The following is a 72,089-nucleotide window of genomic DNA, read 5'->3' on the forward strand; positions in this document are numbered from 1 at the left end:
CAACAGCAATATGTGCCACCACAGTCCCTCTGTTGGCAAACTCAGAGACTTTGGCAAGAGAGTCCGATGAAAGCAAGTTGAGGTTGATGCTTGGTGGGTTGTTGCCAACGTCCAACACGGTTACGTTAACAAGAGCTTGAGATGTAAGTGGCTGGTCCCCATAATCACTGGCCTCCACTATTATGATATGTTGTTCCCCTTGCACATATCTCAGTGGTTTTATCACTGATAAATCGCCAGTGGTATTGTCAATGGCAAACGTTGATAGAACAGTGTCTGACTGATGAGGACTTAGACGGTAGAATAAGCGTCCATTTTTCCCATCATCCAAGTCAGTGGCCCTGAGAGTAAGAATTATGGTTGATGAATTGACATTTTCTTTAACTTCAATGTAATAGACTGATTGGGAGAATTTCGGGGAATTGTCATTGACATCGGAGATGGTGATATTGACTTTAAGAGTACCACTAAGAGGGGGTGATCCCCCATCTCTAGCAACCACACTGAATTGATAATTGTCTCTTTGTTCACGATTTAATGCCTCTTTGACAAATAGCCTAACGATTGATGTGCCATCTAACTTCTTCTGAAAGTTAATTTCAAACGGTGTGTTATTGGGCATAACTTCGTAACTTTGTAATGAGTATCCATCACTAGTGTCCGCATCACGCGCTCCATCAATTGTAATTGAAGTTCCAACAAGAACAGATTCAGAAATTACCAGATCGATGAAAGGTTTGTCAAAAACTGGCGGATTATCATTAACATCATCAACATAGACATAAACAGACACTTTCTTAAAGAAACTGGTCTTCAGGGACTGAACAGCAATGTTTAATTTTACAAAGCATGTGTTGGTAAATTCGCATAGTGTTTCACGGTCAATTGCCTTATTTGTCGTTAATGAACTGGTTTGGTTATGAATATTGAAATAAATATAATGAGGAGTCCCCGTGGTTAGGAAGCTGTATCTGAGATGAGTGAAGTCCCCTTCCCCAACAAGGTTAATAAGCCCGGCATCATCTGCCACATTTCCAACAATTCTCCCTAATTCGTCCCCCTCCAGGAGATGATACACAACATCTTGTCCGAAAACTAAATTTCTGCTGGCGAGAAGGAGCACAGTCCCAAAAAAACACAGCATCCTGATGTTGTCAGACTTCATGGCTAAGTTTGCACACACAAAAAAATCTTCAATTTTAACTTAATTTAATTAGTTTACATCTGGTTGTAAAGAGCTCCTTTCACTAATTCAAAACAAACTCTATCCCCTGGTGTGAGGCTTAAGCTCAGAAATCCTTCATCAACGAAAAAGAAATAAAAAAAAATTGAAAACGAAAGATCATATGAAACTCCTCTAGAAATTTCTTCAGATGACACACGGATTGCTCTTGTTCAACTATTCATTCTAAAAGGCGCACAGGTATATAAGTGAGGTTCGTCCCAGTGATAGTGATCATTATTGACTTCCAGATGTTTAATGTCCAGTTTCCGATCTCTCTACCCAATACACCCCACAGTAGATGGATGATCACTGGAGTGTGTCCCGTTCAGATTCACGTGGTCCTGTCATCATTGTTTCACGCTTGGATGTGGTAACCTGGGCTGGTACTATCTTTCTATCTATATACTATATCTCTGTTTCTGTTACAGTGTTTTAATGTCCCTTGCTTGATCTACAGGCCCTTGGCTATTGGTGACATTATTTTCTACAGTAATGTCAATCCTTCGAAATCAGTCATCAAATGCCTTAAATCTGAAAAACAAAGAGAAAAAAATTAGTCACCAATTCAGTTTTGTTCTGTTTGTTTTTTAAATTTAGGGTGAAAAAATAAAAATAAATGGCGGTTGAAAAAATAATTTAAACATTTTCATTGAAAAAAACACTCACAAATTAGCCTGAAATCAAAACTCCAATAAAATCTAACCAGAATGAATGAACTTCATCATGTTAAGAATAATGATAATCAAATTAATCTGTTGTGGGACAACAAGTCTACAATAAGCCTGCCCTGAATGATATAAAACCTCGGTATCAGCCCATCCATCGCCTAACAAATCCAAAACTATAGGGCAAATTTCCCCAAATATTTATTCACTGCTGCGATTGATCTCCAGGTTAAGTGAATTTTACAATAATGTTTACTCTCCAAGTTTGCACACATTGCCAGAGTCTGCTCTTAATCCAGCTCTCCAAAAAAAAAAACCATTTGCAGAGTTCCGCTCTTTTTTGTCAGAAGGAAATATTGCTGTTTGCATTGGAAGTGTTAAACTAATTAATAGAGTAAAGTTAAACTTGGACTTCTGACCACTCTGATGCCTCAGTTATTGTGTGGACACAAATGTCAGTCCAAAGTCGTCCACTCTGATGAGATTTAAATTGATACATACCCATTTGTAAGAATAACTGATGCCATAGCCCATCAGGTGTAACCATTTCATTAATTTTTATCCTATTTACTTCAAGAAAAGGGATCACCTACTAATAGTCATTCTCACCAGATTTAACCCAAACATAAGCTAGAAAGTTAATGCTGAAAACATTTCTGGAAACTTGGGGGGGGGGGAAATTGAAAAGCTCAGCAAGATACGAGAAGTTGTAAAGAGTTTGTAACGTAAGAAATCTATCAGCAGATAAATACCTACACTGATTGGAAATGATACAGTTCCCCAACACACAATGTGATTTTATCCCAGTCTTTCACTAAAACACTTATAACCTGGGCGATTTAAATTGATATGGAATAGTTTGTGTGATGAGAAAGGTAGCCGAACATCTCTTTTCATAATTAGTGGGCGCACTCCGTCAATAGCTGTGATAGCAGAAGATGGCTGGGTAGCACCTCCCCCTCGAAACACCATCGGCCAATGAAGCGTCAAGCCGTGGGTTAGCACATGGCTCAATGTTTTGGTTCTTATCAAGAATAACAGACCAAGTCCGTTCTAGGCAGATGTGTGTACAGGAATGATTTAATAAATCCCATTTAAATTAAAAAAATTTCTATTTACCACCAAAGTTTAAAATTTCATCTGACCTAATGCTGAGTATGCGTGGTCCACTAAAAGCAAACATTTCTCTTTGTCCATCATTATCTTAGAACCAACATATGCTTCATAAATGAAAAGAAAGTGATTGGAAATTTCACTTCTGATGATTAGGAGAGATAAAAAGACAATCTGACAGATTTCTTTCATCTGACCCGTCTTACCCTAGACTCATTTAATGACCAGAGAGGACATCTATGGCAATATATCATTCCTCAGAACTTAGTAACATGCAAACAAATTTATCCCTCATCTATTTAAACACAAATCTGTACTCTGATCATTCCACAAAAATTTTATAAACTATTTTCATGAGCAATACTTTTGCAGAAACTTTCATAGAAATGCATGTAACTGAATATTCATGTTAATGTTCAACAATATTTTTCCTCCCACAAGGAATCTCTCAAAGTGAGTATTGGCAAAATGTTGTACTCCTGTATGCAAGTATTTCATTACTTTTCTGTTGGACTTTGAGGTGGTCCCCAAAAGAACTATGATAGTAAAATCATATAAATTTGATGCATGCATCAAGCAGATATTTATTGCCTTGTAAAAATGGTAAACCACACAAATTGATATGGATGAAAATCACACCGACTTCTTGCAATATAGCTGTGATAGTGAATGATGGCCTGAGAAAAGGATCATATTGAGCATGATCTATCTCGGACACCTATATCTGACACCCTGCTGAGTGCACTCACTGAGATCATTCACAGCCTGTACAAGTGAGTGACTGGAAGCCAAGCAGACTAGGAGTCTGGATGCAATACTGTGTTCACTGGTCATTTACTCTTAAATGTCAATAATTATAGCATTTTATACCCCCACATACTGGTCAATTACTAGAACATTGCTCTCCAGGACCTCCCATGAAAGTCCAGTAAAGTTAAAAAGATCTAAAGTATGGAGAAATGTTTGGGATTCTGAGGCAGTTGTACAAGAGATTCCAAGGAAAAAGACAGTGTTATGATTTCTCATGCTGATACAATGACAACATCAACAGATTAACATTGTCTAGGTGTAGTAGTAGACTGATAAAAGGGAATTCTCTCTATCATCAACATGTACAAGGTGCACCGGGGCAAATTCTCCTCAGTCACCTGCTAGTAATACATCCAGAATTATCTCCCCCGCTGATCTTTCAACAACATATCAATACAAGCTCTGAACAGTTAGCAAGGCTACAAGAGCCATCAAATGTCACCTCAAGACTTTAGACCATGCCGAAAAACAACTACAGGAATCTACTTTTTATTCCTGTTCAAAGAGAATTTGAGAGATGATTCCCATACTTTGTGGGGGCAAGTGTGATTGGTTTCTGACATGTTTTCTGTAGCTGGGTGCAGGAGTCATTAATTACTGACACAGGGGCAAATATTTCTTTTAGCCCTGGAGGAGTTAAGACCATGAATTAAGGGGGGATCAATTTTCTCTGGTGTGAAGTACTAAATATCATAAATTCCTGATGTCTCTATGGGTATCCATAATCAAGCAACTTAAAAACACATTTTGGTTTTCGCCTACTATTATGCACGACTAGCCATAATGTATAACCAATCTCTTTCATCATCAATAAAAAAGAAATGTGCAAAAACAGTTTAGATACATTTGGAAATATTAACTGTATTCAAACTAACATCATCAGAGTAAAAACATCAGAAAATCATTAAGATGTAATTATTAATACATTTGGCAAATTCGAAACATTACTTACAGAACTATCAGCCCAAATCATTCCTCACCAATTCCCATACTGTGAAAACATGACATCATGAAGTGCTTCCTTCTAACAACTTTCCCTATTTTATCTCTCGACAGGGAATCTCCATTTTATAAGTGTATCTGACTTCTCCATCTCACTATCCAACAAAAAGTGACAGTCCCTTCGTCCAATCTCATTACGAAGCTGTCCCCTCATTCTTGCACTGCGATTGTAACGCTAATCGGAGGAATATTTCATGTGACATTATCTCTCTCGCTTTTTGTCAATATTCACACCATTTGGCCAGCGAGGAGGAAAATTTGAATGAAACCCGATTCTAGGATGTGTAAATTTTGTTTCCTTTAGCACGGATATATGTTCCTGAACTACCCGACTTCTGAAATCATACAACCATTTTTTTTTTATGGTAATAGACCTTTCATCCCACCAGACAATGACAACCTTGGTTCAACTTTCACATCTGGTTAATCCAGGAGTGATCCGATTCAATTTTCCATTGTACCATCCCATTACAAATTAAATAGCATAGAATTTAAAGTATATCGTGTACACACGGATTGCAGATACTGTCATTAATGACAAGCAAGGCTCAATCTAACAGAATCTCTGAAAACTTGGGGGGTCACATAAGGAATGCAACCTTGATAGTAAGCTTACTATTGTTGAGAAAGAAATCACATTTATCAGGCATCTACTACAAGTATCATACCTAACTTTATCAAACCATTACATTTTTCTCCCTCTCTACATAGATAGTTATCAGTGGTGAAATTTTTCATATCCAGAAATAATTCATTTCTGTAGTTACACAAGAAATTCCACTAATTGTAATTGAACAAATTTTGGAGACTGAACAATAATTAATAAAAATAATTGTGTTTACAAATTTTATCACAATAGAAGCCACAATTACCTTTATGACAAAATCGTTTTCCTCTGCACTAAAGATTTCACTTCTGACAACTTTCCTCTGCACTAAAGATTTCACTTCTAACAAAAGCAAAAAACCCCAATAATTGAAGTTGAATATAAAACAACAGATCCTCATGTTGCGATGATATCTCAACAAGATAAAAATGAAATATTAAAGAAAAGTTTTGCCTGCAACTATTATGAATATCACTAAGCATTCCGAATGTCCTGTATCATTTATGCAGTATCCACAGGCAAGAAGGATCTCATTTATCAGATTAAAAGCTGTGTGAAAATACTTCTGAGGTGTGAAGAACATGGGTCTGATTTCTTTTTTACTGTTACCTAGTTTATAAATCATTCATGGAGATATTTCAAGAAAGCATCTGATAAAATCAAACAATATTTCAAAAATCCAGTTCTAAAGAATTTTAGAAGGGGCAGGAGGAAAATATATGCATCCATACTGTAGTCTTAATTATCAAAATTTAAAAACCTTTTTACCTGCATGAAGATACAAAAAATACCTGTGAATAAAAAATGATTTTTTTCCCAAAAATTAGAATCCCTGGCTGAACCTTACCTTCAGAGATCTATAACTATGAAAACCCAGATAATTGGTAGATATTCTACATATATCAGAAATTTAAAGGTGTTGAAAAAATGCATCACTACAAACCTATTTTGTCAACAAACATACTCCAAAAACAAACAGCTTCAGGAAAAAGATCACTATTCAGTTTCAAAATGTTGTACCCATTCCATCACCGCCTGCCTGTCACTGTCTAATTAACACCATGTCCTTTTTAAGAAGGCAGGACCTAACCCAGAGAAGCCTTTGTGGCATTCTGTACTCTGATTAAGGAAATAAATTGATGCATATTCTTAATCACTGACCCAGACTTTGATGTGCTTTAATCAATTCCAAGCTTGATTAAAGCTGACAATGGGCCCCTCAGTCTGCCACTTAATTGAGTTGATTTAAAAAAAAAATTGAGAAACTATACAACATTTACAGATGTTGTAAAGCATGTATAATAGATATAAGCCCTTGAATTCCTATTCCGATTTTCCAATCAAACTGGCATTGATATTCAATTTTGAATTTCTTTGTTGAGATTAATTTAAATTAAATCAACTTACATTCAACTCAAACATCCAATATGCAGGTACTCCATCTCATTGAATGCACAAAACTAAACATGAATCAAGCTAAAACAAGTTCAAATATACCCCTATCTAATATATACAACAATGGAAATACCTCAATGTTGATACTGCAGTGTTAAGTTATCTTTCCTCCTCCCTTCATTGAACACCACCGATTTTTAAATGCGTGAAATAACAGTCTGTAATACTAGCCCATTGTGACAAAATTTTTGTTCACCCCAAAACTTGTCAATAATAAGATACACTAACGTTTGGGTGCACATCCCGTTATACTGGGTAATGGCTATCAAATTTTCAGGCAGCTACATACTGATTCTATTAGGTCTTTAAAATTCTATCGATAAAATCGTAATTTTTGTGTCCCATGTATTTGTGGCCTTCATCAGATTTCAGCACAATGAGTAGTCAGGCTATTGTGGTTAAGCGTTTCTGATTTACTAAATAATTAATCTATCTTATCACTTTTCAAATCGCCACATTAGTGTGTGAAGCATGGTCTACTGGGCTTCTGTTTTGACCACATTGTATGGCTAATTCCTGTTATTATCTGCTATTTTATAATATGTGCATCTACTTTACAAATGACTGATTTTAAAAGGGCTCCTTAAATGATTTTTCATCACATTCAATATAAACTTGATTGTGAGATACATATTTGAATTGTATCACTTTATCAGGTACTGTATGACAACATATTTTAAGGATCTGACTTCATGTAAATCCAAGCCAAAACATGATTACATCTCCCAACATCAAAATTTTTTTTAAAAAATTCCGTTTGGCAAAATCAGAGAGAAAAAGCAAATAGAATAATTCATATCAATATGTTCCATGTCAAGTCTTGAATCAGAAAGATATATTTTTTTTTTTTACAAAAAATACAATTTAGTATGATCCTGAGAAAGATGGAAAATATTTCAAATTGATTTTGAAACAGCTGCAAATGCATGTATAGGAGTAGCTTCTGAAACATTGCAAGCAGGTGGAGATTGACAAATTGTGAATGCAATATTCAAGACAAAAAAACTTCCAAGAAAAAAAAATCACTGTAAGAGAAAACAGAAAATAGTTCTCTCAAAATACCACCAAATATTTGCTGAAAATTTATTTTGTGAAATTCCTAAACATAATATATATTCTGGAGTGAATGAGACAAATGACGTGTATGCTTAATGACAGCGAGCACTTGCAGTCTTTCAGCAGTCTCCCTCTGATCAGATATCACTTAGTATCTGCGCAGAACACTGATATCTTTGTCACTGACTTCAGCACTTCATAATTGTCGGGATATCGAAGGAGAACCAGCTATCTTTACATACAACACAAGATAAGTGTGGTCATTTTAGGGTCCTAGTGATATTACCAGCTAGCTGAATTGAATAGGGTATGATTATGTTCTTTGTAAAGAGAACTGAATTAATGATAATCAGAAGGAAAACTATGAGAAAGTTGCTTCAATAAAAACCATTTTGGCGATTACATTGAATCAATATGAGATAGTACAAGAAGCCATATTGTGTAAGACGACATGGAAGCTACAGATCTTTGATGTATGATTTCCCACTTCCTTTAAATTGAAAATGTTTATCTAAGTGTCTTTTATTGAAGGGAACTAAATTAAAAGTTGTTTGCTTATGAAGCAATATGCTGGGCGAGATCTTTTTGCATGCTTCTCAAACCAACAGTGCACACATGGTGCTAATCAAGGAAAAGGACCCTTAATTGTGTACCAATAAACAATTTTAATGCAAACAATTTCACCAGACTGCAATATCAAAGTTGAGAACTTGTGCTGTTGGATGAGATCCCCTAGGCATCTTTTTAATACCCTTACACCCTCTTCCTTATTCTATTTTGTTAATATTTTGGTATTCACCACAATCTGTTTTACAACATGTCTAGTTCAACATACTGAAGCATTACACGTTGATTGAATGCCCTGGTCACAGCGAGGTTCCTAACAAATTTCATATCTTAAAATGTACTTCAGCACTTTGAAAGAAAATGCTTTCTTTTCCGAAAAATATGGACTATGGCTACGAGATATGTGTATATGCCAAAAGGTTTGAATTATCAGGTGAATAAATGATAAACACCATCTTTGTTATGCTGTGGTGATTCTTCATATCTGATCTTGCTAATTGTTCAAGAAATGCAAAAAACAAGTGTACCTGAATGCTATGTAGTATCTTGGTAAAAATATTCAAAATATAAAAGATTTCAGTTTATCCCACTTCGAATATTAACCCATTTTCTTTTTAAAACTGTTAAGTTTTGAACAATGTTCCTTGAAAGTGTGATGATATCATGGTTTGTTTGAAAAAAGAAAAGTTAATCCCAATGGATTTGTGCCATCAAACATTTCATTTACAAAGATTAAACATGCTCTCAACCTGCCGATTTTGTTTTCTTCATGAGTAAGCTGGGTTGCCATATCAAAGCTTACAGATACCTCCATTTTAATCTGGTAATGTTACCACACAGCAAAACCAATCAGTACCAAATAGCAAAGATCCTTTAGTTCTCTGTAATTTGAAAGATAAAGACGGATGCCTTCTAGCTTTTGAGAAAATTGATTGTTTTACAAATTAGAAAGCCAATCTAATGTATTTAAAGTGGTTTATAAGAACAGAGAGTGGTATACAATTCTGGTCTGTTGCTAACTACTTCCAGAAATGACATATTTGAGCTACCCTTCCTGAACATTCTAAGGCCCCTGATTTTGAATGGGCCATAAAAAACTTTGAAGAACAGGGCAAAAAAGAGCAGAACTGGCAAATCAAACTAAAAAGATAAGTTTCCACAGGCTAATGCTCTGGCAATAACATTTCAGCATCAAATTATGACCTTTTTATTGCAACTTTGGCATCAAATGTAAAACAAGGCTAAAGATACAAAAATTGTAAAAGACAAATTTATGGATTTTCCCGTTTTGTCTGAAAAATGGCAGATGGAATGGTAACCTTGAATACATGAAATCTTGGGATCCTGCATGAGTTTAGATACACCATCCATTGCATACCTTTCCCAATCCTGTTTATAAAACTGACATTTCTTGCTATATATATTCCCCTAACTGATGCCATTTCAGAAATATCCTTTGTGATTCTTCCTTGTTCCAAGAGAGATCACCGGAAAAAGCTTTTATTGTTAAAGCTTTCACTCACACAAAATTTTGTTTTCCTAAAAAAAAAACAATATAATATACACTTCTGCAATTTTTTTTAAATAATTAGGTTTTGTAGATACATGGTAACACTTACCACTTTCATTGATTGTATGGACTGGAAGCACAGTTGACAGAATCATTTAAACTGACGCACTGTTTAAACCACATACATTTATATATGCACATCCAAACTTGTAGCTGTTCATTTGCATAAAATCATTATTTTCTTAGTGCTTGGGATTTTAAATTTTGTGTAAAATCTGTTTCATTTCAAACCTGCCAGTATGTGTGTATATATTCAAAAAAATGATTGTAAATTTAATAATTTCATTTCAAAATTTAATGAGGCACAGATTTTGAAGATGTGTATATTTTCATTAATGCCCAATGTCATTTACTTTTAGTTCCTGTACTTAACCCAGTTGGGGAGGGAAAAAAATGGGAGGGAAAGTCGGTTTCGTTTTCCATCACTTAAAAGTAATATTGGCTATCAGCAGGGTGGTGAAGTTATGAAATATTAATGGTGGCAGTGCAGACTTCGTTAATTATCTCCCTTCAGTCGGTGCATGCCATATCGCACCGAGCTTCTGAGGTAAATTTACTATGTGACACCACAGAACACTGTGCCACTCGTTCTATCACATACAGAGCATAGCCAAAATTCAATTCTGTGTAACTTTCTTTAATAACCATTAGAAAAATATCACAACACACCAACTATTTTAATTGGTTGCACAAGCCATCCTTATCAAATAATAATAATGGTGTAAAATTTTTATAACAGTATGTTAAAAAACTAAATAAATAACAGACAAACCTTTCAGACATGAGAATTATTTCCTAGAATATGATAAATGCCCTGCTTTCCTGTGGTAGGGCCATTTAACACCATTTCTCTACACCATCATTATCCCAGCAGATAATTCAATTACACACACAAGCGAAAATACAAATGTTTATGACACTATGGCTCTTTTTCTCTATGTCCAGACTGACCAGAACCATCTATCACAATGTTCTGGACAGTGGCTATGATGAAAGACAGCGGAAATAAAATCTGCTGCCCAGAACAAGAGAACAGACACAGTTTATGATCAGCTGATGACATTTGTGACCTATGAATGCATTTTATGTGGTACTAATTGATTTCTCCCCTTACCATAGTTCAATATGACTACATCTATATATATTTATATGTACACATATTTTTTTCATTATTTCAAATTACCATGCTCCTCAGTAAATAGTTTTTCTTGATATGAAAAACAACACATTTCCTTCAAAATTGTATTTTTCTGATGTTATTACATGGTAATAATATGACCCGATTTTTTTTTTCTTCTTACAAATTACAAGTTCTTCAAACACTCCACATACAGAACATACTAGTTTAGAAATATTATAGATCTGATGATTTAATTGTGATATAAAAAAAGTTAATTGCGACATGTAACTTCAGAAAAATAATAAATATCTAATTCTAATTTATGGTATCAATAATCAATGAATTTCAAACAAAGTAAGACAATTTCTTCTTACCTGAATCATGTGGTGTCAGTTTCAATTTGATGCATGTAGAACAAGGTTTATGGAGGTAGAACTTTACAACATTCTTGAAACATGAAATATACTGCCTGAAGTATCAGCAAAAGGCCAGTCACACTGCTGAAACATACAGGGTGAAATGTACAGGAGTCAATTACACTCACTCTATCAATGCCCCCTTTTCACATTTTTACAAATATTTATATGACTGCATTTGGAAAAAGATGCTAAGCCCCTGGGGGGTGACAACAAACTGTTTATCTTGAATAAACTGCTAAAACAAATATGGATTCATCATTTGTTACTGAGTAATGAGGTGTATGTGTAACTGTTAAATTAACTCCAATAAAAATTGAGATCCAGAAAAAAGTAGCACCTGGTAAGAATGCAACAATAGCCTAGAGTAATAATTGGATTAATGCATTTTTAGTTTTAATCTGAGGTCCATTGAAAACTACCTGGTTTTTGGAAGGGGTGTAAATTGTTCACACTAGATGTTTTTTCTCAGATTTCTAAGGTTAAAAGCAACATCACTTCATTGCTTTCCAATGTCTTAAAAAGAAAAGAGATAATGGTTTGAAGAAATTGAAGTGTTTGTTTTCAGAAAGTCTTAATCATTACAACAAAACATAAGAATAATCTTTTCTTATTTTCATGTACACAAAATATTCAGAGTTGATGCTATCTAAATCAACTTACCTGATTAATGCCACAAGAGACCGGACAAAGAATGTCACACTTTGAAATGTGACAATTAACCAAACCACAGAGGTTTCATACCTAAAAGAAATAGACAGGAAGAGAGGCTGAAACAAATGGCCACAATGACAAATTCACCACAAAGACTACAAAAGCTTATATACAGATGGCCTGTCCATAGATGAAAATCATTACAATATGCTGTGTCAGTGGGGATTGTATGCAGTTATATATGTATAGATAATGTACTTTAGTCCATTAAAGTGTGAGGGACTTGCTCAGTATTGGTGATGTGAAATGTTGTAATAGGTGAGAGAATTTGCTGAAGTCAGAAGCAGTAGGTGACAGTGAAAGGGGTTTCAAGTAGGACAGGTGGCGATGGATAAATAGATTCGTGGAAAAGTGAAAATTATAAACTGAGGACATCACAAATGAATGGGAAATACTGTATGTGTTGGCAAAGAATTTAATGAGAATGTCACATAAAGTACCAATAGAAAAACATGGCAAATCAAATTCCAATTAAGATCTAAAGCCAACAGACAAGTATTTAAAAAATATTAATTCAGACTTTGAATAAAATAATTAAGAATTTTTTATCTACAAAATATCATACGTAGGTGTATACAGTCTGTTGTTTAATCTGTTTTTACCTGTAATCACTCTGTTAATTTTTGTTTCCCTAATCAATACCAAGGAATTACATGTATTTGGATTTTTTTCTCTCTCAAAGAATGGGCTGATGAATTACGACTTTTTTTCTGCATAGAAACATTACCTAGGTGTCATCTTGTGAATTTGGTAAACATACTCTAAATTAGAAGATTCTGATAATCAAACACTCAGTGTCGAGGGTAACTGTATATCCTTGCCAGAGACCCGATAAGTGACACATAAAAGAATATTCGGTTACACATAATCATCATCAGATTTAAAACCAAATCAGAAAAATCACTAGATCAAATACATTCCACATATGTCATTTAAATTTCTGAGCAACATAGCCGTCTGGTCGAAAAATCCTATATTCTGTATGACTGGACATTGTGTTTGCTTTCCATGACCAGAAAAGAGTATTTGAGATTAAAAAAAGGTGTATTTTTACACAGCTTATTTGCTCATTGCTGCTTAATCGGACCAAGTAGCAGTAAATCACATTAGCTATTTGCTACCAGCTTTTCATGTTCATATTGTATACCAAAAGTTGTGTCACACTTCAATTCAGCAAGGAAGGGATTTACTAAATTAATTGGATGTATGCGTCAATATTTAAATATTATTATTTACAAGAAAAGCTCATGACATTTAAAAGACTTCTCACTAAACAAACTATGTAATAAGCATTTTATACAAGCAGTCCAAAGGTTGGAAGAGGAGGGTTTTTGCAATTAGGAACATTATCCCAAGTTGGCATTTTTGGGTCATAAGTTCATCAAGTTGTTCATTAATTAAAATGATTTCACACCACTTTTTCATCATTAATATTCTATATTGCTGCACAGCATGTACAAAATAAACCTTAATTATCTGTAAATACATGCATTACAACAACCCACCCACCCCCCACCCACTTAAAATACATCAACACGACAATAGTTGTGTCATGAATCAAAATACATGTAGTAGGCCTACTCCACAAAGATGATATTAAGATCACCAATATCAACAACAATGACATGTCATAAATAAAATAACAATAATTATGAAGATAATAATAAAAACTATGCATCAACCATGTGCTTTAAACCAAATATACCGGGTGCACAACTTTAAAATATTTTGAACCCCAAACCCGATCTAAAATGGAAAATTACAGTTCCTTGAGCAGTTAGATCTATGTCTTACAACTGGCTAGTACGTCCAGTATCACAGGCAATTGCATCGCTTGGGGGTCGAATTTACTCTTTATATAGTAAATTCGACCAAAGCGATGCAATTGCCTGTGTCCAGTACGTGTAAATCCTTCCCATTCTTCCAGTGGCTGACCATCGCCAGCACTCACCTCCCCCCCCCCCCCCCCCCCCCCCCCCCCCACACACACACACACAACACACACACACACATCATTATGCTCCTCTGGGGGCCCAAATTGGTTGAATAAAATATTCTATTCTATTCTATTCTATTCTATAAATCTCCATTTTTATAGAGATATGTCCAAAACACTAAAATATAAACGCCCCAAACATCCATACGTTTACCAAACTTATGCGTCCACCCAGCCCCCACCGCGGTTCAGAAACTTCTAGAACCGCCACTGTCTTCAGTTATAGAGCTAGCTTTAAGCTTTACTAAACATATGTTCCTCATGTGGTTCTCCAACCCTTGTCGTATATATTTATACAAGTGTGGTGTTATTGAATTCTTCACTTTGTTTGTGACACATAATATGTAGTTCATTCAAAATTACTGATTGTTCTCACATTATGTGGAACAGAATACACTCTCACCAATGGCGGATTTAAGGGGGGGGGGCGCAGCTGAAGCGTGCCCCATCCCCTAAAATTTTCAAAATGATACAAAATGGTAAAAATGACTTCGTAGGAGACATATTTCAAGCCCTATAAAATCTGTAAAATCCAGGAGTTCCCCCACGAGGGCTTCGCCATGGACCCACTAGGAGCTTCAAGGCGGCCCCCAGACCCCCTGCCTCATAAAGTTGCCCCCGACCGCAATTTCTGGATCCGCCCTTGCTCACTGTAGGATATTTGTAAAATAAATAGATAAATTATAATAATAATAAAGCAAAAATACGTTCTTAAATTAACCTTGATATCTAAATTTTCTTTCAAACAAAATATTTTTCATAATTTGTATGTTTTTCTTCAGTTTGATGGTTCTCTGAAAAAATTGCGATAGTTTGCATGATGGTTGCACCAAAGTTTGTATGATGGGCTACGCCATAGTTTGCATGATGGGATGCGCCCAAGTTTGCATGATGGGCTGCGCCAAAGTGCATGATGTGCTGTGCCAAAGTTGGCATGATGGGCTGCGCCAAAGTGCATGACGGGCTGCGCCAAAGTTGGCATGATGGGCTGCGCCAAAGTCCGATGGTGAGTGACGTTTAGACCTCTCAAATGTAAAACAAAACTCCGACGATGAAATAAACAAAATTGAATTGGCTTTTAAAACAATTTGAAATAGATGTTTAGTTTTGAACATATATATTTTCTTGAATAAATCAAAAGGGTAGGAACCAAATCTTCTGACAGTGTGTAACCAGAGCGCTAGACCGCTCAGCCATCTAGGCAAGTCTGGCTTTCGATTACGATGAGCATTGAGAGTGGGATACGGTCATTTGATGTAAATTTTAAGAGAATCACAAAACACACTTTGCATTGGAAACATTTTATTTAAGTAATTTTTGTGCACTTGGAGTGTCAATCACGATCAAAATTCTTTGCTTTCGCCAATATCTATACGCACATGTACTATACTGTCATTATAATATTTACACGGAGTGGCCAACAGCATTGCAACAGTTGAATTTTCACTGTATATTTAAATGAAAAACACATTTTTTTCCAAAACTTACTTTGAAATCAATTTCGGATGCATCATATTTAAACTGCGAATTACAAGTAGTCATATAGGCCTACTAATTATTTTTCAAATAATATTCTGATAAATCTATGTTCATAAATTAAGATTTGAACTCGAATGTAAAGAAATAATATATATCCAAGAGGGGGGTCACTGTTGGAAAAAGAAATCGAAATATAAAGAATAAAATGTTCGCATGATCAAGATTTTGAGTGCTGAAACAACTTTATGAACCGAATTCACATTTCTTGAAAATCTAAATGTAAGCAATAACTTGTAAAATTGAATCACTCTGATGTCAAAGTGCGCTGTCTATCACAAAGTTTTTGCCAATATATTAGTTTCTAACCAATTAATAAACTGGATTCGATCAAAAATTACCTTCTCTTATCTACTGAGGCGCAATATGTTCTTGACAACCGTGCATTTTTCAAAAACCCGCTCTCTCTTTCTCTGTATTCCAGGTTGTTGTTTTTTTTAAATCAACGTCAGGGGACCGTTTCGTGTGACATCACAATGCCGTGATGGAGCAACACACTTTAGCGTTAAAAGTCATCGCATTTTAGCACGTGCCTTGACGAGGTCATCGCACCCCCCCCCCCCTTTTTTTTTAAAGTGTGGCACTTAACGTCTCACATATATATCTAATATATATGTAATTACTATACCATAGTAATTATAAATATATGTATCATATGGTATTTCTAAAATTCACTAGTCCTCATCATTAATTGCATGGCGTTTGTAATTCTACCTAGTTGTGACCTGTGAGGATAGACTTCGTCGTATTTCTTTATTGGCTCTATAAAGTTACACGGCCGCCGATGCGAGTGTGTGATGTTCAGTATTCTGTTCGTTTTTTATATATATATATATTTCTCTGCCGCTTGACAGCGATAAAATACTCAATCTTTGGCCAACCTCTGACACATAAAGTTGTACGTCTGTGACAATTGTCATAAACGCAAATGGTGTCGGACCGTTGGATTGTTATAATGAAATGGTTGATTCATTCTCCTAGAATTTCGAACATGGGTGGGGGAAGGCGGAGGGGGTTGCGGAACAAAAGAAACTTTTGATATAGAAGGATCTATAATTATGAAACACGGGGGGGGGGGTTATAGAAAAATTTCAATAAATCTAAATTCTACACTCTAGATACAGAACAGTAGGGTGGAGAGTTTTAGGATTTGAGAGAAGGCATATTGCTGAGATTGAGGTAAGTGGGGCAAATTTATCTTGAATGAAAAAGAGATGCAATTCATAGAAACTTTCTTTCGGCGGAACATGCACGTACGTATATACATTCCAATTTTTCAAATTGCCACAGCTCTGAATTATACAATCATCAAGAGTTGTAATGTGTTCTATATATTGCAATATACATACTGTACCTTTACGTGCAATAATCCATTATATGTATGAAGTGTTCATATTTTCACCAAACTCTGAAACGCATTGACCAAAACTGATTAGGGGGAAATAAAATCAATTAGTTAGGACAGAAGTGTTAACAAGAGGACGTTATGTAACTACTGATGGTGTATCTGTTAAATCTGATGAATACGCAACGAACAAAGCAACAGGAAATGTCCCTGTCAGGCGGTTGTCAATCAAGGGGCAGTAATAATGTAGAGAACCCCGCCAAACCGTTGTGTTAAAAAAGAACACGAAGTTTAGTTTTGAGACTGAAGTAGAAGTCCAAACGCAAAATGTTCGAAGTTTTGGCAGAGGGTGTAGAAAACTTTCGATTTAGTTAGCCGAACTATAAAAACATCATGTACCTGTTTAATCACTGGTGTTTCTTCAACTGCTTGTTTACCTGAAACTCGAAATTATTGAATTCGTTGACACAGAGAAAAAGCATGGTACATGTCCGACTTGATGATAAAGGATTGATTTAGAGAGGTCGGTAACGACAAGTTGTTTTTACTGATTACTGTTCAAATTTTTTAAAGATGTCTTTTTCCCTTATGATATACTTTACTGCGATCAACTGTGCACTGACTTACTAATGTTTTGTTTTATACACTCCCCTCCAATCCCAAACTAACATGTAACTCTCACTTTCGGGAAACCCCGCCCTGTGTGTAAACCAATGCGAATATGACGTCATCCCCCTCCCCGAAAAACCCAAATTTTCGAGGAGAGGGGATTGTTTACACACGGTGCACTTGTTTTACACACAGTGCAAGTTTCCCCGAAAGTGGGTATATACTTTTAAATAATACAATATATTGTATTCCTGTAAAAATACCAACATGATGAGTAAACCATTTATAGCAAATCGAGGGTTAAAACAAGGGGAAACCTGAGCCCCACATTGTTTAGCGTATATACTGATGGTTTGTTAGAATACTTGAATAGTGTATATACTTTACCAGCATATTTATACTCAATGCCTGTAAATCACATGTTTTTGCTGAAGAATTAATTTAGAATTTTATTTTAATTTCTGAATAAATATCTGGACTCATTAGAAGAAGAGAGAAAAAAAAACCGGAATGCAAAATAAATAAATGAATAAATAAAACAATGAACAACATGTTTTGTTTTGTTAAAAGCACAACAATGTATTAATTATTTATAATAGATCAATGTACTAGAGAACATTTACGACTTGTGTTTACATATCAAATGGAAAACTGAAGTTTGTTTCAAAACAACTTTCTGAACGTGCTAAAAAGGCATAATATACAATAAAAACATGTATACCTGGATTTAATAATATTTCAGTTCAAATTTTATACCAGTCGATAATTGCTCCAATTATTACGTACGGATCTGACATATGGATTATAGATGATAAATCAAATATCAAATCTTAAGAATATTTTCCATTCGAAAAGCACAAAATCACATTTTTGAAAGACATTTTGGGTGTGCACAAAAAAGCATCAATTTTAGCAATCAATACTGAGCTGCGGTCCTACCCAATTTACTATTTATATTGTGAAAAATTGTTCAAATGCTATACTAGATTAAGATATTTGGAATCGTGTCCGACATACAACAATGCATTTTCAGTACCAGCTTTCAAAGAAGTCAAGGAGTTAACTTTAGAAAAGTCATATAAATATTCCATGGCAAAGTAAACTTTTCAGTCGTCAACAAAAACTGAACTGCATTTCTTTGAATATTTCTCATAAGGAGTTATGGCTTGAATTGAGTAAAAAAAATTGTTGATACAATTTATGAACAATTGACCGATATCTCGTTGTCTTACTCGGGAAAACTCTGTCTCTGTAGCAGAATTTTACATTACGATGAATATAAACTACAAGATTTAATACTTAACTTTTCCTTCAAAATAGCGTGAACGCTCACAACTGACAAAATTAGGGATTGGTGCACATTCATTAACTATTGATACGAGCACATGTTATAAGCCAGTTATCCACAAAGAACAAGAGGCCCATGGGCCACATCGCTCACCTGAGTCACCTTGGCCCATACTTAAAGATTTTCCCTATATACGTTGATCCCTATTGTGTCCCCATCCTACCGCCAGGAGCTATGATTTTAACAAACTTGAATCTGCACTATGTCAGGAAGCTTATATGTAAATGTAAACTTCTTTGGCCCAATGTTTCTTGAGAAGAATATTTTTAAAGATTTTCGCTAGATATTTGTATGTAAAACTTTGATCCCCTATTGTGGCCGCACCCTACCCCCGAGGTCCATGATTTTTACAAACTTGAATCTGCACTACACCAGGAAGATTTCATGCAAATATAAACTTTTCTAACCCAGTGGTTCTTGAGAAGAAGATTTTTAAAGATTTTCCCTATATATTTGTTTGTAAAACTTTGATCCCCTATTGTGGCCTCATCATTCCTCTGGGGTCCATGATCTGAACAAACTTGAATTTACTTTATACCAGGAAGCTTTCAGGTAAATCTCCACTCTTATGGCCTAGTGGTTCTTGGAAAGAAGACTTTTAAAGATTTCCCCTATATATTAGCATGTAAAAAAAAATTGATCCCCTATTGTGGTCCCAACCTACCCCCAGGGGTCATGTCAGATTTTAACAAACTTGAATCTCCACTATGCTAAGAAGTTTTCATGTAAATCCCAGCTTGTGATTATCTCCCCTTCTAAGGGGACATGGTCTTTCATTTGAACAAACTTGAACCCCCTTCAGTCAAGGATGATTTGTTCCAAATTTGGTTAAAATTGGTCCATTGATTTGGAGAAGAAGTCGAAAGCTCAGGTGAGCTATTAAACAAGGAACAAAGCACACTGCAAATTATCTGTTGAAAATGAAATACGTTTTGTGTTTCACTGTTCTTTTTATGATAATTTATAAGCTTCGATTTGAATATTATGATATTTTTAACATAAGCATTGTACTGTGGTACTAATTCCATAAATAAAATTTTCAATATGTGTAATTACAATTGTACATGTTTTCTGCAGAGAAAAGAAACTCTTTGGTCTTTGAATGTATAGTACCAGAAGTCATTGTCTGCTACTGTTTATTATAATTGAGTTCCCGGTTCTTTGTCATTTAACATAATTTTGACTGGTGGTGTTAATAAATGACCTGAATTTCATGATATGTTGCTAAATATTTGCCACTCCCGGTGACGGAGTTCGATTACACATTTACCCTCCATCATATTTACTTTCTGCGGACAAAGGGGAGTTACTCTTACATCGGTTTACGTTTATCGTCACTTATGACCAAAATAAGTTATGGTTTTTCTTTCAAGATGAAGTTCTGAGTATACTGAAGTTTGTAGAGTCTACAGGAAGCATTCTTATTTCAGAATTCAGAAGGTTATGAACATATCAGCCAAACCGGAAGGAATGTTATCAACTTCAATGAAAAGGTGCCAATTAACAACGTTCAGAGAACAGAATCACCAGTGATTTTATCTTTCAGACCGATGTTATTAATTTGAAAATGTACTGGCAAATAAAATTTTCGCCGGTTTGATTCGAGTTTAAAATGAATTAGATCAAAGAGAATATTAATGTGGAAGATTTGTATATTTAATGATATATCAATATTGTGGATGGAAGTTTTTACGGTAGATCTTTGAAGAAAAAAATCTTGGGAGCCTCGGTATATACAGACGACACACAGGGTTCATCCTGATACGGATCCTTGCAAATTTTTACCTTTTTTATTTCAACGAAATGTTAAAATGGAAATATTACAAATGTATGGTGTTGCGGTATTTTATGATGAAATGTAAGCATTATCTGTGATACGTGAAACTTTCTATGAATGCTCTCCCTTTGTTGTAACTATAAGTCGGTGTTGAACCAACCTCTGAAATCTTAAAGGGGCATTGGCTGTCATTTTGTCATCAAAAATTGAATTCCATGAAAATTGCTCTATATTATACATTTCAGTAATAACACCGGTATTTAATAAAATTACATGTGTATTTCAAACACAGCAGGCACATGAATGTGTAATTTTGGTAATTAAATAATTATGGTCTTGCAAGGCAATAATTCTTCCTTAAATATTTCTTTACATTAAAAGCGGTTATCTAAAGTTAATTTCAATAGGTTTCTCTTGTTTTTGTACAAAATAAATACCTTTATTAGTCATTAATATATATTCCTATGCTATTGAAAGATTTTGAGGGGGGAAAAAATGGTTGCCATCACTTTCACAACTAATGCCCTGTTAAGAAATGATTTCACATTGATCAATGTAATGCATTAAATATCAGTTGTGTAATTCTTCACCTGACAAGGGAAATGTAAGAAATATGAATTTGAAGGCAAACTTACAGTGCATCCATTAGGAATAAATAACAGAACACCGTGCAAATGTATCGCAGGTTCACTGATCAATATGGATTTACATGTATGTTTTCTATAAACAACACAATTGCAAAAGTTGGTTTATTACACTGTCTTGAATAATTGCGGGTTTATATGGTATGCCGAACATTTCTCAATTTATAAAATTATCCAGCACGTGCATTCACGTTTCATGTTTCCTCCACATGTTTACAGAACGATACTTTTTCTGTAGCCACTATCAGCGAGAAATTGAAAAAAAAAGAAAGAGAGATTATGCTATTGAGGTCTTGATTTCTTTTATTAATATTAATTTTTCTCTTAGAATTTTAATATTGATATCATTACATCTTTGAAATTCTGGAAAAAGATGGAGAGCTGTCTATAACTTTCTGCGAGGGTAACACGTCTTATTGTAGAAATCACCTTCTGGGTCATCTGTAGTATTTTCCTATTTATTATCTTTTTCTTTGTTTCTGCCTTACAGGTAAAAACCCTCAATTGCAAAGTACTTGTAATCATTTTGATACCCCATCCTATGGACAGGTCATATGAGAAACAGAGACGGAGAGCCTCGTTGGATGTTCTTTTTATTTTGTATACCCAGACCGTAATGTTCAATTTGTTGTGTGTGGTTTTTGTTTGTTTGATTGTTTTCTTCAGTTTCGACATTTTATTCGTCACGACCTCTAGCTTTGAGCCAAGTTCTGCGCCATCGCTTTGTGGGAGATAAGAAATGCTCCAACGCTGGATTTGTAAAAGTTATGAATTTTAGAAAACAAACACATTCATGTCTGCGGGTTTCCGATTGAACACAAACTGGAAGTTGATGTAAAATATCAGTGTGTAAATAATATTTTAATGGTAGTCATTGACATTTTACATTTGTACAGTTTTTGAGGACAAAAAGGATCTGGAAACAAGTGTTAATTCAACTTATAGTGTCCGAAACTCTTAAATTCTTCATCATTACGAAAATAATTATCAACCCATTGTTGAGTGGTCACAAATTAATTATGAATAGTAAACAAACTTAACAACTAAAATAAAAGTTATGAAAAAGTCCATGTCAAACCAAAACTCTTGTGAAACGTCGTTAGAATGTCACCTAGAGAAATCAATACCAAGTCTCCTCTTTTGTTTTTGCAAACTCGGAGGCTTTTAAAAAAAAACCACCTCAATTTCAATTTGCTGATATTGCCAGAACGTCTGATTTATTTCAATACACACGAGAACACCTAAATTGTTTTTATTAATAATTAGAATTCGCCGTCAAGGGCCCGCGTGTTGATTACATTTCCATGCTCCATTTTCATTAGCATCCATCAAGGTGCAACTGATGTTACAAAGTTGTGAAAATATTCAAGGAACTTTTATTGGCGAATATACATCCCAGAGTTCTCAGATGATGCTTCCTTCTCTTTCCCGACTCGAAAACGTATTTCTCTCCCAGCGTGATGCAGATTTTCAATCATTTAGTATTTACCTAAAATACTGGCAGGTGCCATTACATTGCGCAGCTAATTAAAAATCTGTAGATCTCAAGAAAAATACATCGGGGTTCATGTTGTTTCAAGCATTAAGGGGACACGGCCCAGACCGAGGTTAATCGAACTCTTTTTTTTTTTCTTTTCATAGACATGATGGAGAACCATATAGGTGTATCCAGTTTGCGTCAGCGGGTTTAGCTTACTAAATTTCACCAACATATGGAATGCCCAGCATTGTTACTGAAAGCAAGAAACCCATTATTATGTAGTTTGAAAGCTCAAATTATATCTTCTCAGTTTTGAAAGGTTTAAATTTGAGAAATTCTGTAACTCCGGAAAGATTATGTATCAAATAAGTTATACAAGCTCGTGGATAGCAATGTACGACACCCCGCGATGTCTTGGTGATTTGCTGGTTTTCATGCCAACTTTTCTTCAACTGTGTGACCGACCAGGGTAGTTTACGTCAAATGATATCCTCTTAATAAATTTAAGTAGCCAATGTATGCAGAAGAGCGGAAAGTTTTTGGTCCAAATTGTCTTGAAACAATTTTTTACAAGCTCCGTGTAATACCCGTCCTAGATTTTCTCAATTTCAGCGCGTGCCGATTTTCTATCAGACATCACGCCATATTGTGACAACATGCAAAAAATACAAGTTTTTAATCCCTTTATTAATATCACAGACAATGCGACAAGATTATAATGATGCACAGTGACATAAATTAGACCTGATTTACACCAAGTCCAGAACTATTGAACCTTGGAGGACAGTACTTGACGATGAACTAGAATTGACACTTTGGCGGATTCCTGAGAGTCTTCAGAAGCAGACGATTATTAACGTGATGGAACTGCTGTAACGGCGACCAGAGACAACATAAAATCTGCTTTTCTATCGGTAATGACAGCCCGGGGGTCTAATTGGCAAATTCCGAGAGCTGCTAATAAGGAATCGGGTTCAGAACTGGATACGGATTCCTTTCCGGGTCATTAGTATGCAAATCTGTCCTGCAGCCATGTGACATCAAAATCCTCCCAACGGGAATCAAATGAACTACAAAAAGATAAATACCTCATTACATTATAAAAATAAAAGTATAAAGGTCTCAACATACATTATAATTGTATTTGATTCGCTAAGAGTGGGTTCTTGAGAATCTTCACTTGATTTCGTTTTGGACAGTCAATCGGTACAATTAGTAGTACTGGTACCCATGACTACTTACTAAATGTAAAGGTATATTGCACTTTGTGTGGTGTTTAATTCTTTGGCTAGTTCCGATACAGCAAGATCCACTGGGTGGCTGAAGGTTACGACGTTCTAGCTAGCTAAGTTCACAATCAACAACTCAGTCAAATATAGAAATATCACAGACATGCTTTGTTTGGAAACGTTCTAAACGACGTTGCCAGAAAAATGTGGGGAAGGAATTTCCTCCATTGTATGGATTCCGGAAGTTCCATCACTGTCTTGTTCTTGAAGTCGGGGCTTTTCATGGAAACTAAATGTATGATGAACGTCGAAGTTCGTATTTTGGCGACACTGGTATTTAAAACTACTTCCATGTGAACTTCCCGCCCGGGCAGGAAGGTTTATAGGAGATAAAGGCGATGTCCTATCAGGAAAAAAGTTTGTCGACCTCTCCTGATGAAGAATATTAATTGGAGAAGGCATACTGCTTCTAAATTTTCCTAGAAAAGGGAGAGAAAATCATTATAGCATCAGGAACATGTTGCTAATAATCTGATTCATTTAAGAAATAAATAATTTAAAAAAAAAAAAAAAAAAATACATGAGGGTAACCCATAGCACTTCATGAAGTATGCCGGCGTGAAGCGGTGCAGTTCATACCCTCATGTATTTTCAAATATCAAATTTAATTTTATATTTAAATTCTACATTCACTTCTGTCGGAATTCCCAGCCATTAAATCAGACGTACTATGTTTACAAAGATTCACACACGCATTGTTCACAACTGCAGTACATTTACGAGGAAATGACTATCAATGCAATTTGTAAAGACATTAAAGGTAAAAATATTGGAAATGTAAATACAAGAATATCTTTTCGCTTGTCACCAGAAATGTTATTGTTGAGTTTCATCTACAGGTTAATTTGATATTCATTATTTTCTGATGATGGATGTACCTTTTCTACTGTGATACAGCATCCCTCTCCCTATGCCATCACGTGCCTCGTCATCACTCAAGCCCCGCCCACTGTCACTATTAGTTGAGTTCATGGAACAGTTACTCTGGTTATCCTCCGTCTGATGTCTGGGAAAGTTTGGGAGATGTTCCTAATATTTGAAAACAAAAGTATGTTACAAGTAAATCTGCGAAGTGAAGAAAACAAAATTGTCGCTTTTTAACGACACTATACCTTCCATGGTTTCCTATACATATAATCCTAATTAAGGTATAACGATTCAATCATGCAGAACAGACATTTCGACTGCAATTTCGCATGTCTCTGTAATACCCGGATGACATATGACCATATTTGTGACGTTATATGAATCTACCAGTAAATGACCGGGAAATTCGTAATAAATCTTTAAGCTGCACCATAAACCGACACAAGCACTCTATCACACACTTTGCTGTCTCAAATACTTGAGAATCAGGTGAATTCACAAATAAGAAGGAAGAAACGGAAACCATATGCCCCGAACATGAAAAATGAATTGTGGAGAAAAATGCAAAGAGGATGCTAAAAAAAATTGACAGGCCCGCGATACAGGCATTAAACCTGTTAACTGTATTCCGGTTGGGTCTTTTTTGTACTGTTTACACTGACAAAAAACGGACATGTGCTGTTCTGCTTGGCTAGCTTTCTACAAGTTCCCGTATCCAGAAGTCTGTCTGACATGGAGTTTTGGGAGGAAAAATAATGAAATCGGGGAGTTAAGGCGGTATAACTAGAATTCCTGACTTGGAGTTCAATCTATTTTGAAAGTTTACTTCCGCATAAAAATAATAACAATGTGGGAAATATTGAACGATTCCGCAAGTGTTTGGACTTTTCTATTTGAGTATTTCAGATGTTTTAGAATTAATTCTGGTTATCAAGGTTATAATTAGGTTCAGCGTTTGAAACTTGATAGCATCTTTGTAAACCAAAACTTACAACAAAATTACAAAGGCTCTACAATTTATTGGAAAATAAATCCTGCAGAGTAGGCTGTATGACCGTTTTAAAATGAAGTGAAAGGTGAAACTGATAGAATACAAACACATTTTTATGCAATTACTGATCCAGTGTGGTACAACATCAATTCTTGAATGTTTAGTAAGAAATTGAAGACTATAAGCGATACTAGATAATACTAAGTTATGGACTTCTAATACACAAATTCGTTCGATACAATCTCTGCTTTATTCATCGCGCTCTATCATACGAATAATTTATGCAAATACGCCATACTTTCTTTCATTTTACCCGGTAGCAAAGCTACGCAAAAATCAGATTAGGCAACAGATAAAAGAAACACCTTTGCACAGAGTGGTTCTTGTTCTAGGGTCGAATTTATGCAAAACCTGGTCGAGAATTAGTCGATTAGTAGGATCCACATACAATGTATTCCATAAAAAAAATTATAGCTAGGGGTTACATGGAAATGTAGACATCGCAGACATTTGCGTTGTACAATTACTACACATATGAAACAAATCTAAACATCATCATTCATCAAAATTACTCTAAATTTTAGATGCAAAACATTTGATTGTTTGCATCGAATGAAATATTGATTGTGAAACAGTTAATTTCATATTGTAGATTTCAAGCGTGTTATGAACGATCATTCAAGTCGATTTCCACATTCTACTGTTAACCATTTTCACTTGATGTGATGCAAGCTGGTTTTTCGAACGCGCAAAATTCAAATGTTTACAATCTATTGAATTCAAAGGCTGAATTCTCAAATGAAAGTGACGAAACTTCGTTTGCAGACTATCGGAAATAGGTTTTTTCACGTCTGCAGCAGTTGCCTCTTCACTGGAATCCATGTTTAACACCATCAACGTTTTAACGTCTCATCAACTTGAAGAGAACACTTCAAATTGTTTGGTTATTTCATGAAATGCAAACGGTGCAAAACATACCCACTTCACCTTGGAGGTTCACAAATTAACAAATTTTTCAAAATATACGAATATGATGCATGCCTAAAAGATTGTGCATATGAAAAGAATTTCTGTCAAAACGCCTTCTTAAAACATTACGCATGTATTGTTTATTCGGAGAGTGCAAAAACTTAATTGTGCCCATGTATACATTTTATATTTATTATTTCAAATAAATCTACCGTTGAGAGTTTAGGATCGGATTTATTTACATGAACTTTGTACACTTAATGTTCTGTTCGCTTTATTGCATATGTTGGTCCACAACAATCTGTATTTTGTATCAATGCTCGAAGACGGAGAAGGGATCTGAGACATTATGCGAAACACTGTAAAGAGAGAGCCGACTTTCCCTTTATCTTAAAACTCGTGGCTTCGTGATAGACATTTATTATAATTTTCTTGATCTGGGCTCAGAATTATGATGACTTTTGCAGAATTGATTTTCCCCTTTGCAATCTGGGCTACAAATGTCATAAAAACACGGAAAGACAATGTGTAATGCGGTCCTTCGAGATGCCCGGATGCCAAAGAAAGGTGAAAGGTGAAACTGACCCTTTGCAGGCCTAAACATACATCTGTTCAAAAACAAGCGAAAATGTAGCTCTGGAATTCTAATTAAACCTTTGGTCATTCTCAGAAACATTGTACTGAAAAGCACGTCTCTGAGGTTGTGTTACTGCCCATCATCTTATACAGCCCCCTAAATCAACACATGCTTACTTGATAAAGCGATGTAAGAATCTATCAAAAACCTGAACTATCCGGCTAATATATATTATATTGACATGCGATATATTTTAACCACGGCTTATCGGTGGATAAATAGCGGGGAAATTGGTCGATATCTTATCTAACGTCGACACCATGTCGACATCGTCGTGTTTTACCATTAATTTTGTAGTGATCTCCCCTGATTAAGCATGTCGATAGCTACTCTTGAGGTGCGAACAGTTTGATTGATAATCAGATGAAAAATAGGATTTTCGATTTAAAAATTGAAGAATCACTTATTCCTGGAGATTTAGCCCCCCTTCCTGCTGGGCTATTTTGTTACAAGGGTGGGTCTTATCTAAAACAATGGATCACTTCATAATTTCCATATTTCATAAGCTAATAAATTTCAAAAATCAATCTGTCGATGTTTTCCCTCAGAACATTTATTAACCAGCATTATAATTAAATTCTGCTTGCGAGGTTGAAGGACATGGGAAAATTACAGAAATCGAGTTGATCTCAAACCAACAGACATGTTCTGTCTTGTTCAATTTTCTACTGAAGTAGATTCCGATGTTTTCGAGATTATACAGTATCATAAGCGGAAATGGTAAAAACTAGCGCCAAGGCATAAAGTCAAGTACCCTTCCCTTCCAAAATACATGAAGGATAGCGTGTCCCCCTTCCTGCTGGGCGGGCGCGTTGGTTCCGGTTTATATGAAATGCAGGGTTGCATTGCATGGTATGGGTTACTCTAAACCTGAAACTGTTCGAGTTGTCTAAACAAAATCTGTTTAGCATTGTCGACAAATAAGCTTAACTCTAAACATCGTTTGAATGCCATAATTGATTTCACGTGCAAAAACATTTTATTTCAATGTGGATATGTAATAAGAGAACCATATCCCGGAGATTATTAAAACACGGAAAAATATCCATTAGTAATCCCTAGCTCTAAAACTTCCGATACCCCCTTTTTAAAGAACTCATTCTATGTCAATTCCAAGTCTTCCTTCAATAATCTTGATTTAGTTCACTAATTGCTTGAAAAAGAACATTTAAGTCCATTTCTGTTATTTCTGAAAATAAATAATTACATACAATGGCAGTTCCGAGGTGGAAACCATTCAAAACTAACATTAAGAAATAGTTCAATTCTCGCTTAAAATAATGAAATACAGATTTACCTTGTGCCAAAGGATAAATAAGTTTTGGAACCATGGTGATTTGTTTAATTTTTCTCCACTTACAACTACAGAAACTTGCCCGGCATCTTAAGGAACAACATTACATCATTTCAGTATAACGATCTAAAGACTTGCTGTGGGGTTTCTTAAATTGTGGCTACGAGGTTTCAAATAGACTGAAGACGTATATTTTCGAAAGAGAATAAATCAAAAGGCAGCGACTGTGATACTAAAACTGATTTGTTTACGGTGGTCAATAATTTTGATGTTATCACTCCTACATGTTAATAAAGTGTCACCTCGTCTTCGGGGACGCAACGGGGCGTTACGCAACCCCCTAACAAGGACACTAAGTACCGCTCCGATCCCCAAACCGAATTTACACTTGAATTATTCATACCAACTACCACCAAGCCTCCATTCCAATTAATGGCTTAACTTCGATTTAATTAGATGAAATAGTTCGTGATGTGAAAGAGGTTACTCATTACAGGTGCGATGACACACATAAGAGGTATTAATTGAAGCTGTAGTAACTATTGTCATTCCCGTCAGTTTCTCTATTGATAGCTCTCACACATCACGGTCGGCTTTTGCATACTTTATAATCAATATGATACTCTCAGTAGTAGTTAGGACCATGTATATTGCATCAAAATACTAAACAAGTATTCTAACCATATTTTCAAGCAAATAGAACCAAAGCAATATTGTATGTACATGGTTATATATTTCATCTAATCAAAGAGTAAAGAGAGCTGGAAATTTGTAAAAACAAAAAATTGCCAGAATACAATTTATCGAAATCAATAGAGGTAGCACACTTACCCCATAGACTGGATTAGGAACACTAAGACTGGTCTCTTCGTCCTTAATATCTGGGGCAAAGGTCACTTGGCTCTTGTGTCGTCTGTCGACGTCTAGTGAATCTATATATCGGTGGTGATTCGGCACTTTCTTCATTGAACAAGGATCGTCTGCTCCTTCGATATATCGATTTGCGATTGATAACTTATGATCTATCTCCTTGGTATCACTCGGAGAAGAGAATGTCTTTTCTACTTTCATTATTTCCCTTGGGTCCTTACGGTTATTGTCCAGCCATCGAATTATACAGATTGTCAAAATAATGAAGCCAGAGAGAGCTAGGGTCACGGTCACCAATACAATCACTATAGTAATGTTAGTTTGGCTGTTAGAGGCCAGAGATTCAGCACCAGCAACCTTGACAAAGAACTCCATTCGACTTATTTGAAACACCAGTCCACGATCCCTAGCAACAGCCACAAGACTAAAAGTCTGACCAGAGTATTCTTCGAGTGCTTTCTTGGCAATTATATCACCCGTATCAATGTTGGCATAGAGAACTTCAGAAAAGTTTGTGCCCTCGATGCCATAAGTTATCTGACCGTTCTGTTCTTTGTCTGGGTCTCTAGCCCGCAAGCGTGCGATTATTGTTCCTGGTTTGATGTTTTGGGATACTAGGACCGAATTGTTAGTACTCGTTGGGAAGAGGAATCTTGGACTGTTGTCATTCTCATCAGCAACTGTAACTTTTACTCGAGCTGAGCTAGATTTTGGAGGTTGACCTTTGTCAGCAACAAAAACTGCGAATTCAAATATCTCCTGCGATTCTCGGTCTAATGACCTAGTTGTTAAGACGACACCATCTTTGGTGACATTAAACGGCTGAGTGCCACTCTCAACATAAAACTCAAACTCTTTATTCACTCCTTCATCAAGGTCTCCAGCCATGAGTCTACCAACAGTCGTTCCTGGTGGTTTTTGCTCCGAGACTTTGAATAGAAACATGTTTTCAAGAAAGGTTGGGGCAACATCGTTTTCGTCAATGACCTTGACCATCACAGTTGCGGTTGCAGACAGAGGTTCAGATCCTTTGTCAGATGCAATGATTTTGAATACGAAAGACGGAATGATTTCCCGGTCAAATGAAATCCCTGTCGTAACACTGCCTGTGACAGCGTCTATTGCCAGCTGATATTGCAAGGTCTCGTTACTAGACAGGAGTTGATACCGCACTTCACCGTTTATACCCTCGTCTGCATCAGTTGCCTGTACTCGGATAACTTGAGCTCCTTTGCGATTATTTTCTGGAATACTTCCTTGATATATATTTGAACTGAACTTTGGTGCATTGTCATTTGAGTCCAGAATGATAACTTTAAATGTATGTGTTGAGGTCAATGGAGGGTTCCCAGAGTCCGAGCACACAATTGTTATCGTATGATTTGGCGATGTTTCGCGGTCTAGAGGTTGCGCAACAGTAACTTTGTACTCATTGACTTCAAGTCTGTCTATTCTGAAGTACGAGTTATCTAGCGTGCACGTGACGTAACCATTCATGCCGGAATCGCTGTCAATGACAACAACATGAGCTATCGCGGCGTCAACGGAGGTATCCTCAGAAATCCGCGCAACATCAGACGTTGGAAGAAGAGTGACGTGTATTTCTGGAGGATTATTTCCGGAATCGATGACAGTGACCTTGACGGAGGTCTGGGTCGTTAGAGGCTGATCCCCTAAATCGCTAGCTTCTACGATCACTCTATAGGGGTTCCCATCATTATAAGGTAAAGTCTTTGCAACACTTAACTCACCAGTAGTTTCATTTATTGCGAACAGTTGTTTAATGTTTTCGGACTGATGCGAACTTAGACGATACCTGATATCTGCATTTTTTCCAGTGTCAAGGTCGGTTGCGGACAAGGTGAGGATTACACTTCCGACAGCAATATCTTCCTTTACGGACACGTTGTAGATTGTGCTGCTGAGCATTGGCGCGTTGTCATTGACGTCCGTAATCCTGACATTCACGAGTAACTTTTCTGACCTTGGGGGATTGCCGCCGTCAGAGGCAATGACAATGAGGTTATAGGAGTCTTGAACTTCTCTATCAAGCGCTTTATCAACGACTAACTTCACAATGGATGTACCGTCTAAATTCTTGACAAAGCTAAGGGAAAAGGGTGAATTGGTTTGTTCTAACGTGTAGGAGTTTAGTGTGTAGTTAGGGCTAGTATCTGCATCTTTGGCACCGTCAATTGTAAAGGAGTTTCCGATGAGTGTGGACTCTGGGATGTCCAGTCGCATGGAACTTCTTGGGAAAACAGGAGAATGATCATTGATGTCTTGTATGTAGATCGTCAACAGAATCTTAGTGAAAAAACTGCGTATGCTGGATTGTGCCGCGGCTTCCAAAGATATTTTACAAACTGTTGAAAAGCGACACACTTGTTCACGGTCGACTACCTGAGCAGTGTACAGATTACCTGAAGTCTGATTTATGGTGAACAATGATACGTAACTATCCCCTGATAAAATACTGTAACGAAGGGTTCGGAAATCACTCGGAGTCATCTCTGACATCAGGTTAGAATCCATCGCAACGTTACCAATGTAAGTTCCATTAGGAATCTCCTCATCGATGCTGTAGATAATTTCTCGTCCATGACAGGTAACAAGGAGGAAAATCGACATAAACACGGAACACCTCCACATTTTGTTAACTCACACAGATTCAAAACGTAAAAATTAAACCATGTTTCGCCAGTTCCTTCTTTAACTTCCTTCTCCGATAATGAGATGATTAATTGGTATTTTATTGTAATGCTGTCACTTTTGATCCATTTTCAATGACATTGATGGTATGATTTTTTCGAACACATGGAGGCACTAACACAAACCATACTATTTCACTTCAGTTAGCTGTTGAATTTCCTCTCGCAGGACTAAAATTACGACGATACTTCTCTCTAAAAATCAACGGCTGCCTTCCTACAAAATGAAAGCAATTATAAATATTTACCCAACATTGTAGGCAATAATACTTAAAACAGATCAACAAGTCAAAATATTTGCCAGTTAGAAATTTAGCATGTGTTTGTGAAACGGCATCTAAACAAGTGGCCCAAGACGTGCGAAATAATTTACATGAACACCTCGTTTCACACCACAGTAGCCGAGATTTACCTTTCTATTGTACAAGATAATCACATATTGAAGACAGTAAAACCTAAGGAAAACACAACTGTCCACACATCAAAGTTCTCTCCTCATTATCAAACTTTTTGTTGCACTGCAATTTCATGGCTTGGTCACGCCCCCTATCTATTTACTATCCAATGGACGACCCCGCTGGTGTATTGATGCGGTACTCGAGCACAAGGCACTCGGCGCTTTTAGCACGATAAATATCTTTAACAACATTTAATCCTCGTATCATCGTATTGTCAATTATAGTAATACTTCTTTCACAATTTTACCAGCAAATGCTTCATCATTCGCAAAGACTTTTGATACCTGTTTCAGTGTATCTGTGTACTAAATCTCTCTAACTCCATCTAATTTGAATTCCTTTTTAACCGAGAATCCGATTATCTTAATATTATTAACCGTTATATTACAAGATAAAAGGGAAACATTTACAAAAAGGAAATTTTTGAAATTCAAATAATTGAAATCTTACGTCCATCTACTTGCCCAAAGGGTGTCATTGAGTTTATAAGGAAAAAAACCCCATTTGTCATCAAAGCCGTGAGCGCCGAGGCTTTGTATAAATTAAATTCAAACCAAATCATTTATAAATTGATTCATAAGAAGATGAAATCTAGTCAAAGATGGCCAGAACCGGATCATTGTAAACAAAGGGACGGAAAAATAATTTCGGGGAGGTCTTGACCTATCCGAAATAAGGCGATGATACGAACTTATATCACCCGTCATCAATACCCGTTTTCTATAACAGATCGGGCTCGGATCTGAGAATCAAAACTAATCGCAGTAATTCTATACACATGTCTGATAAACAAGTACGAGACTATTGTTTTAGACCGTTTAATGATAAAAAGGATACATTTAATTTATGGAATTGACACTTTAACTGATAACTACTGAATTGAATGCGTGTGAAGCATTTCAAGACGCGTCTACAAAAAGCTCATCAGCTGCGAGATAAGACAACGGTGGGAGTCTTTTGTTTTTTGCTGTAAGGCTGAAGAATAAAAAACAAGGTGACGATGGTTAATTCTGATTAGACACACTTAGTCATCCTGCAAGATATGACTCGAGCATGCTTTTTTTAGGCTCTTTGACAGAAAATATCTGGCTACTAATCCAATTTTTCCTATTTTGCTGTTCAAATGCAATTAACCCGATAACTTTATTGTAAAAGGGTATAATGCTTGTCCAAGATTAGGGGGACCTCTGTTTTTGCAAAAAAAAATTCCCCCCAAAATTACCATAAAATATAGCAGTTTTTTGGTCCTTTGTGTCAGTAAATATCTTAGTAAATCCAATTTCGCTATGCAAATATTATTAATCTGGAGATTTTATGGTTAATCACGGCTTATTCCCTGACCACTGTCCGTGTGAAGAATCGATGACGGGAGAGAAATTAATTCCGGGAGAGGGGCACGTGCCGGGAGAAACAAAGAAAGACATGTAATGTCGTCCATGTCGCGGAAGAAGATAGGGAAATTTTATTATCAGGGAGCAAGGCGAGATGAAATGCAATAACACTAATCATTTCAACAGATGCATTACCACTTCATAGCATTCTTTACACCAGATAAATAACCTTTGACAACCTTAATGAATTATTATTAATATCATTTTCCTACTCCTTGTTTTATCAGAAAAGATCACCAATATCTAAGGGTTGCTGTTCGTTTTAAAGGGTTTTTGAAATATAACCAACAAAGCACTTTTAATTATCGATAAAAGACGGGGATTGTTTTGGTTAATTATTCGAGTAACGCGAAACACACCACCCCATTGTTCGATAAAGAGGCACAACAGATTGGAAAACCGGTCTGGGATACTTCCAATGCGAAGTACTGCCATCTTTTTTATTAACCAGAAAGCTAAGGTTGTTGTAGGTCAAATTGCAAAAGCAAGACGCAATATTAATACAGGACTCTGCTGAAGAAACTGGCCAGAATTTTGTTTTAAAGTATCATTTACCACTAAATCCCGAAATCCACTTCTTTCCACTTAGATAGAAAACATTTTAATGTCTAAAATTTCGGGTATCATTTCAAATCCTGCAGCTTTGAATTCGACCCAGTTTCTGTTTTAATCCAAGTTAATAAATCTTCGTATTGCTTTCTCTACCTATTCGGTATAGAATTATCCAAGGAATGTTATTTGTAAAGGAAACTTTCATGTATCCATGACAACATCACTCTCCTGATCTTATCGCGCAGTGGACGCTGCATGGGTCACGTGGACAATTGTGTCTGCGCCCTACCCACGAGTGAGATGGCAGTTTACATTACATAATTCAAGTCTTTTCAACTTTTCAGACAGGTAACCAGCACAGGTAGTCGACAGGTGTCAGTCTATGTTTGTGATATACAAACTGTGATTTCCTTTGAATTTCCAAAGAATAAAGTCTATAATAAAGACGAAGTGGTCCTCTGTTTTGATTACAGTAACCTTCAAATTTTTCAATTATACGGTTGCTTGAGTAAGATTTTGCCAGTTCGTTTGTTAACTATCCGCAACAGACACCTTTTAAGATGTTTTACACTACGTAAATGTCATAAGATGGGGATTTTCACATTTTTCTTACACAAAACCCTCAGTAACAGAATGATACGTTTTTTCAATAATTTGCATAATTTACCGTCTCCGTTACCATGATAATGCAAGATTATTTGAATGTTGGGTCATTTTACATAATCAGTCAGCGGTAACTATCTGAATAGAAATTTTTCATATACTTTGACAGGTAATCATTTGAATTGAAATTGGATATTTCACTTCAATTTTATGGCATTCATACATATATGCTAGGTAACGTAGCTTAGGTTTTTTTTATTTTAGGACATTTTGCAGTTAGCACGGTACACGATTCCGTTCACTGGATAATTGCGGAAGAAAATTCGTTACATTTATTTCAATTTACTTTATCTTTAACGCCAGTGTCAGGTTTCAAAGATGTTATTACTCTTTGTCCTTAGTTTGATTCGTTATACATCCATTGGTCATGACAAGAATCCATAAGAAAGTTTTCACTTCCGGCCACCGCTACTTGATAATGCAATCGGGTGGGTGATAATGGACAACGAGTAGCCATTAAGTCAAACATCAGATGATTCGGTCACTGATAGCAGGAGTCTGAATTGTATTTTTTCCTAAGTTAGGTTTTTGATAATGCCGGTGAAAATGAAGTTTATCTGTTTTTCTTCAGTAAATCATTCTTAAGACGGTCTGCATTAGTTCTTTACGATACAGCTGATCGAGATATAAACAGTTTTCTTAAATCACGGTAACACGGAAATATCAAGATATCATGTGAACCCCGAACCCAAGCCTATATCTTATTACAAAAATCTCTTCTTTTTTTTGTCTTTATCATATAAAAATATTGGTTTAGCTGATCGCCAAGGAAGAAAATCTGTTACGTAATAGGGGTATTACCGAGCCATGTATTGTCAGCATTGTTGTGAGGAAGAGAAAGATTTCTGATGATTGTTTCTTCAAATCCATCACCAGATCTCCGGATTACAAGTAAAAGTGACGATCGTTTGTACTAGATTTGTCTGTAACTGTCCCGTGGCAAAGAACGAGAAATGGCCTAGTATGCTGAACGTGCCCGAGGCAGTTCCTAAAATCAGACCGCTGTGCACACCGATTTAATCAGAATGCATTTCTTTACACCGTTATCTGATTGCCTTTATTAAAACATCAATGAAATACCATAAAAACATCAGTGATACAAAATAGGCATAAATATTTTTCCAAGACTTCCGTTTGTTGTATACCGTCAACGCGCTACCGGTGCCCTTCAAAACAAAGGCGTTTTCCAGAAATCTTTGAAATTATGGTGGGAATTATCAGTTTGCTGACTTTATCCTCACTTACAGCGGAGCCTTCTCTATCGTCAATTTTCAGTAGATCTAGATCGGTGTCAACACGACTGTAGATTTAAGCCAACCTGATCCCAATTCATGTCCGATATATAACATCAGAGCAGCCAATTCATCAGTTTGTTTGGATAGCTCTAGTCAATTACAAGAGTTCTTCATTGCAGTCATTCCTATGTCATTTTAGATTCGTTAGCCAGGGATCATCAATGAAACACTAGTATTTACCACAAGGAACAAACTTTATGATGAACCACAGCCTTCAAATTCCAATCTTGTATATCGTTGGCTGAAAAGCAGGTATAAATTAAGTGTTCCGGCTGTATAATCAACTAGTCCACTCTCCATTTTCCTTACATGATAATTATTTTTTCTTCTTTTATTTTTTTAAATAAAAAACCAGGGGTGCAAATAATCTTACAAAACCAAGTGACAGCTGAGACGATCACAAGTGTTAAGTGAATAAAAGCCATGATCTTTTGATTAGCTTGATGGAATCCTCCATATGCAATTACAATTTTTCCATTGTGGTCATTTCGTGTGGACAAAATTTGCAGTGGTCATTTCTCGTGGACGGAAAGTGACGGCCCGCTATGTTTACAACAAGACTCGGGGGAAAGACAAGATTTACTTGACGCCTCGGTCGTAATTTACATGATGTGAGGGACATAAAAAACCGTCAACTTGCAGAGAGAACTGTCATCGATTATTACCCACACCAACAGTACAAATCGTGCACACATTGAACTGCAGATAATACATATACACACTAACGAGGGGAAATCCCGTGTATGTATTGCCATTTTGACTTTGAAATGAAATAAATCACAATGAATTTAATATTTATCACCAAATGCAGTCTTGGATGCAAATCTTTGGGGGGGGGGGGGGGGGGGGGGGTTATGAATGACTATAAAATATGCTGCCCGTTGGTATCTAAATATTTTATTGAACTTGCATAAACAATTAGGATCGGTCACCGATCTTAATTGTTCAGTTAAGTTCAATAAAATACGGAGTTCTGTAATTTAGTACACCCTCTCCCAAAAGTATACGATAAGGAAAAGTAATTCAAAATTACAATATGAAAAAGGTCACTACTACACAATACACCACAGTTCACCATACCTACTTGTATTTTTATATTTTGAATGTACATAAATGTACTTATATAATGTACTTATATATAAAAGACAGAATCTTCATCTGCTATCCATTTAATTATCATTTTCAAAGATGCCCCCCTTCCGCACCAGTGGATTGATTTTCAACAAGGAATTAAACAGCTCTTGACTGTTCCGGGCAGGGGAAAAAATCTGAAAACTGAAAATATACAAACATGCAAAACACTCTTTCTTTCAGCATACTGAGGTATGACCAATCGCTGAACCGCATAATGAGCGCTATAGCTGTTTTGTCTTGTAGATCCATAAAATTAATGAATCCCTGCTATAAATGAGGCGACTGTGGCGGGATTACTGGTATATTTCGGCAATAAAGGTAAATATATACGAAAACACTGAGAAATGGCGAGTCTCTCTCATTCCCAAAATATGCCATTCCAAAGTATAGGCAATTTCCATTTTGATTTGCAACGTTTGCTTTTGGAATATAAGAAGAATTTGATGTTTTAATTGTTTGAGACTAAGACAACAAACAAACATTTAAAAAAAATTAAACAGAACTAGGGTCCTCGCCTTACTTTTGACCTTTGGTAGGATAAAGTGACTTCACCAATCTTATGAATTTTAAGGTTGTGGGTACAATGTGCTAGTTTTATACAATTATACAACGTCCGTGTTTGATAATGTATATATTTAGGCTATTTTTCTATGAAATGATTTTATATTACAAAGTTAACAAAAAATACAACCAACCACAAGAAGACCAACGCGGAACTAACCGAGCATCTGCATGCCGACAATTTTTTTTTTTACGTTTAAGAAAAGATCATAATGAAATAAAACCTCATACCTACATTGCTGTAGTTTTCTCCACAAGATCTATCCGGATCTGCTTCCTGGTCAATTACCATCAGTCGGTGATTATAGAAACGCACTTATCATTAAGATCTAATCGTCCTGATACCCACGAGAGGTGTCAATTTTCACACGCCCCTGTGTTACACAATAATTTTTTTTAACAAAAAACCAAATCGATTTTCAAGACAACTTTGTTAGTACATCCCTGTATTTTAAAACAACTATATGGCTGTCCCGGGGCTTTCGTAGTTCTAGTTGTTTGGAGCTGGCCTCGCGCCCGGAGGGGACCGATCACTACACGGCTGATTGACAGTACAGTATTGATGCAGTGACACGCGCATCAATCTCTCCATAACACTGCTTAATAGGCTGATAATCATTTTCTGTTTACGGAATACGTATAAGTATTTAGATGTACATATATAAGAACACTCTGTGCACCGCCTGTGCGTAAGAAGGGTTGTTTTGTATAGGAAGGAAGGACGGGTGCCCAGGCGCCTGAATCATACATTCATATGATGGAGGGAAAAACAGACCCACTGAAAGTGACATCATGATACTGCTTAATCGTCTGTAAACAACTTCAACATTCAACTTTTCTAATCACAGAGAACTTCATTCTAAATTGACACTTCTCGACAAAGGTTTCATTTATTTTCTGCTGCGTGTGATGTGATGAAATCTAAGTTTAATGTCCGTTTTTTACTGTTTTCTTGTATGAGAGGAATTTTGATTTGCAACTTTTTTTTACCCCCGATGTAACGAGTGTTAGTGTAATCAAACTAGATAACACTGTGATTAGACCACTAAAAATAAATCAAGACAGCAGTCAAAAATTCAATTCAATGTAGTCACAACTGTTTTCCCCGAACAGTTAGACACTGAAATTGAATTTTAATACGAGCAAGTTTGTATCAAAATTCAATTCACGATAGGTAGGCTGTGTCATTCAACAAAACAGCAGAAGGGAAAACATGGAACCGTGCATACCGGTACAATGTTTCGATAAAATAGACATATTCACATTTTTTATAAGAAAATGGAAAAGACAAGAAAGCTTCGATATCTAAGAATTCTTGAATAAATTGCAAAGCAAAATCCCAGCTTCACCAATTCAATCTATCTTAATCTTCTGTGTCTATCGCGATCTGACAGTTCTCTCTATATTCAGAACGGTATCTGATCCTATCTAAAGCCCATCTTATTTTCGCTGAAATGCTGTCTATCTAGTTCAGTTTAAATCCTTGCAATTTTTCAAATGATGTAACAGAATCGGATAACATCTGTTTTGAAATAAACTAAATAATGTTCACTTGATACTCAAAACCATTGTCTGTTAGAAATATTATTTATGTACCGCACTAAAACCCGAAATTCTAACCAAGTTCTTAAAAACGAATCAAATTGTTTGCTACTGCATTGTACATAGTTCAAGTACGCGTCTTTAAATCGAGTGTAATGAATTTTACAACACAAGCATCAACAATGTAACGAAAACGCTATTAAATCGTTTTATTTAAATTCATTTTGAATGATATTTGTGTTACAAACATCAAGATAATGATGTCCATGTGTCAATTTCAGCCAATGCCAGGATACCAAATATACTGAGCGATCTATTATATACTCTTTGTATTGTAATCCCAAGCTCGGTGAGTATAAAGGTATTAAAGTAGATTTAAAATTGATTACTTTTGTATTTTTAACAATTTAGATTAAACATGTCGATGACGAGGCTGTTTCAGCAGGTGGGGCAGAGTACCTGTCGTCTGAGGTGGCCGTCACGGCCGACTGACCTTGTTTGTAGCGCTTAGGTGTGTCCATGTAAGGCTGTCCAAACGACTGGCCCCTGGACACGCGTCAGACCAAACCGAACTCTTCATCTAACCGCGCCAATTTCATTTAATCAACAGAATATTTGGAACAGCATGGAACATGACGAATCGTATGCGTGTTATATATCGAATGAGACTGTCTTTTGTCCGCCTTTGGACTCAGAAAAGTCAGAAAGAAGAATTGAACCCTTCATCTGCTTGTCTACTGCTTCTGGCGCCATTTGATCTTTTGCGTCGTCATCATTCACCTGAAATAATGTATTCTTGGATTTGAAAGTAGTCTGAATCTTGCTCATGTCTGAAGTCCTTCTGCTAGAACTAGGTGGGGGGAAATTAAACGTCACACCTGGGAGTTGGTGGTCCGTTTTTCTCGCTAATGATTCATCACGTTTGTTGACATCTGATGCATTGTTTTCTTCATCAGACTTGGCACCTGTCTGTCCATTCGTAATAGTGTGTTTTTCTGCGATTGTTGCTTCTTCGACTGTTTTAAATGTCTCTCTGGTTTCCGTCTCCTTATTTCCGGTAACGGATTGGTTGACGACTGATTGCAATTCATTGTTTCTTTCAGAACTTTCTTGGAGCTCCCCCACACCTGAAGTTACTTGTGCACTCTCCACTTCTTCCTTGAATATTCCCTTCGGATCCTGTTCACTTTGTATTGTAATCGGCCAATTTCCTTCGACAGTTTGTTTTTTATTGAGTTTAGAGCTATATGCAAAATCATTTCTGATAGTGTGAGTCGAATCTGTCCTCACGATGAGAGTGTCTGCAGTTTTCAAAGTGTCTGGGAGATCTCTCTCCCCAACATGTTCACAGAAATTGGTTTTCATAACACCCTGTTCCAAATCTTGTACATCTGAATTTGCCCTGCTGCTTTCAGAGGGACTGTCCGTCACTTCGTCCTCGCTCCTATTCTCGAGGGGATCTTTCTCTTCCTCAAAATGTTGGTTTATTTTGCAGATGCAGTTCATCTGTTCACAGTTGTTGCAGCACCCTGGATGCAAAATAGCGAACTCTTTCAATGTTACCGATTGCCATAATGAATGAATTTCAAACTACAAACTTGATGTTATATAATTTGCTTGCACTTCACTAGAGTGTTCCACAATTAATGTACAGGCTGAGCTGTGCGTCTGCTGAATTAACATACACATGTAATTGATGGATGGTCAATAAAGGGCGCATTCCATATTTTTCTTATAACATACAATGTATCAACAAAACCATAAATGAGATTTCAGCAAAGTAGAAAGTATATTACCACAGTAGAAATAAGAAGACCATTGCCAATTTATCAACATGAATATGTATATATTTACGTATACGTACATATCGATATAGTTTAAGAAATATGGATAGTTTAGCAAATAATTTGTTTTGCTGTTACTATTGCTTTACATTCTAGTAGAACCTACTCCCGCAATTTTCCCCAGGTCTCTAATTGTCGTGCATATATCAATGTAGAGACAGAATAAAGGTCGGCAGGGGGCAGACACCAATATATAAGTCCGTACCCCATGGGTCAGTTTATATTACCAATATGCTTGAAATCCTTGTAGCAAAAAATGTTTACACCAATTTACCATACTAGTGCATCATGGCCGAATCAAACTAAGACAAAAATATAGGCAGCGATTGCTTCGTCCCCAAACAATTGACATTTGGAAGTGAGACCCACAGGTCTTTTGGATATATTAACGTTAAAGAACCTTCACTGCAACGGCTCTGGGTGCTAAACATAGGTCCAAGCTTTTGGAACTGGTGACGTCTCAGTATGAGTGAACAATTCTCGTCGGTACGACTAACCATTATTAAAGCGGAATTTATATTTCCCCTCACAGCCGGTGTATATTTTTACTAATCACTTACGGTATATAGTGACCCGCGCACAGCAACGGTGTGTTTTCTGCTTTAATATGCTTCACATAAATGGATGAAGTTCTCATTCCTCGGTCACTGGTGTCTAATATATTTATATGTATATGATTTCATGATGAAAACTGTACGGTGAAATTTTGAGACAGTGCATGCATGATTTGGTAAAGAAATGATACTGACGACATACCTTCCAGTTAAAACTTAATTTGATACCACTTACCAGACACGGGGAGGTTAAACGGCATGATTCACAATGTGCGTGTCCTCATATTTGGACACGGAATGGAAAAATAAATAATGACATACAAAACACAGAGAAATTATCACTACAATGTTGATACCCATTTCCGCTCCTACCCGAGGTTGCATCCACAACCTACGGAACCATATTTCGTAACAGAGCACGATCAGCACGCTAGATCGCTTGACCATCTAGGCAAGTCAAAACCCTTGCTTTTTTATAGCAGTGGGAATTTTGATACACTGTCGCACGCTACACAGCTATATATATTTTTTATACATTTATCTCTTTGCATTGTGTTGTAGTGTATTCTCCTTACAGGAACAGACCCTGTAGATGTATAGTAGAGGACATACTCCTTACAGGAACAGACCCTGTAGATGTATAGTAGAGGACATACTCCTTACAGGAACAGACCCTGTAGATGTATAGTAGAGGACAGATTGCTTTTCTGATTAAATATGTCATGGTCATAACAGTTGATATTCTATAGAAGAACTGAAAGGTCAAAGTCAAAGCAATATTTCTTGTTGGTAAGGAGATCTTTAGTCATGGACTAATAATGAAAGTTGGGCATGCTCGGAGGAATAGCATGGACTCCCTGGTCATAATGGACATCTTGCTATAACACGTAGATTTACATTTGCGCAAAACGGTTTCCTAACTCGATATTTCGTTAAGGTAGTTCATAAAGAGAACTTTACGTTGTAGATGTCATGTTGAAACAATCATTAGAAAAATAAAAACTAATGACACGTCTTTACCCTCGAGTTTGTTGTCCAGGTCGGAGGTGACCTTGTCGTACTGATTTGGAGAAAGACATTCCGGATCTGGTGTGTCTGGAATGATTTTTCTCGTCCATCGACCTAAGACGGAAAAAAAAAGGAAAATAATACATATAGGCCAAGTTACCATAAAAGAAGTAGAGTTGGAGTACAAAGAGAGATAACTCCAAACCTTACCCGATACAACTGCACTCTCAATGTTTCTCTTATTTGAATGCTGTAATGGGAATATTCTCATGATTTTTTTCATCCAAGTTTGTGTTTTTTCTACTGCAGGTTGTCTTTGTTTCCATGATAGTATTCCTGTATCTTTCACAAGGGTTACATCTGAAGGGTTGCTGGGGGTGTGCTGAGATTGCCTCTCTAATAAGGAAGGGAAAGTGTAAATTATTAATACTACAGTGTACCAGCAAGCAAAACACTATGAAATGTATAAATATTAGATTCATTTAAGTAAGGAGCGATTCATCCCGACACCACTCCTTTTTTCTTTCTCTCTTTTATAACAACTCACCACATGTTAACGATATAGAACCTGCAGTCTGTGTTGTTTTTCACTATTGTTTTATTTATTTTTGAACTACTGAATGTGTATAATACCTTCATCTTCATGTTTTACGGACTGCCTGAACCGTTTTTTGTGGCGGATGACTGTGTACAAAACGATGACAATGCAAACGATAAAAATGACGACACCGAGCACTGATCCAACGATGACTCCTGTCTGGTCGTCGCTCGGAGTTGAGACGGCTGAAATATTGAAGGAAGACGATTTGTATCTGTGATATAGCATTATATTTCATATTTTGAAACGAGTTTGTAATTGAGTTAGTCAAGTAGTTAAGGCTATCCATCGCAACTGGGAGTTCCCGGGTTCCATTTCCCATTCCCGACAGCCACTTCAAATCTAAGACACTTAACAGGGTTCTTTCACCGATCACCCGGCATCAGAAGCCAGTCACGGGTCTCTCGGATGACTTTATGACTATAAAGAATCCTCACTTCTACGACATTGAGCGCCATGCATATACCTGTAGGTCAAAATTTGTGGCACTTCATCTTCGTCTTGTGACGTCTAAATTCACGCACGAGACAATAACAAAAAAGTTTGTAATCGAGTAAGCTCCCTTGTATTGCGATGTTTTATTTACTTACGACAGACTCCTGCAAAAGAAAAAAGGGAATATATTATAAAACAACCGACATTCAGGCACTATGTATGTGTATGCTTTCGAGAAAAGACTGTCTTTCTTACCTGATTTCTGTAGTAGCAGAGTGCCAGATCCGTCTGTCTGTCGGTTTGTTGCTGTTTGACTCGGCTCACAGCTTCCGGCACTATCGCTCGCCTGAACTACAGACTCATTTTGGACGAACGCCTGATAATACCATTTTTCATGAAAAGAACCCTTAATATTTTCAAAATCAATATTTATCATGTTGTATATTGGCAAAAGCATCATTCAGATACTTACAAAACACGTAAAGCGATGCGTTGTCAAGGTATCAATGTTCTCGTCGGCATTGTAAACAATGGTAAAGTAATGCTGACTCACATTGTCCATCTTTGTGTGAATGCAATTTACTTCACCACCTTCTAAAATTCAGGATAAAAAATGACAACAAGTTACAAACTAAATATTCGCCCATTTCTGGACGATAAATATAAATATATACTTTTAAAGAGGAACTAAAGCGTGCTTGATGGAAAATGCGTATTAGAATGATATGAAAAGGCGAAGATAACGAACAGTGATTAATCTCATAACCCCTATAAAGAAAAGAAAATTGAGAGTATGGCAAACACGGACACCTGGACATACCAGAGGTGCGACCAAGTGCCTCGAAGGAGTAAGCGTCCCCTGTCGACCGGTCACACTCGCCGTGAGCCCTACATCTCGATCGGGTAAACAGAGTTACATGTATCCAGGGGCGGATCCAGGAATTGCAGTTACGGGGGGCGCCACTTTATGAGGAAATGGGTCCAGGGGGAAGCCCTCGAGGGGGTCCAGGGGGCGAAGCTCCTGGATTTTATGGGGCTTTAAATATTTCTCCTATTTAGTCATTTGTACTATTTTTTATCATTTTAATAAGGTGAAATTAATAAAATGACCCAAATTTTAAGGGTTTTTTGGAAAAAATTAAGTTCTCCCAATAAATTAATTCAAGAAATCAAAAGATTTTGTCATTTATTTCTCCGGAAGTGGAAGAAATTATTGCTTCTTTTGTCGTTTAGTACATTTTTCTAAACAAGATACCACGATTTACCTTAAATTTGAAAATTTTAGGGGGGGGGGCGCCTGCTGCGCCCCCCTCTAAATCCACCACTGGTATCCGTAATCGAAATCAGTGTGTAAAGAACGGCCTCATTTGGTATGAAACATGTCAGACAGCATTTTACCCAACGACAGGTTTTATTGATAAATTACATCGTTATAACGACCTTAGAATTTGCGAAATGATGACTTTAAACGAGACTGTTGAAACCCCTGTAGCATCAACTTATTTTTAAGTAGCCTCTCTCTGTATAAATTCTGATCATACGCAGAACAAGCTGTTGCGTATAGAATCAGCTGAGAGATATAAACACCATATGCAGGTGATAGTGGATTTTACCAGAGAATGCTTGTGTTTTGTTGCACTTTTGGTAGTTGAACTTCACGGTGGTCCCACAGACACTTAACGATGAGTCTGCTCTACAGGAAGTGGTGTTGAGACTCTGATGCTCATATTTCCATAATCCCTGGAGAAGACTTGGACATTCTTTATAAACAGATAGCGAGGAAACTGAAAGGAAAGAATATTCATAAAAGGACAGCGTCGAGCAAACGTACCCGCTTTACAGAGGAATAGTTACCTGTTTTCACTAAGACATGGAATTCCTCCGCCGAAGGATTCGTTGTAGGACTACAGCTTGTTTGGATGCTGGAAGATAGAGGTGTTGTCGCAAGTTGCACTCGATACCCATTTACAGTATCTAGATCTGAGAATACAATTTGATATATTCTGAGAATAGAATTTCATACATGAACAAGATAACTAAAACAGTTTAAGAATATTTTGATCCATTCTTTCTGAGTGGCTGAGATTCAATAAACTAGAAAAAATAGAATGTTATGTCCACCTCCACGAGCCTTCGAGGTGAATATAACATTTGATTTTTCCAATATCCAACAAAAACAAATGGGTAATTTCCAAATTGATATGATTGTCTATTATTTTTTATCGCCCAATAAAAACTTTCTAATGACTTCCTACTAGGTCTATAATACTCTAGCTGTAAACAAAAATGACCGACCAAGAATCTTTTTGTTGGCTTTAGCGTCTTCAGTGTTTTAAATCATTCAATCATATAGTGAAATAATAATTGATATTTCTGAGGTCAATACAATGTTTTATTTTAGCTTGGAGAGCTCGGTCAACATTGTATTTCTCGGGTAACTAGACCATAATACTGAACTAAAAAATGTCAAGTATTGTAGAGGATTCAGTTGAAATATTTCATGACACAGTATTATATGACATTTCATTTTCTATATTTGTGAAATCCTGCACGTACCATTGTAAACAACGTAGGAATAGGAAAAATCGGTCAGCTTGGTCCATCGGATACATCGCATCGCCCCGAATGTGAACCCTGTGCCCGCAACAGTCTGATCTGCACTATTAGGTGTTAGGAACAAATAATATATATACATGTACATTGTCTTGACTGATACTCTTTGATGTTATGGGGGGGGGGGGTTACCGTAATTTGTGAACATTCAGAGAACATCGGTAAGAAAGTGCATTGTAAGTACAAGATGATTACAATTCACGTTGATTAGGGCGAAAATCAAGGCCGTGTAAGAAACCTGATAAATATCTTCAGTGTGTAGTTTCCATACTATGTGTGAATTTCAATATAGATGTACTCACTGGAAAAGAAGTATATTTCCGGAGGAATTCTGACACGTCCATGAATGAAAACTAGTAATATTCCATCCGGATAAAATAGATATGGCGTCTATGACAATCTCTCCATCCCCAAATTCGCTGCTAAACCAAGATCCGCCCCAATCAGATGGAAATATACAGCTACAGCCTAATGCAATGATATGACATTTAAAGATATCTTCAGTTCAGATTTCCAAATGTTATACTCATCTTCTGTAAATTTTCCTATTTCCGACTCACCAATATTTTGAATGCCTCCCAACAATACGAGATTAGAAAGGAATAGTAATTTCATTACTTGTCGAGATAAAGTGTGGTGTAGTCAAATCACTTATTGAAACAACGGGCATAGATATTAAATGGAACGTATGATATTGTTCTAGTTCTGCAAGGAAGACGTTTCATTTACTGCACACTTTGTCACAAAACTCGATTTGTTTGAAGAATCATTCACGTGTTGTATTCTGCAAAACGAAGGTGCTTGATTTCTTTTTTTAACATGGTCGGGAATATATATGTTCGGGTTCTTGTATTCTTATCAAACTCCTTCAAAATTTGTGTATATTACCTTTATTTTGTATGTACAGTATACCAGTAATGTACATGAATACAATGTACTTACTAGTATACACAAGAAACACGAGCTATTTATTGAGCGTATCAAATACTAGTAGACAATTTGTTATAATACTGCCTCTGTTAGTATCGCTCCAGTCAAGATATTCCAAGCTATCATAAACCTCGGACGTTGATTTATGATCTCGTACACAATTAAATTAATTCTTTCAATAGAAAAGTAGGGATAAATGTGTCATTGAAATATAATTTTACGAAACACAATAAATCTCCGGAAACCCTCAGCTTCTTCAGATATAATTGAATTTTTCTACACGGTAATCTTTTTGGTGATAAGAATGATAGCATTTATTTTTCATATTGTATTTTCAGCAGAAATCACAGTGGAAAAACACCCACACTTGAACTTTAAATAAAACGCTAAAAAAACCGAGTTTTTTTTTCTTTTCTTTTAATGAATACTCGATGTCAAAATAAATAAAACAATAACAGTGAGAAGCAATACTGTGTAAGTAAAAGTGAAAGTAATCGCTCAATTTTAAAATTAGAACTGTAAAAAAAAAATAAGAGTTCAATTGTGTCGGTAGCACGAATTACTAACAAACTTCAAAGCAAAATGTCATAATGCAATAGTCAAACATGAAATTCTTTGCTTTCTCCCAGTAATAATTCATCAAAAAATTTATCGTCAGTCATATTCATCATAATGACCTATGTTGTGGACCCTTCGCGTACGTCTTGGAGTCAGATTCCGGACGGTATCGAAGAGATCCTGTTTCGGTTTCTTCTCAGGCATATCCGGTTTCTTCTTTCTCGTGCAGCAGTGTATCACTAAACAAATCATTGATGTAATGAAAGCGCTTCCTCCGGCCGCGGCAATCATCATGTAGATCGTGTTCATTGAGAACACACCCTCCGTAGGTTTGGGTGTTGTTTTGACGTCTGCTGGTGGTTTTGGTGTGGTTTTGGGGGTTGTCGTCTGCTTGACAGTTGTGGTGGTTGTTGGTTTTGCCGTGGTTGTGACAGGGGTTGTAGTAGTTGTGGTGGTAGGAGTTGTAGTGGTAGGAGTTGTGGTGGTGGTGGTGGTCGGTGTGGTGGTGGTGGTTGTGGTACTAGTGGTGGTAGTCGGAGTAGTGGTGGTGGTGGTACTGGTGGTGGTAGTGGTAGTAGTTGTGGTAGGTATATCGGTCACCGTCACCCTCACACTCTCTTCGTTCTGTTTTTTCACATTGTTGACCTGAACTTTCCACATCCCGTCATCATCGACGTCCAAGGAATTTATTGTTAGTACACCTTTGTCGGAGACGTGATACTTTGAGTGATTGTAGTTGTAATATTTCAATTTTGTGCCATCGGGCTTTATCCAAATGACATCAGGAAACGGATCTCCGCCAAACGTGCATGACATGTTCAGTAAGGTGTGATATTTCCCGGTCTGTGAACTTGATGTGCACCTGACAGATGCAGGCACACAGATGAGCTTGGAAGATGGAACATTGACAATGGACTGGTATTTCAGAGAATCCGGTGAACTACACGTTACGGATTCAGGTATTGGACTGGGCAGTACTTTAACCCATTCTAATGCACAGGTACATCTCCAGTTGTTGTTGTCCAAACGCACAGTCTTTATTTTATGTAATTCCATCACACTTGTATTTGATAGCTGTGTAAACGAGTTTCCAGATATATCTATGTAACCTAGGTTAGGACTTAGTTTGGTGAAGCTCCAGTCTAAGCGTCGAAGTTTGTTTCCGTGAAGGTCCAGAGTCTTCAGCATTGAAAGACTGTTAAACAGTCGCTTATCCAGTACATCCAAATGCATTTCTGCCAGATATAATTCCGTTAGTTGCGTCAAAACGTTGAAAGCGGTCAAAGCTATTTCAGTTCCATTATTTCCAGACAAATGCAACACCTTCAGCTTAGATAACCCCTTAAAAGTGTTTTCCGAAATTTCACCAATTTCATTGAAAGAGAGGTCTAACAAAATCAATGTGTGCGGTAGAGAACCATCTGTAATGGACTCGACATCGCAGAACGCCATATAAAGTCTTTTCAAATTGGGTAAAGATGAGAAATAAGAATTTTCGACTGATGCAATTTTGTTTCTGGATGCAAAAGTACCACTGAGTTGTAAAGCAGTGATTTTTGACGGTAATCCTGACGGGAATCTGGTCATTTCCTGTTTACAGATTGCAGAAATATTGGAACACTGGCAGCTTGAGGGACAAGCGCATTCAACAGGTACCCAGTTTACTACAATAAGTACACATATAATCACGAGAGCGCTATTATTTTCCATCACTGTTTGCTCAATCCTCTGTTGTGCTGAGATGTTTCCGTATCGTTCTCCGTTACCGTCTCTGAAAATACAATTTTGTCTCTACCTCCCGTCTGTCGTCTTTTTAAAATTTGATATCGCAGTCTCGTTTTAAACCGTTGGAGGTACCTGCTAAAGGTTGTTTAAACCTAATTGATGGGAGTTATTCGTGATTCTGGTTGCCTATTCACCGATGGTTTTGCTTTTGATATTTCTCATAATACGTCATGTCAAAATTAATGAATTTACATGAACGAAACAGAGGAATGTCGGATTAGAAGGCTTTCAGAGAACAACGTCATGAATCAAACCGTGTATATCTTAATGTCTAGAATAAATCATATTAGAATTTAATGTCTTCAGAAACACAATAGAGTGGATAGAAAAGTTAAGAGAAAGTTCCGTTGCGTCCAATCACAATGCCGTATGTATTAAATGGCGGGTCCTTTGAGTGATAGCAATACAATTACCCAGTAATCTAGCAGTTTCTATATAAAATTCTCCCCTAGAAAGCAGCTACTTACTTTCCGATCTTTCATATACTTGTTTTAATTTTCCCTAAAATGGACTTGTTGATTTTTATAATTAATTTCCAATGATTTTGCATGAATACTATGATATGTTGACGTAGAGGGCAGGTCCTCTTGGATGAGAATTCAGAGATTAATTCAGTTCGTAAAATAGCTCTCAAATAAACCAACGAATGAATCGTCTAGTGACTTTGTCGAAAAGAGGTATATTTTACATAGAATTTTATTTTGGGTGATTATTTCCCATCTTTATATATATAAATATATATACACTGTGTAGAGAGAGAGAGAGAGAGAGAGAGAGACTGCACACGACTGTAATTTCAAGCATACTATATCGGACCTTTATAAAGACTATGTTATACCATATACAACATTGTATAATTATATACACTGTAACAGTCGTCGGTTAGAGATAGTACCGGTTGATTGATTGTATCTTGCTTAACGTCCCTCTCGAGAATTTTTCACTCATATGGAGACGTCACCAATATCGGTGAAGGGCTTCAAATTTAGACCTATGCTCGGCGCTTACGGCCATTGAGCAGTGAGGGTTCTTTATCGTGCCACACCTACAGTGACATGGGAAATCCGTTTATAAGGTCATATCCGAGGCTAGTAGTTGGAGGCGGCATTCTTGGGCCGGTTTTAAATACCTTGGAGTCGAATTCAATGTTAGACTCATAATTAAACAATGAAACAATGCTTCTTGTACTTACTAAAATCGATTAAAAGAAAATATTACTCCAGAATTCGATAACAGAAGCACACAATTGTAGTTAACCGAATTTTCGCTTTCATTTGAGCGAACGATTAACGTGACTCAAAACAAAGCTCGACAGTTTGTTAAAATGTTTTCATGAGGCTATTTATATGATGAAAGAACCCATAAAATAGATATTAGTAAGTACAAGAAGCATCGTTTTATTGATTAGTTATAAGTTTAACATTGAATTTGGCTCACAAATATTTAAAATTGGCTCGAGAATGCCGCCTCCAACTGGAGGCGGCGAATTTCCAGTTTACGTAATGGCGCCGGTTCTGACGTTTTCCTGGCACGGTAAATATCAAAATCATAAAAAAAAAAGCCAGAAAAACGTCAGATATTTTGGACTAATCCGAGGCGTGATGCCGAGCGTTTCGCGATGGAACTGTCACTATACCTGTTTTAACGACTTGGGTCTGTCACGGCCGGAATTCGAACCCCGATCTTCCGCGTACCTCTAGACCACCGCGGCAATGTAAGATTAATTGTGAAATCACTTAGTTATTTGAAGAAAAGCAGTGTCACCTAAGTTTACATTAATTGCTAGAACCGGCCGAAGCTGAACGTATATCTCCAGAGATGAATTATGAAGGCCTGCTCCGAAATTCGGTAAAGCCGTCAGTCCAAATATTCAACCGAGTCGAATCTCTGCCGAGATTAACCATAAAGTGCCACGATCTATGTAAAAACCGACGAATAATTAACGGTCTTGGTTAGATGATGAATCATGAGCAGCACATGATAATCATTATACTCATACTATAATTAAAAGCTGTAATTACTTTTTGGAAATGCAATGGATAGAATCTATTACCAGGGACCTATATACTAACGTTAGTATATAGGTCCCTGCTATTACTTCTTCCTTAAAAGTGGAGGGAACTACTTTCCATACAAGCCACACCCACTTCGTCTTTCCACCATTTTCTCCACCGCGCTCTGTGACCTAATGTGATTGGCTACTTGTATGGACATTCGTAAAACACAACATACATCCCTCGACATGCAATATATTCCCTCCAACGAAATAATGTTTCCGTCAAACCGTCCATGGACAACGATGATTTCCGTTGTTTTATGATATACGTGCACTTTTAATACCTGGTAACTCGCATTCATATATAGTTGGTAGTACGTATTCTAATATTGCAAAAGAATGCGCGGTATTTTTATTTTCATATTCCCTTTTAAATTATTTTAGAACAAAATAGCTCTTTTAAAAATTCCAAACTAAAAACTGGAATTCCAATATTGATTAAATAAAAGACCAATCTGCTTGATATAATGAATGTGCACTGAGTAGCGACTCATTGGTCAGAGTTTATAGAGGACGTGCAATGTACATGAAATTACCTATCCAAGGTGGAGACAAATTTTGACAATCCCGTGATAGAGTGGAAGAAAAATAGTGTTTGACGTACATAAATCAGTCAACGGGTACAATGTCGGCCCCCTATGCGGCGATGAATAATGTCCAAAACACAAACAAGATAGATCTAATTAATACCCGTTCAACTCCTTTAAGTGGCCCCTCTACCCCAAACTGAAGACACACACGCAGAGCGGGACCCGATATTGCAGATTAATTGGACAATAGTTGTTTGTGGAGGTTATCGCGGGGAATAAGTTTGACGTTTCGTTTCCATAAAGATATCGTTAGATTTCAATTAAGAGTAATTTACGGGACACTCTGCGACAACACTTATTTTTCAATCGGTTTTGCCGCTAAATTTGGACAACTCTTAACTAATTGCTGTCGTGAAAGGTACTTTTTGTGATTTGGATTATCACAAAAACGCATAGTTTTACTCTGTTTAGTCTCTAAGAAATCTATGAATTAACTGATTTACTGGGAATATAAATGTAGAAATGATGTATCTTTACATAGGATAATGTGTTTATTTTCACTTTCTAATCGCCAAATGGGCAATCGGATTTCAGCTCTTTCGTAGATAAAAATTACTTCCAATGTTTAGCAAGGTCAAAGTCCTTTATTTCAATTCAAAACTTGCAAGTATGTCATAAATATGCATCAATAATGAGGCTCAGAACACGTAAGAACATAACAAATATGTGTGCGTTCAGTTAAAATATGTGAAAGGAATTTACAAAAACTTCTAATTTTAATTTATCATTAAATACATACATGTACCTACAGCTTTATTTGTTTGATTTACACACTACATGTAATATCTAGTCATATTTAAGAAATAATTTCATTTTTTTTAAAGTACGAACTGCGGCGTTTACGCTAGCATACTCCATGAAGGGCATTGGCGTTCAAAAAAATCTACATTTCATTTCTGTCGGAATATCCTCAGCTGTTAAGATAGTCGTACTATATTTATCAAGATTCATACGCACATCATTGTTCACATTCATGAGATAATGGCTATCATTTCAATTGGTAAAGATATCTGTACAAGTAGGAAATATTCAATTGCTAGATACAAATTAATGGATAGATTGCTTAGGTTAAATGATTTGGTTATTATTGATACACATCTACTACTTTGGGGTGATCATGTCTTATCTACTGAATTAGATAATTGTATTTTCTCTTATGTTCAGACGTATATTCATGACACTAAAAGATTTAGCTGGTGATCATATCATATTACATTGTTTATCTATAGAACACTTTCCATTTTTGTATTCTCTGTATATTATTTTTAATGACAGTTGTGTTGTAACATGTATTAGGTTATAAGGAGAAGAACTCGTTAGTTGTACGAACTTGCTTCTGGTCCTTTTGTATATATTATATACAATAAATTCGTTCAAATCAAATAAAAGATATCGAAGATAAAAAGAATTGAAAATGTCAATATTTCATAATATCTAAATGCACTATAATGATCATTTCATTGGTATAAGTTACTGAATCAGCGCTACAAAGATTACGTCAATCTACTAAACTTATTGCACAATGCACTGCACTGTATACTGACTATATATATACACATGTAATTTATTTTTGAAAATACATGAGGGTAGGAAATGTGTTAGCATAGATTTTGCTGATAAATACAGATTCACATTTGTAAACTATAATTTACATTTGTTAACTATAGTTCACAATTGTTAATCCTAGTTTCACAAATTGTGATACTATATTTATCAGATAAACTATGACTTGTAAACCGTAGTTTACAATCGTGAAACCGTATTTATCAGATAAAATATGTTTTGCAATCGCTAATGATTGTTTTCATTGTTAATTATAGTTTACGCTTGTGAAACATAGATTATCTGTTAACTATGGTTTACAGATGTGAAATATAGATTAACGTCGTTAACTATAGTTTACGTTCCGTAAACTATAGTTTACAGTCGATAAACCTAGTTTATCAACTGTGAAACTATGTTTAGCTCATTTTTGTGAATTTGGCGTGCCATAGTTAGCGCTTGATGAAAAATATGCTGGCGTGAGGCGTTGCTGATCATACCCTCGTGTAGTTTATTTTTTGTTTCTTCATTTCTATCGAAATTCTCAGCCTTTGAAATGGACGTATACTATATCTATATTTATTATATAGCTAATAAATAGTCTAATATAAAATCTGCGTAAAATCTAGAGAATGTTAGCGTTCAATATCCTGAGAATTTATTGAACGCTAACTTTGCATTGCGTAAAGTGTATGCGCCCGAAACATTCCGAGTATGAGCGTTCAATATTGACGTTACCGTAACGACGTAAACAAGCCAAAATGGCAGACGACGGGCCTTTTGATATTTACTTAAGCAAAATGTTTTACTGTACATAAATTATGATGTCCCCATTTACAAAATCAGTTTGCTTCATGCATTAATGACGGGTTAAATATTGAACAGTTAAGAAATGCATGCTGTTATTGCACACTGCCAATATTGATGAATTCTCGTCTATTTTGGTGTAGTTTGAGTGAAAAGGGATATAATTTAACAACTAAATACTTTAGCTATATAATAAAAGGGTTATTGAACTTATATAGGTGAATATTGGCACTCGTTGGCTGTCAAAATGCACTCGCAAGCTCGTGCATTTTGACAGCCAACTCGTGCCAATATTCACCAATATAAGTTCAATATCCCTATAACCCTATATTACAATATGTAGTAAAAAAACCAATTCTGTTAATTTGCAGCTTGATTTTGATGTAAGTTACACATGAAAAGATAAGAAAGAAAACCAAAGTGTGAATTTGTCATTTATTAAAATAATTACATAATCTTACATCACAATCGTGAATCGTAGCAGTTCACACAATTGTGTATTTTCAAATAAAATGAAAAGCTCGATGGAAATGAATATAGACCTGATGAAATTACATTGGAGCTCTCTCTCTCTCTCTCTCTCTCTCTCTCTCTCTCTCAACTTTCTTTCTTACAATTCAAACTTTTTTGGACATTAATTAACAACAAATCATTACATATTTAAGCCTTGAATAAGGGCCTACTGACATGTACAGGAAAATTGAAGGATGGAGCACAGAATGCGATTAATCGAATGTTTTATTCCATAAAATTGTAGAGGAATCAAACATTTACCATGCAACAGGTTTTTGTTTTTCAAACTCTAGGATAACTGTGATTCCTTTCCTGTGTATTCAGCAATAACTATATATATAGTTTAATTCGTTTTTATTCGATGAATTTTGATATTTTTGTGATGTAACTAGCTACATGTACATGAAGTGGTAAAGTTAGGCCGTTCGATGTTATTTATAAATAATTAGAATCAGTTGCAAGGATCATATTAGTTATATGTATGTAATCTGTTAGAGGGGAATTATATATGAATATCATAAGTCAAAAACAGCTTAAATATGGAGGAATTTCTCGTGATTTGCCTTTTACTGTTTGAAATGCATGTAATTATTGGGGCCTTTTAAGACGATAATAATTTTTTTTAAAAATGCATATCAGTGTTTATTTTTCAAATTTTCCTTTAAAGTAAGAAGATATTTTCATTGTTGTAAATACATGTAAATATTAACATGTATCTATAGTCTTAACAGTTCTATCTCTTTCACATTTTTTAAAATAGTCGTCGATTTTGCTTGGACTTTATCACATATTTTGACCTTTCTTGATTATGGACAGCAAAATTATTATGTACACCTACACCAGCCATCAAATATCACCTCATATCTTAGATTTACGAAGAGTGCGGTGAAAGAAGGTCCTTTGAATCAAACTCCCATTCATCTTCAAAAGAATTGAAATACCCCATGCACTGCGCAGTCGACTTTCCACGAGGTGGCATGCTATTATAAATAAGCATGTCTTTGCTTTAACAAACTGTGAAAAATGAAAATTCAGTCGGTTATCAAATTTTTAACACCCTCGTTGCCATATTCGTTGAGATAATTTGACGTTGCACAATGATGGCGCCGTTTATTCGTGGTTGACACGAGTATACAAGATTAAGGTTTTGTTGCGTCTTTTCAGTTGACTTCTTGTTACGTGTTTTCGAATCCCAGCCAAGACTTTCCTTTACAGGATAATGAAAACCATAAACCACGGAGAACATTAATTCAATATGTTGATGAAAATGTTTCAGGTGTTTGTTTGGATTGCAAGGTAATCCACATCAGTCATTTGTGCCACAGTGACACAGAAAAAAAGTATCGAATTCTTCAAGAAAATTAAACGAACACTCAAAATTCATTAAAACAAATAATTTAATAAAGAAAAGTCACACCATGGTGAAAAACAAACATCTCGTACAATTTTTTTTTCAAGCAAATAATAAATATATAAATGTTGAACTTTGATTACAAAACGAATCTCAAAAATCATTTCACTAATATCAGTGAGTAGCCCTGATACATGATAATAAATTTATATTATGTTAACATTAGTAACGGCTTTACGATGATGATATTGTATACACTTTGAAGATATTAAATCAGAATATGTAATCATTGACTAATATTTATGAAATCAACTGCATCTACCATTAATCATAAACTCAACTGAAAAATATATAACTCCATAATGAGAGAAAAATTCTCAAGAGGGAGACGTTAACAATATATATATAACCACTAAATAAATAATAATTAAAGGCATTACAGTGGGAGTAACTTATATTCTCGTTTGCTATTTGCGACCGTTAATGCAAACGCGCCGCCGGTAAAACTCAGTTTCCGACCGTCAAATCAGCATTTAACGGTCGCAAATAACAATTGAGAAAATAATTATTCTCCAATATATAAATCTTAATTAGGTGAAAAGTACGTTATGTTATCTAAAATGAAGATGGCGAGTGTTGAAATTTACTATCGACTAGCCAGTACACGTGGTTTTTGAGCAAACAGATTCGTGGGATTAATTATGACAAAACTATTCCTGGCTTCGGAGCTATAAAACTCTGACGAACTTTTTTATAAATTTTTTTTTTATCTCAGTCTGACTTTTATAAAAAGGAACATCTATGGCTAATAAGTGGGACTGGGGTCAAAAGTAAGCTCGTCTAAATGTCATGTCCCCAGAGCCAGGTCATCAATATTTCTAACATCAGTCAACTAACCCCTTCAGTAACAAAAGATAATATATATTAACAGATACGAAATACGTATCTTCGTTGTAAAAATTACGATTCATAATTCAGTTTTGTTCATTCAAAGTTCTGATAGCGTTTCAATAATGGTGAAGGCATTGTTATTTCGTTGAGCTTTTCGGACGTCGTAACTTGGTCGCCGACCCACTTTGTTTTTCTTGAATGGCTTAGAATAAGCTTGAGGCGGTGTTTTCTTACAGAAAGCAAAGTACAAGATAGCAACACAGATTGAAGTTATCAGCAACGAGCTGCCGCCGACGATGGTCAAAATGATGCCGATCCTTTCGAAGTTTTCTTTTGGATCGCCACTGCGCTTCGTCGAATTAGGGGTAGTCGTTGATTTAGGCTTGGAGGTGGTGGTGGTTTTCAAAGTGGTAGATGTTGTGCTTGGTGTTGTAGTGGTAGAGGTGGTGGTAGAAGTAGTAGCGGTGGTGGTAGTTGGAGTGGTAGTAGTTGGAGTGGTAGTAGTGGTGGTAGTTGGAGTGGTGGTAGTGGTGGTAGTTGTGGTAATAATTCTTACCTCAATATGAACAACCACTTTGATATCACCACCGTGCGTGTTTGTAATTGTCAGAGTCCAGTCTCCCGAGTCACTTTCCATGGACGTAGGTATGACGAGAGTTCCGTCCGCAAATACGACATGAGAAGAATTAGTGGAATTCTTTACAATCAACTCTTCTCCATTTGGTTTGGTCCACAGTGGATAAGGGCGCGGATCTCCACCATTAAAACGACAGTTAACACGGATAGGGTCCGTTTCATTGACGATGACTGTTTTCTTGTCGCACGTCGCATTATACGGAGGGATACACACCATTTCACTGTCTGGGATGTTCAATAAGTCTCGATTTTCTAACTTCTTTGGCGAGTTGCAAACTACCACGTCTCTGATATTTGTCCATTTCTTTAGAGGATTCATCTCGCAGTTACAATGCCATGCATTTCCCTCCATGTACAGACTTTTCAGGTTTACCATTTGTTGATAGGTGAAGGAGGGCAGCGCGATCAAACGATTTCCTGCCAAATCTAAGCTACCTAAAGATGCAAAATTCTCAAAGACTTCTGACTCGAATTCCACAAGATTGTTCCCATGCAAATCTAAATCAATCACATTTCGAGTATTGTAGAATAGATACGGTTGAATGTTACTCAACTTCAGTTGTCCAAGAAATAACTCCAGGAGATTAGGAAGACCCTGAAAGGTATTTTCTTCGATGGCACAATTTTCATTTCCCGTTAATTCGAGTTTGCTTAACTTGTTTATTCCACGAAATGTTCCCCTATTTACCGATTTCAGCTGATTATCAGACAAATCTAATGTTCTTAGATTTGACAGACTCGAAAACGCACCATCCTCGATTGATTCGATACCACACGACGACAGGTACAGACGCTGTAATAGCGAAAAGCGCACAAAGTCACTCTTTGTAATGCGGGTGAATGAATTTTTCCGCGTGGCATTCCCAGACAAATGGAGATTCTTCACGGCAGTGGGAATTCCTGAGGGTATGGAAGACAGTCCCCCGAAACATTGTACAAGAGAATCCCCATATAAACACCGACAGTCAGACGGACATCCGCCGAAGACTGTCTCCAAGTACAGAACGTAACCACATACAATCACGGCAATGTTCTTCTCCATAACAAAAACCAAAGTGTGAAATGACGAGGATTTCAGTCCGATTCTGGCCTTTTCACAGTGTTGAATATATCGTAAATTAGCATTTTATATTTTATTTCGTCAATTTGTATTCCAGATTGATGTAAAATTGGTCTTTCGCCTAATCCCTCCCTTTTTGAAACCGCGTTGACCAACAGGTACTGTGTATAAACCTTAGAACAAATCCTCGCTTCTTATCACATTAACTTGGGAAGGAAATTTACGACATTGGACTACGGGGGGCGGGGTTTAGAAAATCAAGCACATCGGTAATCTCAGATGTAATACATTGACGAAAAGGTATATTTACACAATTAAGAATATATCTGTCGATGCATTGCGCTTATAGCAATCGATTATTCCTATTAAATTTTATTTTTAATTTAAAAATTAAGGTTTTCATAGTGCTCTAGATAATAGAAAAAAGATGATATAGGGAAATGGAACACAAATAAAATGTATTGGAAGGAAAGTTGAGAAACATAATTTTTACGTATACATATACCTCCTTGGTACGTTGATCTAATGATTGTGCAATAGTTTTGAATTCTATAGGGCCGCTTTGATGGAACCGCTTATGGTAAGTTCAATGGATGATGATAAACTTTATCGCTCTCATTATTCTTGTTCAGCGAAAGAGAGGAATGTCAATCAAAACTTTAATCAATCATAGCGCACATTTCAATTTAACGGATTAAACATAAATATACAACGATAACTGGGTGTAAGAAAGATGCGAAGTAAATAAATAAACAACAATTAACGACGATAAGAACTTCTTAAGATTTTCTTCAAATTAAAATGTCCTCCATATAAGGTGGGAACCTTTTATCGTCATTTACAAGCAACAGTTCTGAAGAATTTTTGAACTTACTTTCATCAACAAAACTGATCAAGTATATTTTACGTAAAAGAGGCAATAAAATAATATTTATCAGCTTATTTTTTATTCATGTGATGTAAAGGTTAGACTGTTAACGTACATGTGCGCTGGATGTCACCGACATATTTTTGCCACCGAAGACAGACTGTCTTCTTTCTCTGTTCTACTTATTTTGGCAGTAAATCTGGATGGTGTTTATTTTTATTTTGTAAAACCAAATGCAAGGGAATTCATACACAGATAAGTTCAGAGCATCCTAAGTCTCTTAAAAACCATTTGTAAACGATCTTATTCATCGAAACTGTCACATAAAAATCTTATGACGTTTCTACTTCAAATATGGGCAGCTTTTATCGCCAGCGTGGTAGATATTTAGGTCATTTAATATTGAAATATCGTCAATGATATAGAAAAGAGACACTGTATTTTTCGAAAGCATTTAAAATTGATAATAAATCAGAAAAAATCCGAGATTATGGATTCTTTAGTTGCAAATGCGTGCATAGTTATTCAAAAGGCGTAAACATGGAATTAAATGTAGACAATTTTATCAGACTTGATTGAAGTTGGAGATCTATATTTTGAATAAAATTCACCCTAGTATGTTCCACAATGTAATTTATGAATCTATTGCATTCGAGTCAGCAAAATTACTTCCGAAGTATCAATGACACAGTAGGTTTGTTACAAATGCTTCACCTGAGATCACAACCTATAGATATTTGTTGTTGGGTGTTTTTTTTAATGGGGGGGTTGTTTAGTCACTTTTGTCATCAGTTGATGAAAACGTGCAATTGTGCTCTAAACAGTACACGTACATTCACGGCGAGGATTCTGTACATACAAGCATGACCTACAAGACATTATCTTTTCAATCAAAATATCAAAAATCCTAATAATAAATGGATGAATTACGCGAACAGGTGCCCTGTTTCAAAAAGGAATAATTAAATTCTAAAATTTACGACTTATACAATCATTACATTTATTGCTTGTATTCACAAATTCTCAAAGCCCGTCTTCATTTCTGAGGTTAACACTTTCAACTATTTGGGTTGTGGAATAATTAAATACTGAGATAACCGGAACTAGATTGTGACAATATGAAATTTTAAAATCACACATTTTGATTGAAACCGCAGTTATTTCTCAGAGGAGCATATATCTGATATTTCCAACCCTCATTCTCATTGTCATTGCAGGCAGCCTATGTTGAATATTTGAGCTTAATCCGGTTTATAACTGATACTCGTATAGTTATACGGTCAAGAGGCACAAACATTCGTCATTGTCCCTCAATTTTCACTATAATATAATGAACTGTGAAAATGTTTACATGATCATAGTTCATTAAGAACGGTTTTACCAGGAATGTAGATTTGTCAATAGTGTCAAAAGATATCATTGATCCTTCATTGATATAAGTAATCTAAATATTTTGGGGTTTTGACAAAAATACACCTTTTAGATCATTTGAAAAATAGGGGTGGCGAACACTTTCATCCCTTGATTGTACTTCAGTTAAAATGAAATTTTTGATAAAGATCACGTTGATTCGATTGCATAAAATGGTATATCACTGAAGTCATTAATCTTTTGAATTTGCTTACTATTTGATATTTACATGTATATCCATTAATGTCATCATCTTTCAGAAAGAGGTGACAAAAACGATAGATTATGACGATTTACAGCAGTACCAGAAATCCCATAATCCTTGTGTAAACTTCCGGTTCGTCAGGTCTCATTTTTGCCCCATGGAATAGTTGCCCCACGCGGCCCACGTGCTTCTACTTCATGTCGTAAACCTAGATTAACTAACACGGTTTCTTTCAAATATTTAGACGTGCAAAAGTCACGTATTATTATTCTCATAAGCTTTAACAAATACAGACAATCCATTGCACAATGACCATAACTCTAGTTCATTTCCTTTAGAGGTTACGATATCAGGAAGTAAGAAGAATGTTGGGTGTATCGGGTGCGAAAATATGAGTATTTCGACATGCACGTCAAATTAAAAAGAATAAATATTCTTGCGAAAGTAAGGGATGGTGAAACTCAGAAACTCCTACCAGACAAATTTCTCCGAAATCCCCACGGAAGTTACAAGTGATATTTTTATCTTACAATCGCCATTAGTACTCAATAATTGAGTACTAATAATATCGTATTAATTAAAGACATACTGATATTTATCGTATTAATTAAAGACATACTGATATTTATCAATCAAGATATTTTCAGTGAACTGTATCATACCAAAATTTTAAATCATGCTAAAACCGTAAGAAAAAGTCAAAAGTTCAGACTGTTAAGTTTTACAGTCAGTGTTTGAGTTGAACTTGAACAAATTCTATTACAGATTGAAAACAAAACAAAAGCAAAATTAACCCTCATCTCATAAAAATATTGGGGGGAAAAATCTAACCCCCCCCCCCCACACACACACACAAACCTACAATTTTGATAGCAATAATTTTATCATATTTTATGGTGATATGCCCTTTACAAATTTAGAACGTCTTTTCCCTATTGAAAAATTACATGCATGTATATTTACATATATATATATATATATATATATATATATATATATGTATATGTATATATATATATATATATATATATATATATATATATATATATATATATTAATTGAATGAATAACGTGGATATTAGAGATTATTTACATTTTCAATGGTTTTGCCTTCAATATCTTTATAAATTGTATTAATAGTCATTTCCTCATGAATGTGCTACAGTTGTGAACAATGCGTCGGCGGATCTTAGTAAATAAAGTACGTCCATTTTAACGGCTGGGAATTTCGACAGATATGAAAGTAAAATATACATATAAGAATTGAAAGTTCATGAAAATATGACCTACAACGTTTCACATTAAAAATAGTGACCCCGTTAAAAAAAATGTCTTGATTACTAGTGTACTAATTTGTTATAGCACTCTCTGACTTTGTACAGGTGTTTTTCAATTTCTTTTATTTTTTCTTTTAAAATAAGAATGTAAGATGCAGACTATTATTTTCTCTGCTGTCCAATATATACATAATAACGTAAAAGGCGCCAATAACCGAGTTATTAGTGATTTACTTTCTTTTATCCCCCCCCCCCCCCTCTAACCTTTTGTTAATTTTTGACCTAATCATGTTGTGCATCATGCATATCAATTAGATATACTTGTATATGTTGCCAAAGTATGATATAAATGAAAATTCGAACATTTCCTGATTTTGTCACAGTTAGTACTTAGCCATTGTATCAAACCTTGATTTGTTTTGTACCTTTTGCTTATTTGATGCAATAAAATATGTTCAAATCAAAATGTATGGATGAAGGCCACACGTCACCTGCCAAACTGGTTTACCCCTCCCCCGAACTTACTTGAGGAATTCACGACTAAAATTTTTTTTCGAGAAGATTATATAGTCCAAACCATCGATTTCTCTGCTTTTAATGTTCAGATACATACAAATGCATGAAGGTTGTTTTTTTTTTTAGTAAGACGTGAGCCAAAAAGTTAATTGTTAAGATTCAAATATCTTTCAATGACATCACAGATATTTGCAATCTTTCAAGACCCACATCAATTAAGCAATAATTGCTGTTTTCCAATTAATTAACTTGGGTATATTACTAACTGACAGTAATTTATTTTAGTCATGGATTTATTTTGGCAACGTTCGCCGTCAGTAAGTTCCAGAAGAATTTCTACAGACGCGGGTTTAAGAGTACACCTGTGACACATGGAATTTTTAAATTTTTCATGTGGGGCAAAGTATACATGTATAGCAGACAAATATAGCTAGCTTTGGGTGCAAATCGGTAAATTGCCATATTTCTGTAACAAAGAGACCCCGGCTGTGGAACGTTAGAAATGTACTTTTAGCCTGAACGTGATTATGTAATATTTTGCCTTATCGTCAAATGAGTAAAATTCCTCAACAATCCCAACAAGAATACTGCTCCGAGTATTACATTATTTGCATCACAGTAGAAAATTTTGATAAATTTTATTTCATAACGGTTGCTATGACCTAAGAGTTTTGTCACTAATAGGAATGAAATAATTTATTTTACTCTAATCATTGCTCCCATTCACGTTTCTTGATAGCGTTTCTTTCTTTCAATGTGTGTCCCCTCTCTTGACAATACATATCTAAATACGTATTAGATGAATACTATAAGCTTTTAAGGAAGAATAGAAAAACTGATAAAGAATCCAAAGGGAGGGGAAAACTTTACATTTGATGTTAAATAAACACAACTTTGGAAGTATTCATTTGAAAATCAGACACTATTTAGATTAAAAGTGATTTTCCTCAATAAATTTTTAATCGATAAAGATTTAAGGAGAGTAAGGGTCAAAAGGTTATCAAATCAACGGATTATAACAGAAATTAACGTACAAGTGGTATCTTCGAATATTGTCTAATAAAACAGCTTAAAAGATTTTCTTTCTAATTCTTTGACATATTATCAAAACAATTTAGCCATTAGAATCTCCATCAATTTAAGCTATTTTGAATCTGATTTATATAAGGAGATTCTGAAATAGACAAAGCTACACAATGTTCTCCATAGGACTGTCATATTGTAAATATTGAATTTAACAGGTGGCAGTAAATACAAAAACTGTTTAGTCCACTCGTTTATTTGAAAATCATAAACACAATATGGGGTGAAACCTCTGACAAAATTAGATAGAGAGATGGGTAGAAATCATAAACACAATATGGGGTTAAACCTCTGACAAAATTAGTTAGAGAAATGGGTAGAAATCAAACTCTGTGTCCTCCACTATTTGACGTGAGCCGCAAGGAAATTTCTAGTGTATTACAGGTATGTTATGTTATGAATAATATTGAAATGATATAACATCAGAAAATTTCTTGACAGAAAACATGGGGGGAAAAAAGTAAGAAACGAGAGTACGAATTTCACGCAGTCATGAAAACGCGAAACCACATACTGTTTCGCGTTATCAGGAGCTGTTGGGTACTCGCAAAAGGCAAGACGAAACGAAACAAAACAAAATATAACGAAATGAAATTGCATCGAGACGAAACAAAATGTAACTTAACAGAACGAAACGAATTTTATTGATTATAGCTGAAACCAAAAGGTATGTTTAAAAAAAATTACATTTTCATTATTTTTGCCTTTGATAATTTTACAAGTTATAGTGATAGCCATCTCCTCGTGAATGCGTTGCAGTTGTTCCCATTGATCTTGATAAATATAGTCCGTATATTTTACCGACTGGGACTTCCTACAGAAATTAAGAGAGATTGTAAATATAAGAAATAAATTTCATTTTTGAAAATATACAATGATATGAAATGCAACACTTCAACGTTGGCATACTTTTCATGCATGCCAGCGTGAAGCTTCGCAATTCATACCCTTTTGTATTTTCAAAAATGAAATTAATTTCTTAAATACTTATTCTCTTGCTCTCATTTGCATACAAATAACATTATTACGCTTTTAAAGGTATTCCTTTTTAGCTCACATGAACTAGAAGCTCAGTTGAGCTCTTCTGTCCGGTGTCCGTCTGTAAACTTTTAACATTTTTGACTTCCCTCTCCAGAACCACAGGGCTAATTTTAGTTAAACATGCAAACAAAGCATACTAACGAAGTGCAACGCCCTTTCTAAAATAGAAATAATTAAGAATTAGTAAAAGATTTGTGGCATCGTGTAAAAATCTTCTCCTTAAGAACCACTGGGCCAATTTCAAATAAACTGGGCACAAATCATTTTTGGGTAAAGAAGGTTGAAGTTTGTTCAAATGAAGGACCATTCTCCCTCCAAAGGATAGATATTCAAGAAAATGCAAAAATAGGATGGCGTCATTTGAAAATTTCCTCAAGAGCCATTGGCCAGAAAAGTTTAAACTTACATGAAAGCTTCCTGACATAGTGTAGATTCAAGTTTGTTCAAATCACGACCCCCTGGAGTAGGGTTGGATTACACACAATGGGGGATCAAAGTTTTACACAGGAATATATATGATAAATCTTTAAAAATCTTCTCAAGAACAAAAGGGCCATAATTACTCATATTCATATACAAGCATTCCCAGGTAGTGCTGATTCAAGTTTGTTCAAATTGCAGTCCCCGGGGGTAGGATGAGTGTACATTAGGGGATCAAAATTTATAGGAAATATTTTTAAGATTCTTCTCATAACAGCAGGGTCATATTAATATGCAAGTATCTTCAGGTAGTGCAAATTTAAGTTTGTTCAATACAAGGGCCCCAGAGGTAGGATGTGCCATAACACATATGTAAGAGATCAAAGTCAGATATGGGAATATACAGGAAATTAAAACAAACTCTCTTCAAGATTAGCAGGACCACACTAAATCATACTGAAATGCAAATGTTTTTAAGTTGGTGTGTTGATTCCATTTGTTATGTCCCCTTGACTGAAGTCGGGAGGAGGGGAGGGGTTGTGTGTTTGTCTTGTCTGTCTGAAACTTGCTCATAACATCTGAATGGTGAGTGATAGGGCTCTCATATTTCATAATTTATTCCTCGTGGCAAGGCCTTTCTTTTGGTGTCAAAGCTTTTGACCTTTTGTCCTTGACTTTTGAGTTTGATCTACTTTTAAGAAAACCTAACCTAGATCCCTTATGGCAAGACAGTTCCTTTGATGCCATGATGTTTGACCATGTAACCTTCGCCTTGGAGTTGTACCCACATTCTTGAAATTTAAATGGATTTTGACCTACTTTTAAGAAAAGTTAATTTTAAGCATTGCCATCAGAACTGTTTATTTAAGGTAGGGCTTCCATATTTTGTATAGATTCTTTACGACAAGACCTTGCATTTCACACCATATTTTTTCTATCTTGTGACATTATATCATAGTTATATAGTAACCCTATGGGGGTAAGTTGGGACAACGATATAAGGTCAATATTTTCATGTAACTAAAGATTTCAAAATATCTTTTGAAAATCACAATAGCTGAACAACACCAAGACCAAGATGACTCATTTGAGCTAAATGGTCCATGGGTCTTTTGTCTTCATAAGTGATCTCAAAGGACTTTCGTAAAAACTTCATTTAAAATAAAGGGAATAATAATAGTTCGGAAGTTCATGTATGTATCCCATAAACAGTCATAATGCGCATCTTCATTTTCAAGATGACCACATGTTTTGCTCGATAGAGTTGATATTCTACAGGTAGTTTTGTTATCAAGAGTGAAAGAATTTTGAATTGAATTGATTTTGGGGTGTGCTAGATTCACTACGACACTATAGAAAAAGCTTGTAGACGCTCATTGAGAGAGGGTATACGTTTTTTTGTTTTTGGTTGTTTTTTTTTTTTTTTTTGCTTGATAGATTTGATACTTCACATGTAGCTTTGTTATCAAGAGAGGAAGAACCCTATTGATTTTCAAGAGAACCCTATTGATTTGAAAGTAAAGGGTCAAAGTCACTACGGAACTTCAAAGAAAAGAAAAGGTTTATGAGCAATCTACAAGTCATACGTTTTGTTCGATTGATTTGATGCTTCATATTTAGCTTTGTTATCAATAGAGAAAGAACTTATTGATATTAAGATAAGTCATAAGTTTCAAAAGTCAATGTCACTTCGAGACTTCATAGAAAAAGCTTGTAGACACCCTTTGAGAGGGGATGTACCCCACCTTGCAAAACTCTTGTTTATTTAATGCCTTTGGGTGGTGATGGTGTTGTTTCATAAAGATATTCGACTCGCACCAACCTAATCAAGCAACACTTCTCATCCAAAAATTGCAGATATGTTGAAATGTGAATGAAAGAATAAATTTACAGAGTATTTACAATTTCCGTAAAAAAAAAAAAATGTTATGGAAAAAGGCAACTGTCCACTATAATCTTACCTACAATACTGGCTATCACAATTTTGTTTATTGAAATAATTTTGCCCTAGGGCCAAAAAACTTTGTGTAGAAATGGATGGTTTGGGTAGTTTGTATCGGCTCTTTCTCATTTCTAAAGTTACATGTTTTACCACTAGATTGCTAGCTATAAATAAAAACAAAATGAAGATATCAAAATAAAAACAAATGGAATATCATTTCACGAAATCATAGGTCTTTTAATTTTCATCAAATCACAAAATATTCGGGATCTATATGTTTTGTTAGTATCGCTCATTTCGCAATTGAAAAAAAAAATCACTGGTATAAATTTGTTGACAGATAGAAATAGAGCAATCACTTTAAATTTTATAAAATAGAGTATGATTTTGTGCAACAGAAGAATGTTGAAATAAAAAAAATAGAAGGTTGTTACACAATGAAACTAATGAACGAGAAATTTCGGCAAAAGCTTTAGTAGGGGGAAAATACGGAACCCGAGGATATAAATTTACAAAAATATTGCAGGTTCGGTCATGTTTTCTATATGATTGTCACTTTTTATTATAATTTCCCGAGTTACGAAGGAACCACTGAGAAACTAGTCTCTAGATAGATCTATGTTCTTCCTGATATTTCATTTCTGCAACTTGATTAGGCCTATTTCAAAGATAGATATACCCCCCCCCCCCCCCCACACACACACACACACAATTCCATTAACAGCAAGCTAGACCATATATTTTTCTTCAATGTATGAAATGCACATCCTTCCCTTCATTAATCATCTGTGGATGTTATGGACATGAAACATAACAGAGTTGTCTATCTCTACGTTTCTCTTTCATCAACTCCGTTTGGGAAAGAGCAATAACTCTTATAAGACGACCAAATCAATGGGCTCGTTATTGAAATACCCCATACTAAGTATGAAAGTGATACAAGCTCTTATCTATTTATTTTTTTATTAATCTTTTGTGTGTTCTTTCTGAAATGATAAAAAATGTGTTTTGTTCGCAAATATAGAGTCCATTTATAGGACTATATATACATGTATATACATATGAGATGTAACATAACTTTTATCTACACTAGATGTATGGAGCGCCGAATTAACATAAACTCAAATAATTGAAGATATCTTCAATTATTTGAAGATATCAATTCATTTGATGCGCGCAACAATTTGATTAAAGATCTCTTCAAATAATTAATGATATCTTCAATTCTGAATTATTGCGCGCATTAATTGAATTGGTGATAGCATTATTCTTCAGTTGAATTGATGCGCGCTTTAATTGAATTAATAATCTCTTTAAATCAATTAATGATATCAACAATTGAATTGATGCGCGCTACAATTCAATTGAGGAGAGCAATAATTGATATAATGCGCACATTAAATCAATTGATGAGAGCAATAATTGAATTAATGCGCGCATTAATTCATTTGATGCTCACATTAATTCAATTATTGCTCTCTTCAATTGAATTAATGATATCTTTAATTCATTTGAAGAGAGCAATAATTCTTTTTAGAGAGAGCAACTATATCTTCAATTCAACATATCCACAATTGAATTAATGATCTCTTTAATTGAATTGTTGCTCTCTTTAAAAGAATTGATGTGTGTATTAATTCGTTATACAAAAGCATTGTAAATAATGAAAGATATCTTCAACTGAATTAAAGAGATCATCAAATTATTTATACCGAGTTCTAAATTAATTATTGCGAGCTATATTTTTACGAAATCGATGCTCTCATTAATTGAATTGAAGAGAGCAATAATTGAATTAATACGCACATTAAATCAATTATTGCTCTCGTTAATTCAATTGATGTGCGCATTCAATTGATGAGAGCAATAATTGAATTGAAGCACGCATTAATTCATTTGATGAGAGCAATAATTGATTTAATGCGCGCATTAATTCAATGAAAGAGAACAATAATTGAATTGATGATATCTTCAAATAATTGAAGATATCTTCAATTATTTGAGTTTATGTTAAATTGGCGCTCCATATAGATGAAACTGCTTCATGCATATAAATTTTTAAACATTGTTCCCTTGTGGATATTGAAAATATTTTTTCTTTACAGTCTTATTTAAAACCTTGAACCCCTCTTGTGGCGCAAATGAGTGAATAACTACGCTACCGGCTTAACCGACACATTACCAAACTCAATAAATGAGGATATCTTTAACTACTGAATAATATCATCAAGTCATTTGATGTGCAAAAAAAGTCATTTAAAGATCTCTTCAACTAACTTATTGCACACATTAGCTGATAGCATTTAAAAATCATGCTGCTGAATTGATGTGCGCAATAATTGAACATTGCTCTCTTCAAATAAATAATTATATCAACAAATGAATTAATGTCCGCTATAATTTGCTTGAAGAGAGAAATAATTCAATTAATGAGTGCATCAATTCAATTAATTAATGCACGCAATATTTGAATTAGTGCTCTCCTCAATTAAAGACATCTCAACACATCCAAAACTTTATGATCTCTTCATCCAAACTGTTGCTCTCTTCAACTGAGCTGTAATTGCTCTCTGCAAAAGAATTGATCAATGCGCACACGTAGATAGTATAAGATATCTTCAACTGAATAAAAGAGATTGTCAAAACATTTCTACCGAGCTTTAAATTAATTTTTGCATCTATCGCATTGATGCGCGCATTCATTGAATGGATTAAAGCAATAATTGATTTGATGCGCACATCAATTGAATTACACGTATGGATAAATTTGTGTGCAAGATATCAAATAATTATAAATATCATCAAATACTTGAGTCTATGTTAAGTTGGCACTCCCTGTGTAAGTTGTTCGTTTTCGATAACATTGAATAGTAAACACAGCAGCAATGTCAGCTAAAATATTGACCACCATCAAGCCGAGCATTACCGGTACTTCCATTTGCAACACATGAATAAAATGCCCTGGCTTAAAAACTGTGACAGGGGCTAGAAAGGCAAACCAAGAGTTCTGCGTGTAAAATATTTCCCCCCAAAAATTGACTAAGTACAACCTGAACTTTTTTTAAACATCAAAGAAAACTGGAAAATTGTTGGGAATCACATTGTATGCAATATGCACATCTTCAATAGCTTGAAAACTGTTAGAAGGGTTAAATGGACAAACCATGTACCCACTTTAATATTTCCTCAAAACTGATGAAGTTAAACAACCTGTTATTTTCTCAAAAATATATATTTAAGAAAATCAAAATCCTTGCCATATCAAGTACTCTTGTCA

At 35.6% G+C, this 72,089-nt stretch overlaps 5 protein-coding genes across 11 annotated transcripts in view; all 5 read right to left on the reverse strand.

The window, feature by feature from the left end:
* LOC125678657 (protocadherin-9-like) overlaps nucleotides 1-12,535 on the reverse strand; it is a 22,653-nt gene extending 10,118 nt beyond the window's left edge. For 2 of the 5 annotated variants that reach the window (XM_056157170.1, XM_056157169.1), the window contains exons 1-4: nucleotides 12,270-12,535; nucleotides 12,029-12,122; nucleotides 11,565-11,690; nucleotides 1-1,756 (exon numbers count right to left, since the gene is read on the reverse strand). The exon at nucleotides 1-1,756 is cut by the window's left edge and continues 1,481 nt beyond it. In XM_056157170.1, coding sequence (XP_056013145.1) covers nucleotides 1-1,165 — 1,165 coding nt within the window. In that variant the 5' untranslated portion in view covers nucleotides 1,166-1,756; nucleotides 11,565-11,690; nucleotides 12,029-12,122; nucleotides 12,270-12,535. Of the gene's footprint in view, nucleotides 1,757-2,646; nucleotides 2,883-6,829; nucleotides 6,885-11,564; nucleotides 11,691-12,028; nucleotides 12,123-12,269 lie in introns of those variants that run through there. The other 3 variants (XM_056157171.1, XM_048917265.2, XM_048917264.2) reach the window with 3 other exon arrangements.
* An 11,188-nt stretch (nucleotides 12,536-23,723) lies between these two features.
* Nucleotides 23,724-39,466, reverse strand: LOC125678658 (protocadherin beta-11-like). 3 transcript variants are annotated; one of them, XM_048917268.2, is made up of 5 exons: nucleotides 38,973-39,466; nucleotides 29,934-32,900; nucleotides 25,223-25,373; nucleotides 24,298-24,763; nucleotides 23,724-24,125 (listed from the first exon to the last, which is right to left on the reverse strand). In XM_048917268.2, exons 2-4 carry the CDS (start codon nucleotides 32,622-32,624, stop codon nucleotides 24,468-24,470), a joined length of 3,138 nt encoding a protein of 1,045 aa, XP_048773225.2. In that variant the 5' UTR covers nucleotides 32,625-32,900; nucleotides 38,973-39,466; the 3' UTR covers nucleotides 23,724-24,125; nucleotides 24,298-24,467. The 3 variants fall into 3 exon arrangements, with proteins under 3 accessions (XP_048773225.2, XP_056013147.1, XP_048773223.2); XM_056157172.1 differs by having other exon boundaries at nucleotides 38,969-39,447; XM_048917266.2 differs by lacking the exon at nucleotides 38,973-39,466 and adding an exon at nucleotides 33,096-34,750.
* A 1,008-nt stretch (nucleotides 39,467-40,474) lies between these two features.
* Nucleotides 40,475-44,602, reverse strand: LOC125680048 (uncharacterized). The gene is made up of 4 exons (XM_056157175.1): nucleotides 44,319-44,602; nucleotides 43,896-44,081; nucleotides 43,698-43,799; nucleotides 40,475-41,808 (listed from the first exon to the last, which is right to left on the reverse strand). Exons 1-4 carry the CDS (start codon nucleotides 44,509-44,511, stop codon nucleotides 40,931-40,933), a joined length of 1,359 nt encoding a protein of 452 aa, XP_056013150.1. The 5' UTR covers nucleotides 44,512-44,602; the 3' UTR covers nucleotides 40,475-40,930.
* A 263-nt stretch (nucleotides 44,603-44,865) lies between these two features.
* LOC125678673 (uncharacterized) lies at nucleotides 44,866-47,371 on the reverse strand. The gene is made up of 6 exons (XM_056153453.1): nucleotides 47,275-47,371; nucleotides 46,573-46,698; nucleotides 46,332-46,502; nucleotides 45,191-45,312; nucleotides 44,974-45,094; nucleotides 44,866-44,882 (listed from the first exon to the last, which is right to left on the reverse strand). The coding sequence occupies exons 1-6, from the start codon at nucleotides 47,333-47,335 to the stop codon at nucleotides 44,866-44,868; spliced, it is 618 nt and encodes a 205-aa protein (XP_056009428.1). The 5' UTR covers nucleotides 47,336-47,371.
* A 1,112-nt stretch (nucleotides 47,372-48,483) lies between these two features.
* LOC130051492 (uncharacterized) lies at nucleotides 48,484-60,203 on the reverse strand. Its single transcript, XM_056153454.1, has 2 exons — nucleotides 58,455-60,203; nucleotides 48,484-50,610 (listed from the first exon to the last, which is right to left on the reverse strand). Exons 1-2 carry the CDS (start codon nucleotides 60,030-60,032, stop codon nucleotides 48,916-48,918), a joined length of 3,273 nt encoding a protein of 1,090 aa, XP_056009429.1. The 5' UTR covers nucleotides 60,033-60,203; the 3' UTR covers nucleotides 48,484-48,915.
* Nucleotides 60,204-72,089: the final 11,886 nt, after the last annotated feature.

The sequence above is a fragment of the Ostrea edulis genome, chromosome 2 (genome assembly GCF_947568905.1).
Source record: "Ostrea edulis chromosome 2, xbOstEdul1.1, whole genome shotgun sequence".
Taxonomy (NCBI): domain Eukaryota; kingdom Metazoa; phylum Mollusca; class Bivalvia; order Ostreida; family Ostreidae; genus Ostrea; species Ostrea edulis.

What these genes read in the sequence shown, in the direction of transcription:
- LOC130051492 (XM_056153454.1), bottom strand. Translation starts at nt 60,032, where the DNA reads ATGGAGAAGAACATTGCCGTGATTGTATGTGGTTACGTTCTGTACTTG. An exon ending in TTGAAACGCTATCAGAACTT is followed by an intron (nt 50,611 to 58,454) that starts TGAATGAACAAA and finishes GACGGGAGGTAG; the next exon opens with AGACAAAATTGTATTTTCAG.
- LOC125678658 (XM_048917268.2), bottom strand. Translation starts at nt 32,624, where the DNA reads ATGTGGAGGTGTTCCGTGTTTATGTCGATTTTCCTCCTTGTTACCTGT. An exon ending in TTCCTAATCCAGTCTATGGG is followed by an intron (nt 25,374 to 29,933) that starts GTAAGTGTGCTA and finishes TTCAAATATTAG; the next exon opens with GAACATCTCCCAAACTTTCC. An exon ending in GCTGTATCACAGTAGAAAAG is followed by an intron (nt 24,764 to 25,222) that starts GTACATCCATCA and finishes TCCCTTTTCTAG; the next exon opens with GAAAATTTAGAAGCAGTATG.
- LOC125678673 (XM_056153453.1), bottom strand. Translation starts at nt 47,335, where the DNA reads ATGCGATGTATCCGATGGACCAAGCTGACCGATTTTTCCTATTCCTAC. An exon ending in TTCCTACGTTGTTTACAATG is followed by an intron (nt 46,699 to 47,274) that starts GTACGTGCAGGA and finishes TTGTATTCTCAG; the next exon opens with ATCTAGATACTGTAAATGGG. An exon ending in CGCATCGCTTTACGTGTTTT is followed by an intron (nt 45,095 to 45,190) that starts GTAAGTATCTGA and finishes TGGTATTATCAG; the next exon opens with GCGTTCGTCCAAAATGAGTC.
- LOC125680048 (XM_056157175.1), bottom strand. Translation starts at nt 44,511, where the DNA reads ATGCTATATCACAGATACAAATCGTCTTCCTTCAATATTTCAGCCGTC. An exon ending in CGTAAAACATGAAGATGAAG is followed by an intron (nt 44,082 to 44,318) that starts GTATTATACACA and finishes CTTCCTTATTAG; the next exon opens with AGAGGCAATCTCAGCACACC. An exon ending in CCTGGACAACAAACTCGAGG is followed by an intron (nt 41,809 to 43,697) that starts GTAAAGACGTGT and finishes TTTTGCATCCAG; the next exon opens with GGTGCTGCAACAACTGTGAA.